Genomic DNA, 72,089 nt, shown 5'->3' with positions numbered 1-72,089 from the left:
GCCAAAGAATGCTCAAACTACTGCACAATTGTACTCATCTCCTACGCTAGTAAAGTAATGCTCAAAATTCTCCAAGCCAGGCTTCAACAGTACGTGAACTGTGAAATTCCAGATGTTCAAGCTGGTTTTAGAAAAGGCAGAGGAACCAGAGATCAAATTGCCAACATCTGTTGGATTATCAAAAAAGCAAGAGAGTTCCAGAAAAACATCTATTTCTGTTTTATTAACTATACCAAAGCCTTGACTGTGTGGATCACCACAAACTGTGTAAAATTCTTCAAGAGATGGGAATACCAGTTCACCTGATCTACCTCTTGAGAAGTCTGTATGGAGGTCAGGAAGCACAGTTAGAACTGGACATGGGACAACAGACTGGTTCCAAATGGGGAAAGGAGTACGTCAAGGCTGTGTATTGTCACCCTGCTTATTTAATCTATATGCAGAGTACATCATGAGAAACGCTGGGCTGGATGAAGCACAAGCTGGAATCAAGATTGCCAGGAGAAATATCAATAACCTCAGATATGCAGATGACAACACCCTTATGGCAGAAAGTGAAGAAGAACTAAAGAGCCTCTTGATGAAAGAGAAAGAAAAGAGTGAAAAAAAGTTGGCTTAAAGCTCAACATTCAGAAAACTAACATCATGGCATCTTCTCCCATCACTTCATGGCAAATAGTTGGGGAAACAGTGGAAACAGTGGCAGATTTTCTTTTCTTGGGCTCCAAAATGACTGTGGACGATGACTAGAGCCACAAAATGAAAAGATGCTTGCTCCTTGAAGGAAAAGCTATGACAAACCTAGACAGCATATTAAACAGCAAAGACATCACTTTGCTGAGAAAAGTCCATAGAGTCAAAGCTATGGTTTTTCCAGTAGTCATGTACAGATGTGAGAGTTGTACCATAAAGAAGGCTGAGAACCAAAGAATTGATGCTTTCAAAACTATGGAGCTGGAGAAGATTCTTGAGAGTCCCTTAGAGAACAAAGGAATCAAGCCAGTCAATCCTAAAGGATATCAACCCTAAATAGTCATTTAAAGGACTGACGCTGAAGCTGCATTTCTTTGGCCACTGGATGCAAAGAGCCAACTCACTGGAAAAGTGAGAAAGATTTTTCACTGGGAAAACCTTTGGGAAAAATTGAGGGCAGGAGGAGAAGGGGGCTACAGTGGATGAAATAGATAGCATCACTGACTTAATGAACATGAATTTGAGCAAACTCCAGGAGAGAGTGAAAAACAGGGCAGCCTGGAGTGCTGCAGTCCATGAGGTCACAAAGAGTAGCACACAACTTAGTGACTGAAGAGCAACAACTGTACTACTGAATAGAAACTTGCTGTAGAAAATCACCTGTGCACATCGGGGGCTGCTGTGGGGCAAAAAACTGTATGTGGAATTTGGGGAGAGCCTCATAGGCACATGCTAGATTTAAGGTTTATATGAACATCAAGACAAGTTCTTGATACTCTGGAGAATTCTGTAAGCCTGAGAAGAACAGGCAACATTCAGGCAGCCCATTTTCTTGGCATTTGAGATTCCAAGAACTCATTAATTTTTCTCTGGTCTTAGCGGATACATATAAAAAAACACCTGGTTCCCTACATAAGAGGATGATCTTCCAAGAATCCAGCTTGGAAGGCTGTGGAATAAACTTCCAAATACAAGTCTAGACGGGAGAGTGATAAAATGATGGTAACAAGTCATTTCAGCCACATAGTGAAATTGTGCAGAGCAAAACTCAGGAACAACATCTCAAGGAAACCAAGTCCCGGAGCCATAAAATGTTTCTCAGTGGACAGCATACATTAAGCACAAATTCCAGTAGCCGAACAAATAAGCAATGCGTCTGGGCCCTTTTCTTTAGTCTTCTTCCTCACACCTTGGAGGTACTAGAACTAATAAGATGGAAAAAGAAAAGACAGAGCAAGGAAGAATAATTCATAGAAAGAAAAGGCACATTCTTGTCTGTGATGTAAATGAGAGTGACACTTGGACCGGATCATTTTTTTTAGGTTTAATTTTTGAATGGAGGATACTTGCTTTACAATGCTGTGTTAGTTTCTGTTGTACAACTGTGCAAATCAGCTGTATCTCTACATATATCCTTTCCCTCTTGAGCCTCCCTTCCACCTCCCACCCATCATACCCCTCTAGGTCATCATAGAGCACCATGCTGAGCTCCCTTTTGTATACAGCAACTCCCACTAACTATTTTACAAAAATATATATATATATATATATTTATATTCTTATATTTATATAAATTATATTTACAAATATATATATATTAATGGTACTTTCTCAATTTGTCCCACACTCTCCCCCTCCCCTTCCCCCTCCCCACCTCTCTCCCTGCCGGCTGTGTCCACAAATCAGTTCTTTACATCTGCATCTTGGTCAGAATGGCCATTATCAAAAAATCTACAAACAATAAATGCTGGAGAGGGTGTGGAGAAAAGGGAACCCTCTAGCACAACTGGTGGGAATGTAAACTCATACAGCCACTATGAAAAACTTAATGGAATTTCCTTAAAAAAACTGGGAATAAAACTATAATGTGTGTGCATGCTAAATCTCTTCAGTCATGTCCAACTCTTTGTGACCCCATGGACTTTAGCCCACCAGGCTCCTCTGTCGATGGGACTCTACAGGTGAGAATATTGGAGTGAGTTGCCATGCTCTTCTCCAGGGCGTCTTTCCGACCCAGGGATTGAACCAGTGTCTCCTGTGGCTCCTGCATTCAGGCAGATTCTTTACCTTGACGAAAAGGCCTAAAACTACTATATGACCCTGTGATCCCATTATTGGGCGCATACTTTGAGAAAATAAGATCATATTTTAACCTCAATAAGTTTATGAAAGGATTGTTCTTGATAGAAATAATCTTGAAAAATTGTATGGCAAACAAATAAATGCAGACAGTGAAAATTTCCTTTAATTGACCTTCATATATAAGTTACATATAGTCATGCTAATTAAAAAGGTAAAAGAAATTAAGAAAATGAATGCTAAGTTACAAAAAAGGAAAAAGTAATGGTTTGATGCTTTTAAATTGCATTACTATATTTTTTAAAAGGCTTCCCTCCTGCCTCAAATGGTAAAGAAACTTCCTGCGATGTGGGAGACTCAGGTTTGATCTCTGGGTTGGGAAGATCCCCTGAGAAGGCGGAATGGCAACCCACTCCAGTATTCTTGCCTGGAGAATTCCAAGGACAGAGGAGCCTGATGGGCTACAGTCCATAGGGTTACAAAGAATCAGACGTGATTGAGTGACTTTCACTCACTCACATATTTTTTAGAAAGAAAAAAATTATACAACTATATTAATCTACCACAGTAATGAATGATATTATAATTTCAGTTTTCTCCAAATTTTCAATGCCTATTAAAACTGTTCTCTGATAGATGTGTTCATATCTGATTGATGAATGTATTTTATTCATTTTAATCAGGATTGTTTCCTTCACATAAAGCAGCTGTCTAAAAATAGCTAACAAAATCTTACACATGAGGATGTTTGGCAGAAATTCATAAAAATTCCATTTCATAATAAATCCCAGAAATTGTGACACTATTTAGACCTTTATTTCATCAGAGTTGATTCCAGAGGCAGTCAAATAGAAAACATTTCCACTAGAAAATTCATCACACACTTCTATTATATTTGAAAGAATCTTCCAATTGTTCTTTCTTCTGCAAAAAAAAAAAAAAACAGAACACATGGCTAAATGACTTTACTTGATTCATTGATTTAGAGCAAGTGTCCAGTTCTTACTGAAAGTGATCTAAGCATTCAAATATTGCCTTTCTTGTGGCATTTTTTGAAATTTTTTCTGTATATAAATTCTATGTCCTTACATTTTATTTTTGCATAGTCAATCTTATTCTTCACAAGGGACAAAGGTAAAGCCCATTATCACTGTACATTGTTCAAGTCTAATTCAGGCTATTGGAAAATTTGTATCTGAATAGCTTCATCTAAAACTTCACTTTGGAAGAAAAAGTAAATTAAAAAAGAAAACCCTGTATACAGCTATCACTATTTATTCTGAATCTCCTGTTCACACCAAAGAATATGTAGGATTTGCAGACATGAACTGGCCTACTCAAGCTGGAACAATAACAAAACTTTCCCAATTTACTCTTGACTGTGTGTCCTTAAGTCTGTGGGTGTTGGGTGTCAACGTTATAATTGGCAGTTCCCCAAATTATCTTCTATGTAGACTACTACATTTATTAATGTTATATTTATTAAAGGAAAGTAAGGCACATGTGCTTAAATATGTATTATTAAAACTTGGCAGTAACCCTGGCAACTGTTTACAAGTTGGAAGAATTTTGGGGGGACAGAAATATTTCATTACTGACATTGTTTAAAATTGCTAATTAATGATGAATTTTAAAAAAACATGATTTTTAATTAGTTGTATTATTTTAAAATTAATTTTATTTTGCTTTTAATTGGAGGATAATTCTTTACAATATTGTGATGGTTTCTGCCATACATCAGCATGAATCAGCTAATAGGTATACAAATGCCCCCTCCCTCTTAAACTTCCCACCCATCTCCCTCCCTATTCCACCCCTCTAGGTTGTCACAGAGCTCCAGTTTTGGGTTCCCTGTGTCATACAGAAAATTCCCACTGGCTGTCTACTTTACATATGGTAATGTATATGTTTCAATGCTACTCTCTCAAATCATCCCACCTACTCTCTCCCCCACTGTGTCCAAAAGTCTGTTCTCTATGTCTGTGTCTCCACTGCTGCCCTATAGGTAGGTAGGTTCATTGGTACCATCTTTCTCGAGTCCATGTATATGCATTAATGTATGATATTTGTTCTTCCCTTTCTGACTTACTTCACTCTGTATATAGGCTCTAGGTTCATCTACCTCATTAGAACTGAATCAAATGCATTCCTTTTTTATGGCTGTGTAATATTCCACTATATATATGTACCACAGCTTCTTTATCCATTCATCTGTCCTTGTTGCTTCCATATTCTAGCTATGTCTTTTTCAGTTATGGTTTCCTTGGAGTATATGCCCAGTAGTGGGATTGTTGGTCATATGGTAGTTTTATTCCTAGTTTTTTAAGGAATCTCCATATTGTTCTCTATAGTGGCTTGTATCAATTTGCATTCCCACCAGCAGTGCAAGAGTGTTCCCTTTTCTCCACATCCTCTCCAATATTTATTGTTTGTAGACTTTTTGATGATTGTCATTCTAACTGGTGTGAGATGATACCTCATTGTAGTTTTGATTTGGGTTTCTCTAACAATGAGTGATGTTGAGCATCTTTTCATGTGTTTTTTAGCCATCTGTAGGTCTTTGGAGAAATGTCTGTTCAACTCTTCTGCCCACTTTTTGATTGGGTTGTTTGTTTTTCTGGTATTGAGCTGTATGAGCTACTTGTATATTTAGGAGATTAGTTCCCATTGGTTGTATTATTGCCCTACCCTGGGCCTATTGTTGGCATCTCCTTGATCAAAGTATTCCTAATCCTAACTGTTCCTCATGCCAGGTTGGGCTTGAGGAAGATTTGAGCTGGATGTGCAAAGGAAGTTTTGACTTAGATAAATGTACCTTTAATATCTAAACATTGACATTAGCACAAAAGTGAGATTACTATAACTTACAGTGATCAGAAGGCTATATGATCTACCTGAGATATTGTCAAGAGGTGAAGAAGAAAATTATAGCAGAGTAGGGATGCATGCAGTGAATGGGAAAAAATGAAGCATATGCCTGTAAATTATTATTATTAAAAAATTATTTACAAAATCTATGCTATTTTCTAGAGCTGCAAATTATTTTTTAATCCCATATTAATTTTTCTATCCAAATGAAGCACAAAATAAATACCAAAATTAAAATACATCAATAATATTAAGTCAAATGCTAGCACCACATGCATGCTAAGTTGCTTCAGTTGTGTCTGACTCTCTGCAACCCTAAGGACTGTAGCCTGCCAGGCTCCTCTGTCCATGGGATTCTCTGGCTAGAATCCTGGAGTGGGTTGCTATGCCTTCCTCCAGGGGATCTTCCTGAGCCAGGGATCAAACCCATGTGTCTTATGTCTGCTGCATTGGCAGGCAGATTCTTTACCACCAGCACCGCCTGGGAAGCCATATATTAGTATTATCACTCTTAATTCCATGCTATTAAATCATCATCTTATGGTTGACTAATAACAAGACACAGGTAGAGAACTTATAAGCTTTCTAGATCTTTAGGGCCATGATTAAGAGTAAAAGTGGAAAATATTACTTTATGCGTGTCATAAGTGACTATATATTTTCAGGTAGTGGACCATAATATTTACGTGTATGTCTGGGAGAAGAAAAGGAGAGAGAGAACAAGTTTGATTGACCAATGGCTGATTTTTTTTTAATGACACACTTTTATTTCTATGTTTGCAGTGGCTTTTAGCACAGTAAGGGTGTCCCTACTGGACCCCTCCCTCACCCAGCACCACCCCTTGAGCCCTTGTCAGGGTGTAGAGGAAGCCCTTCAAGGGACCCCACAGCTTTCTCAGGATTGGATGTGACACAGATATGTGGTTAAGTGAACCTGCTACATGGAGGATTCAAGACATGGAAAGTGCATCAGCTTTAAGCTCTCAGATGGGAGCCACAACTAGGATCCCTTCCTGGGTGGGTGCCCACCTCGGATCCCTGCAGCAGTGGTGACCAGCCTAGAGGGCAGGGTGTGGGCTAGCCTGAGCAAACCAGCTAAGTGGTGGGTAAGCAATCTATATTTGTATAATTCCATGGACAAAGGAGATAGTGGGCTGCAGTCCATGGGTTGCAAAGAGTCGGACTACGACTGAGTGACTAACACTTTCACATTTGTATAATAGTTCTTTAACAAGGACTCTCTAACCATGGTCATGGGGTTCTCAAGGCAAGAATACTGAAGTGGTTTGTCATTCCCTTCTCCAGTGGACCACATTCTGTCAAATCTCTCCACCATGACCTACCCGTCTTGGGTTACCCCACGGGCATAGCTTAGTTTCATTGAGTTAGACAAGGCTGTGGTCCTAGTCTGATTAGATTGACTAGTTTTCTGTGAGTATGGTTTCAGTGTGTTTGCCCTCTGATGCCCTCTTGCAACACCTACAGTCTTACTTGGGTTTCTCTTACCTTGGGCGTGGGTATCTCTTCACGGCTGCTCCAGCAAAGCTCAGCCATTGCTCCTTACCTTGGATGAGGGGTATCTCCTCACCGCTGCCCTTCCTGACCTTCAACGTGGGATAGCTCCTCTAGGCCCTCCTGCGCCCGCGCAGCCATGGCTCCTTGGATGTGGGGTTGGTCCTCCCGGCCACAGCCCCTGGCCTCGGTCTTGGGGTCACTCCTCCCGCCCGCCGTCCCTGACCTCGGACACGGGGTATCTCCTCTTGGCCTCCCCCCCTGACCTCGGACACGGGGTAGCTCCTCTTGGCCATTCCTGCTCCGTCGCAGTCTGGTACTCTAGGCCACTGCCCCTGACCTCGGACATGAGGTAACTCCTCTTGGCCACCGCCCTTCGGGCATGGGGTCCTCCTGGCTTCTGCCCCTGACCTCAGACATGGGGTGGCTCCTCTCAGCCGCGCTTGGCGCACCCGTCACAGCCTCCTGGAAAAGAAATGCAAAAAAGCAAAATAGCTGTCTGGGGAGGCCTTACAAATAACTGTGAAAAGAAGAGAAGTGAAAAGCAAAGGAGAAAAGGAAAGATATAAACATCTGAATGCAGAGTTCCAAAGAATAGCAAGAAGAGATAAGAAAGCCTTCTTCAGCGATCAATGCAAAGAAATAGAGGAAAACAACAGAATGGGGAAGACTAGGGATCTCTTCAAGAAAATCAGAGATACCAAAGGAACATTTCATGCAAAGGTGAGCTCAATAAGGACAGAAATGGTATGGACCTAACAGAAGCAGAAGATATTAAGAAGAGATGGCAAGAATACACAGAAGAACTGTACAAAAAAGAGCTTCACGACCCAGATAATCACGATGGTATGATCACTGACCTAGAGCCAGACATCCTGGAATGTGAAGTCAAGTGGGCCTTAGAAAGCATCACTACGAACAAAGCTAGTGGAGGTGATGGAATTCCAGTTGAGCTATTCCAAATCCTGAAAGATGATGCTGTGAAAGTGCTGCACTCAATATGTCAGCAAATTTGGAAAACTCAGCAGTGGCCACAGGACTGGAAAAGGTCAGTTTTCATTCCAATCCCAAAGAAAGGCAATGCCAAAGAATGCTCAGACTACCAAACAATTGCACTCATCTCACACGCTAGTAAAGTAATGCTCAAAATTCTCCAAGCCAGGCTTCAGCAATATGCGAACCATGGACTTCCTGATGTTCAAGCTGGTTTTAGAAAAGGCAGAGGAGCCAGAGATCAAATTGCCAACATCTGCTGGATCATGGAAAAGGCAAGAGAGTTCCAGAAAAACATCTATTTCTGCTTTATTGACTATGCCAAAGCCTTTGACTGTGTGGATCACATTCAACTATGGAAAATTCTGAAAGAGATGGGAATACCAGACCACCTGATCTGCCTCTTGAGAAATTTGTATGCAGGTGAGGAAGCAACAGTTAGAACTGGACATGGAACAACAGACTGGTTCCAAATAGGAAAAGGAGTTCGTCAAGGCTATATATTGTCACCCTGTTTATTTAACTTCTATGCAGAGTACATCATGAGAAACGCTGGACTGGAAGAAACACAAGCTGGAATCAAGATTGCCGGGAGAAATATCAATAATCTCAGATATGCAGATGACACTATCCTTATGGCAGAAAGTGAAGAGGAACTAAAAAGCCTCCTGATGAAAGTGAAAGTGAACAGTGAAAAAGTTGGCTTAAAACTCAACATTCAGAAAACGAAGATCATGGCATCCAGTCCCACCACTTCATGGGAAATAGATGGGGAAACAGTGTCAGATTTTATTTTTCTGGGCTCCAAAATCACTGCAGATGGTGACTGCAGCCATGAAATTAAAAGATACTTACTCCTTGGAAGGAAAGTTATGACCAACCTAGATAGCATATTCAAAAGCAGAGACATTACTTTGCCAACAAAGGTTCGTCTAGTCAAGGCTATTGTTTTTCCTGTGGTCCTGTATGGATGTGAGAGTTGGACTGTGAAGAAGGCTGAGTGCTGAAGAATTGATGCTTTTGAACTGTGGTGTTGGAGAAGACTCTTGAGAGTCCCTTGGACTGCAAGGAGATCCAACCAGTCCATTCTGAAGGAGATCAGCCCTGGGATTTCTATGGAAGAAATGATGCTAAAGCTGAAACTCCAGTACTTTTGCCACCTCGTGCAAAGAGTTGACTCATTGGAAAAGACTCTGATGCTGGGAGGGATTGGGGGCAGGAGGAGAAGGGGACAACAGAGGATGAGATGGCTGGATGGCATCACTGACTCAATGGACGTGAGTCTGAGTGAACTCCGGGAGCTGGTGATGGACAGGGAGGCCTGGCGTGCTGCGATTCATGGGGTCACAAAGAGTAGGACACGACTGAGCGACTGATCTGATCTGAACCATGGTCAGCCTTTGACAACTTTTAAAGGTGCCTGTGCTGCTTACTCTCCACTTGTTGTCACTTCTCCCTGAGATCTATTCTCCATCCTTTTCTGCCCTGGTCAGTGCCCCAAAGGGACAGACCTCAGCATATCAACTTATCCAGATCCCATGACCCTGCTTCATACTTTGTTCAGCTAATAGAAGACACTGGCAGGAGATGAGCATGTAGGAGCAAGGAGAGATTAGAGGATATCTTTTGCCTGCAGTGGCTGTCTCTCTTTGACTGCAACATCAATCATGTGGCTCTGAACTCCCAAGGGTCCTGCTCATGTTAGGGTTTTCTCCCTTCGCTTCCGCAAGGGCGCTTGCTAGTGCCAGCGAAACTCAGCATCCCATGTTGATTTCCTTGAACTTTCCCCAAACTCAATTTTAAAACTCCATTCCTTAAGGTTGAGCCACAGTCACAGCTGAAAAACTTTTCTATTCTTGCTGGGACTGTGATGAATTCGATGTCTTTTGTTCCCTTTCAGGAATCCCTGACTGCCTAAAGGTTTCTCAGTTATAGCTATTCTGTCTTCCCTTGACATGTCATCTCTGGGCTACATTCTGGGCTGGATCCTTAGACAAAATAAATTCTTTGAATGTCAGTTTTCTTTTTTGTCCAGTGGAAAAAATGATATGTATTAAGTTGTTGTTGTTCACTTGCCAAGTCATATCTGACTCCTCGATCCCATGGACTGCAGCATGCCAGTCCCTCTCTATCTCCCCGAGTTTGCTCAAGTTCATGTTCATTGCATTGGTGATGCTATCCAACCATTTCATCCTCTGTCATCCTCTTTTCCTTCTGCCTTCAATCTTACCCAGCATCAGGGTCTTTTCCAATGAGTCGGCTGTTCGCATCAGGTGGCCAAAGTATTGGAGTTCCAGCTTCAGCCTCAGCCCTTCCAATGAATACTCAGGGTTGTTTTCCTTTAGGATTGACTGGACTGATCTCCTTGCAGTCCAAGGGACTCTCAAGATTCTTCTCCAACACCACGGTTCAAAAGCATCAGTTCTTCGGTGCTCAGCCAGCCTTCTTTAGGGTCTAATTCTCACATCCGTACATGACTACTGGAGAAACCAAAGCTTTGACCATCCAGACCTTTGTTGGCAAAGTAATGTCTCTGCTTTTTAATACATTGTCTAGGTTGGTCATAACTTTTCTTCCAAGCAGCAAGCGTCTTTTAATTTCATAGCTGCTGTCACTGTCTGCAGTGATTTTGGAACCCAAGAAAATAAAGTCTCATTGTTTCCATTGGTAATAATACTGTACTATTGTTAATAGCACTGTAGAAAATCTGGAAGAACAGTCTTCAATACCTTATATTGGCCTGAGTTTGCAATGCCCTACTCCATCTCTTTGTTTTGAGTCTTAGTTCCCTCTGTCCGTACAAATGGAGAAGGCAATGGCACCCCACTCCAGTACTCTTGCCTGGAAAATCCCATGGACAGAGGAGTCTGGTAGGCTGCAGTCCACGGGGTCGCTGAGAGTCAGACATGACTGAGTGACCACTTTTCACTTTCATGCATTGAAGAAGGAAACGGCAACCCACTCCAGTGTTCTTGCCTGGAGAATCCCAGGGATGGGGGAGCCTGGTGGGCTGCTGTCTATGGGGTCGCACAGAGTCGGACATGACTGAAGTGACTTAGCAGAGTCCGTACAAAGACCTTAATGTTTCTTTTCTTCTCCTTTGGAACTGAGGTGCGCAGAACTGGATAATCATAAACTCCATGGTCATGTCACACTGTCTTCATTTTGTCAGTGTATGGTCCCCTTGTACTTATTCAGTTACTTCTAATGGTATAGTAAGCACACTTAAGGCGACCACTCAAATAATAGTGAAGTTCTTGATGTAACTACTTGTAATCTTCTAGTCCTTCCTTCCTCTACCCACCTGATATGAACATCATCTTGAGCCTCAAATCCATCATTCCTTTGCTTCCATTTTTGTCTAGATTTAGTACATCTATATATACTTTTAAAATGTAAGTATATTTTATTTTAGTTGTTTTTACTTTATAAAATGGTATGTGGTATGTAATCTTTTGATCTTTTCTGATTATTATTTTCACTCCTTTTTATTTTTCTAAGATTCTTGATTGGTTCCATGTTTTTACAGTTCACAAATTTTGATTATTATATAACACTCCATTTTATGAATATGTGTGTGTATATTTAGTAATGTCGGACTCTGCAACTGCATGACTGTTGCACACCAGGTTCCTCTTGTTCTTGGAATTTCCCAGGTGAGAATCCTGAAGTGGGTTGCAATTTCCTACTCCAAAGTATCTTCCTGACCCAGGAATCGAACCCACATCCCTTGTATCTCCTGCTTTGGCAGGCAGATTCTTTACCACTGGTGCCATCTGGAAGCCCCTCATTGTATGAGTAGTTTACTCATTTATTCTCTTTGGGTGGACACTTGGGTTGTCTCCAAGTTTTTGTCATTGTGAACAGTAATGTTATTGATATACCTTTTTTGATTCCTTGGGTTCTTGTGCAAGGATGTCTCCTGGGGTATTCCTATGAGTGAAATTATTGGGCCTAAAGTATATGAATATTCAAGTTTAGGAGGTAATACCATATTTTCTAAATTACTTGTACCAGTAATCACTTTTAGTAGCAATGAACAGTAGATTCTGTGGTTCAAAATCCCTATCAATATTTGGTTTTATCACACTTAAAATTTACCAGGTGAATGGCATATCTCATGAAATGATTATAACTCATTGTGTTTATAATGTATTTTTTCACTGATGATGTTAAGCATCTCTTCTTAGAGATTTTTTAGCTTAATGTTATCATTTTCTCCTGGAACTGATTTTTTAAAATATTTTTTTGTGTTATTTGTGTTTTTAAAATACAATTTTATAGTTCTTTAGAGTTATTCTTCTTTGATTGTGTGTACAAGCTTGTAACTCAAGACATACAAAACAAATTCTCCAGCAACACAGGAACACAGCCCTGAGCTTTCAATATACAGGCTGCCCAAAGTCACCCCAAAACCATAGAAATCTCATAACTCACTACTGGACACTTCATTGCACTCCAGAGAGAAGAAATCCAGCTCCACCCACCAGAACACCAACACAAGCTTCCCTAACCAAGAAACCTTGACAAGCCACCTGTACAAACCCACACACAGCGAGGAAACACCACAATAAAGAGAACTCCACAAACTGCCAGAATACAGAAAGGACACCCCAAACTCAGCAATTTAAACAAGATGAAGAGACAGAGGAATGCCCAGCAGATAAAGGAACAGGATAAATGCCCACCAAACCAAACAAAAGAGGAAGAGATAGGGAATCTACCTGATAAAGAATTCCGAATAATGATAGTGAAATTGGCCCAAAATCTTGAAATCAAAATGGAATTACAGATAAATAGCCTGGAGACAAGGATTGAGAAGATGCAAGAAAGGTTTAACAGGGACCTAGAAGAAATAAAAAAGAGTCAATATATAATGAATAATGCAATAAATGAAATCAAAAACACTCTGGAGGCAACAAATAGTAGAATAACAGAGGCAGAAGACAGGATTAGTGAATTAGAAGATAGAATGGTAGAAATAAATGAATCAGAGAGGAAAAAAGAAAAATGAATTAAAAGAAATGAGGACAATCTCAGAGACCTCCAGGACAATATTAAACGCTACAACATTCGAATCATAGGGGTTCCAGAAGAAGAAGACAAAAAGAAAGACCATGAGAAAATACTTGAGGAGATAATAGTTGAAAACTTCCCTAAAATGGGGAAGGAAATAATCACTCAAGTCCGAGAAACCCAGAGAGTCCCAAACAGGATAAACCCAAGGTGAAACACCCCAAGACACATATTAATCAAATTTACAAAGATCAAACACAAAGAACAAATATTAAAAGCAGCAAGGGAAAAACAACAAATAACACACAAGGGAATTCCCATAAGGATAACAGCTGATCTTTCAATAGAAACTCTTCAAGCTAGGAGGGAATGGCAAGACATACTTAAAGTGAAAAAAAAATAACCTACAGCCCAGATTATTGTACCCAGCAAGGATCTCATTCAAATATGAAGGAGAAATCAAAAGCTTTTCAGACAAGCAAAAGCTGAGAGAATTCAGCACCACCAAACCAGCTCTCCAACAAATACTGAAGGATAGTCTCTAGACAGGAAACACAAAAATGGTGTATAAATTTGAACCCAAACAATAAAGTAAATGACAATGGGATCATACTTATCAATAATTACCTTAAACGTAAATGGGTTGAATGCCCCAACCAAAAGACAAAGACTGGCTGAATGGATACAAAAACAAGACCCCTACATATGCTGTGTATAAGAGATCCACCTCAAAACAGGGGACACATACACAGTGAAAGTGAAGGGCTGGAAAAAGGTTTTCCATGCAAATAGAGAACAAAAGAAAGCAGGAGTAGCAATACTCATATCAGATAAAATAGACTTTAAAACAAAGGCTGTGAAAAGAGACAAAGATGATCACTACATAATGATCAAAGGATCAATCCAAGGGGAAGATATAACAATTATAAATATATATGCACCTAACACGGGAGCACCACAATATGTAAGACAAATGCTAGCAAGTATGAAAGGAGAAATCAACAATAACACAATAATAGTGGGAGACTTTAATACCCCACTCACACCTATAGATAGATCAACTAAACAGAAAATTAACAAGGAAACACAAACTTTAAACGATACAATAGACCAGTTAGACCTAATTGATATCTATAGGACATTTCATCCCAAAACAATGAATTTCACCTTTTTCTCAAGTGCACATGGAACCTTCTCCAGGATAGATCACATCCTAGGCCATAAAACTAGCCTTGGTAAATTCATTCCAAGCATCTTTTTTGACCACAATGCAGTAAGATTAGATCTCAATTACAGGAGAAAAACTACTAAAAATTCCAACTTATGGAGGCTGAACAACACGCTGCTGAATAACCTACAAATCACAGAAGAAATCAAAAAAGAAATCAAAATTTGCATAGAAACGAATGAAAATGAAAACACAACAACCCAAAACCTGTGGGACACTGTAAAAGCAGCCCTAAGGGGAAAGTTCATAGCAATACAGGCATACGTCAATAAACAAGAAAAAAGTCAAATAAATAACCTAATTCTACACTTAAAGCAACTAGAAAAGGAAGAAATGAAGAACCCCAGGGTTAGTAGAAGGAAAGAAATCTTAAAAATTAGGGCAGAAATAAATGCAAAAGAAACAAAAGAGACCATAGCAAAAATCAACAAAGACAAAAGCTGGTTCTTTGAGAGGATAAATAAAATTGACAAACCATTAGCCAGACTCATTAAGAAACAAAGGGAGAAAAATCAAATCAATAAAATTAGAAATGAAAATGGAGAGATCACAACAGACAACACAGAAATACAAAGGATCATAAGAGACTACTATCAACAATTATATGCCAATAAAATGGACAGCGTGGAAGAAATGGACAAATTCTTAGAAAAGTACAACTTCCCAAAACTGGACCAGGAAGAAATAGAAAATCTTAACAGACCCATCACAAGCATGGAAATTGAAACTGAAATCAAAAATCTTCCAGCAAACAAAAGCCCAGGTCCAGACGGCTTCACAGCTGAATTCTACCAAAAATTTAGAGAAGAGCCAACACCTATCCTACTCAAACTCTTCCAGAAAATTGCAGAGGAAGGTAAACTTCCAAACTCATTCTATGAGGCCACCATCACCCTAATACCAAAACCTGACAAAGATCCCACAAAAAAAGAAAACTACAGGCCAATATCACTGATGAACATAGATGCAAAAATCCTTAACAAAATTTTAGCAATCAGAATCCAACAACACATTAAAAAGATCATACACCATGACCAAGTGGGCTTTATCCCAGGGATGCAAGGATTCTTCAATATCTGCAAATCAATCAATGTAACAAATTGAAAAATAAAAGCCATATGATTATCTCAATAGATGCAGAGAAAGCCTTTGACAAAATTCAACATCCATATATGACAATAACTCTCCAGAAAGCAGGAATAGAAGGAACATACCTCAACATAATAAAAGTTATATATGACAAACCCACAGCAAACATTATCCTCAATGGTGAAAAATTGAAAGCATTTCCTCTAAAGTCAGGAACAAGACAAGGGTGCCCACTTTCACCATTACTATTCAACATAGTTTTGGAAGTTTTGCCTACAGCAATCAGAGCAGAAAAAGAAATAAAAGGAATCCAAATTGGAAAAGAAAAAGTAAAACTCTCACTGTTTGCAGATGACATCGTCCTCTACATAGAAAACCCTAAAGACTCCACCAGAAAATTACTAGAACTAATCAATGATCATAGTAAAGTTGCAGGATATAAAATCAACACACAGAAATCCTTTGCATTCCTATACACTAATAATGAGAAAACTGAAAGAGAAATTAAGGAAACAATTCCATTCACCATTGCAACGGAAAGAATAAAATACTTAGGAATATATCTACCTAAAGAAACTAGGTAGTTTTATATAGTTTTATAGAAAACTATAAAACACTGGTGAAAGAAATCAAAGAGGACACTAATAGAAATATACCATGTTCATGAATTGGAAGAATCAATATAGTGAAAATGAGTATACTACCCAAAGCAATTTATAGATTCAATGCAATCCCTATCAAGCTACCAATGATATTCTTCACAGAGCTAGAACAAATAATTTCACAATTTGTATGGAAATACAAAAAACCTCGAATAGCCAAAGCTATCTTGAGAAAGAAGAATGGAACTGGAGGAATCAACCTGCCTGACTTCAGGCTCTACTACAAAGCCACAGTCATCAAGACAATATGGTACTGGCACAAAGACAGAAATACAGATCCATGGAACAAAATAGAAAGCCCAGAGATAAATCCATGCACATATGGACATCTTATCTTTGACAAAGGAGGCAAGAATATACAATGGATTAAAGACAGTCTCTTTAACAAGTGGTGCTGGGAAAACTGGTCAACCACTTGTAAAAGAATGCACTTTCTAACACCATACACAAAAATAAACTCAAAATGGATTGAAGATCTAAACATAAGACCAGAAACTATAAAACTCCTAGAGGAGAACATAGGCAAAACACTCTCTGACATACATCACAGCAGGATCCTCTATGGCCCACCTCCCAGAATATTGGAAATAAAAGCAAAAATAAACAAATGGGACCTAATTAAACTTAAAAGCTTCTGTACAACAAAGGAAACTATAATCAAGGTGAAAAGACAGCCTTCAGAATGGGAGAAAATAATAGCAAATGAAGCAACTGACAAACAACTAATCTCAAAAATATACAAGCAACTCCTACAGCTCACTTGCAGAAAAATAAATGACCCAATCAAAAAATAGGCCAAAGAACTAAACAGACATTTCTCCAAAGAAGACATACAGATGGCTAACAAACACATGAAAAGATGCTCAACATCACTCATTATCAGAGAAATGCAAATCAAAACCACTATGAGGTACCATTTCACGTCAGTCAGAATGGCTGCGATCCAAAAGTCTACAAGCAATAAATGCTGGAGAGGGTGTGGAGAAAAGGGAACTCTCTTACACTGTTGGTGGGAATGCAAACTAGTATAGCCACTATGGAGAACAGTGTGGAGATTCCTTAAAAAACTGGAAATAGAACTGCCTTATGACCCAGCAATCCCACTGCTGGGCATACACACTGAGGAAACCAGAAGGGAAAGAGACACGTTGACCCCAATGTTCATCGCAGCACTGTTTATAAAAGCCAAGACATGGAAGCAACCTAAATGTCCATCAGCAGGTGAATGGATAAGAAAGCTGTGGTACATATACACAATGGAGTATTACTCAGCCATTAAAAAGAATACATTTGAATCAGTTCTAATGAGGTGGATGAAACTGGAGCCTATTTTACAGAGTGAAGTAAGCCAGAAAGAAAAACACCAATACAGTATACTAATGCATATATATGGAATTTAGAAAGATAGTAACAATAACCCTGTATATGAGACAGCAAAAGAGACACAGATGTATAGAACAGTCTTTTGGACCCTGTGGGAGAGGGAGAGGGTGGGATGATTTGGGAGAATGGCATTGAAATACGCATAATATCATATATGGAACGAGTCGCCAGTCCAGGTTTGATGCACAATACTGGATGCTTGGGGCTGGTGCACTGGGACGACCCAGAGGGATGGTATGGGGAGGGAGGAGGGAGGAGGGTTCAGGATGGGGAACACATATATACCTGTGGCGGATTCATTTCGACATATGGCAAAACCAATACAATATTGTAAAGTTTAAAAATAAAATAAAATTTAAAAAAAAAAAAGGAAAAATAATAAAATATTTTTTGTGTTATTTGTGTTTTTAAAATACAATTTTATAGTTCTTTAGAGTTATTCTTCTTTGATTGTGTGTACAAGCTTGTAACTCATGTTTTTATTTTCTTTAAAGCATTTTTGATGAACAAAATTAATTTTATTATAAGCAATCGATTGATATTTCCACTCTCAAAGTTTTTGTGTCTTGTTTAAAAATTGTTTACCTGAAATCTAAAAGATACTCATCTATATTTCTACTGGGGGTTTAAAATGTTTTTTTGACATTTAACCAATGACCATCATTTTAAAGGGCTGCCCAGGTGGCCCTACTTGTAAAGATCCCACCTGCCAATGCAGGAGACATAAGAGACATGGGTTAATCCCTGGGTCAGGAAGTTTCCCTGGAAGAGGGCATGGCAACCCACTCCAGTACTCTTGCCTGGAGAATCCCATGGATAGAGGAGCCTGGCGGTCTACAGGGGTCCAAAGGGTCATGAAGAGTCAGACACAACTGAAGCAACTTAGCACAAGCATCATTTTAAAAATAAAAATTAGGGGTATCTAAGTACACGTTTTCATTACACAATAAAAAGTCTTAAAACGTGTAGTTTGAAGGTCCAAATATAATAGTTTTAGATACACGTTGATTTGAGAATAGAGCTGAATATTGATATTGTAATTATCACTGTTCCTATTTGTGAATGATGATAAACATTTGTTTAAACATTAAGCAAATATTTAAGATCTTAAACATTTCTCCAAATGCAGTCAGATTCTTTCAAATATTCCTAGAAGCATTTTTATTTATTATGACCACTTGATTGCCCTCATTTCAGCTTATTTAATGGTATTGAGTACTAATTCTGGGTAATCCCAGTTCCATTAAATGCCCATTAAATCTTGTCTCATAGTTAATGAATACACCTGAATTTAAAGTAATCAAAATTTTGTATGAAAAAAGTATATTTTCTTTCATAGATTTTTCAAATTTGAAATGCAAAATGGTATTTTTTATGCTACAGATGAATATATTTGAATATGTTTTGGAAGAATCTGAAAATAATTACCTACCTTTCAATAATTTTACTTATTGCTTATTCCCCCTCACTTCCTTTTTAGTTCTTATCTTTTCCAACCTATATTCACATGTACTTTTCTAATTGTAAGTTTGAGATGTACAAAAAATTCCTTAAGGCAAGTACTTTGATATTTTTTCATTTTGTTGAAGGTGATTATTTTAAACCTGCAACTGAGGCTTGGTGAATCAACAACTATATTATATACATAAATAAATATGGAGCATTTCTTTTTTGAGACAACACATTCTTTTTAATGAGAATTCACTTTATCAAGCTGCCGGTCTGAATTCTTAAATAACTTTGACATAGAATTAAATGAAAAAAAAAACAAATACAATTGTATTTCACTATGATATATTTAATATTTGTAACATCAAATAGTTTAATTTTCATGTCAAAAAATGGCAAGGATCAGACTCTAGTTCAGACCATCTGCTGAACTTTTGAACCTGAACACACACACACACACACACACACACACACACACACACCTGTATGTTTGCTTTGAGAGGTGGCAGATTATGCTCAGAGACTGAGATTGTCTTTGCCAATAATTTATCTAACATAGGTTCACTGTGGAAATTATAATAATTTCACAAGACAATAGCATACAGTATGGTGGTTTTTAAGACAATAATAAAATAACATACTTTGAACAAGGGATAGATTAATTATGCTGTTGTTCCAGACAAGGAGAGTTGAAAAGAATACAGCACAAATTTAATTTGAGGTATATCTTTATTTGAATTGGTACTAGGGAGGGGCAGCTTAGCCAACCAAGAGATGTAAGGAAAGGAAAGTGAAAAGTCTTCAGTTGCTAGGGAAAATTGCTAGGGAACAATGGCATGGGTGTTGGCTAGTTAGAAGATCTTCATGTTGTATGGGCTGCATAGTTTTCACCACTGCTGATAAGAGTCACCTTTACCATGGAGGGAGCTAAGCCAAGGTGTTCAGAGAACTGTTTCAATCAGCAAAGGGCAGCCTTTACTTTTTAATAAATATATATATTTGTTTATTGAAGTATAGTTGATTTACAGCATCGTGTTGATTTGAGGTGCACGGCTGAGTGATTTAGTTGTATATGTGTATATATTTATGCACATATATATTCTTTTCAGATTCTTTTCCATCATAGATTATTGCAGGATATTGAATATAGTTTCCTATGTGGTATAGTAGGTCCTTGTTGCTTATCTGTTTTAGGTATAGTAGTGTCTATCTATTAATCCCTAAATCCTAATTTATCCCTCCTCATTGGTTTACTATGTCTGTGAGTCTACTTCCATTTTGTAAATAAAGTCATTTGTATCATTTGTTCAGATAAGGCAATGGCACCCCACTCCAGCACTCTTGCCTGGAGAATCCCATGGATGAAGGAGCCTGGTAGGCTGCAGTCCATGGGGTTGCTAAGAGTTGGACATGACTGAGTAGCTTCACTTTCATTTTTCACTTTCATGCATTGGAGAAGGAAATGGCAACCCACTCCAGTGTTCTTGCCTGGAGAATCCCAGGGACGGGGGAGCCTGGTGGGCTGCCATCTATGGGGTTGCACAGAGTCAGACAAGACTAAAGTGACTTAGCAGCAGCCGCAGCAGCAGTATCATTTGTTTAGATTCCACATATAAGTAATATCATATGGTATCTGTCTTTCTCTTTCTAACTTACTTTGGGTCCATCCACACTGTTGCAAGTGGCATTACATCATTATTTTTTATAGCTTAGTAATATTCCATTGTGTGTGTGTGTGTGTGTGTATATGTGTGTGTGTATACATCTCCTTGATCCATTCATCTGTCAAAAATAAATCCCCAGCAGGGCTTCAACACTTGTGCTACCATAGACGTGGATCATTACATCAGTACACACAATACAAAATTAAAGAAAGAGAAAAAAATTATTATAAGAAATCTTAGGATTTACTCTCAATGATTGTTATATATATCCTACAGTCTAGTTCCAATCTTTCACTATTCAAAGATATTATGTTTTTATTGACTATATTCCCCACACTGTACATTTCATCCTCTCAGCTCATTCATTTTGTAACTGGAAGTTTGTACCTTCTATTCTCCCTTACCTATTTCTCTTATCCTCTCCCCACCTCTGTGGCAACCACCTGTTTTAAATGTTTGTTGAATGAGTAAGGGAGGGAGCTTCAGTGCAGAGCTTCTAGGGCAGAACAGGCATGCCACATTTGGGGACCCTGAAAAGAAGCCACTACGATGAACATGGCAAGAGCTGAAGTGGTGCCAGAAGAGGCTGAGAAGGTAAGCAGGAGGCCAGGTCAGGGTCACAAAGTGGCATGTTCACAGGGAGGACCTTCCACACTATAGTTTACATACTGGGGTGACCAAAAAGTTTGTTTGGGTTCCATAAACTTCAGTGGAAAAACCCGAATGAACTTTTTGGTCAACCCAATAAATGACACCTTTGGAGCACAACTCAAGTGTGAATGGTGCCCTTGTAGCTGGGTAATCAGCCCACCTGGGACAGGGGATGAAGAAGGGGCAGGAGCACCAAGTTACTCCCAGGCCTGAGGAAATGAGGCAGAGAGACCTTTGTCCTGAGGGACATTTCATAGACAGCTAGACCACTGAGGGCCAATTTCCATTCCTATCATTGTCTGTGGTTGACCTGTTTGTCCGTTCTAAATGCACATGTAATTAGCAATTGCTACTGCCAGGAAATGCCAACACATACAATCTACTTCAGCAGATACAAAACATTTATGCATGCAACCCAATTTTCAGAACTACAAAATGCCAAGTGTCCAGATGTAGTGAATTCTCAGAAGTAATTAACTACATAAATTAACAAAATAAAATCATTCTCACATGCACTGATAAAAACTAATGGCCGGTCTCCTACTAACGTTTTGGATTGTTTTTTGTATTTTTTGTTGAGAATACTTTTTCACACTTTCAACTTTTTTTGGTCTATTAAAACGGAACAATTTTATTACATCTCACCTCCTTGCAAATATTGGAAAAAAATAATAAAACCCTCATGTGTTTCCAGAATTTTATGCAACCTTCTAGTAAATAAGCAGAGTAAGATATGCAATCTCAGCTTTTCTCTCTCCTGAAATTATTTGCCTGATGTGCGCTCTTCCATGAAAGAGCTTTTAAGCACTCATACGTGAGATTAGCATCCATGGAAAGAGCAGAATTTGCTTTTCCACTAGCTTAATAAAGTGCTGTCCTGGTGATTTGAAGAGAAATCCAATTTCTCTTTGTTTTATATAACCAGTGATCTCCCAAAGGACATTCTTCACTCACTGACTCAAAGTAAAGTTAATTCTTTGGCTCATTTGCTACAGGAACCAAATATATCTAGGTTCAAATTATGCCTCTGCCATGTTCAACCTCTGTCACCTCCATTTAATATTGCTTACTTTCAGTGCCCTCAACTATAAATGGGGATAATGATAAAGTTCCTATAGGGTTTTTAACAGATGTGAAAATATAAATACCTAATGCAGTGGCTGGCATGAATGTTACCATCTTTATTACTGCATTTAATGGTATTCTTTTATTTTTAACTAAATTATACACATAGTCCATCTATATGAAGTACATGCGAAACTAACAATATTGTAAGTTGACTATATATTTTCATTTTTTAAATTTATTTTTTCTTTTTTAATTGAGATAAAATTGTTTTAAAATATTGTGTTATTTTCTGCTGTATAATAAAGCAAATCAGCAAAATGTATACATATGTCCCCTCTCTCTTGAACCTCCCTCCCAGCTCCTCATCCCACCCCTCTAGGTCATCACAGAGCACCAAGCAGAGCTTCCTTTGCTATACAGCAGCTTCTCACTTGTTATGTTTTACATCTGGTAAAGAATATATATTGGGGATTCCCAGATAATGCTAGTGGTAAAGAACTCACCTACCAATGCAGACGACATAAGAGACACGGGTTCAACCCCTGGGTCAGGAAGATACCCTGGAGGAAGGCATGATAACCCATTCCAGTACTCTTGCCCAGAGAATCCCATGGACAGAGAAGCCTGGTGGGCTACAGTCCATAGGGTAGCAAAGAGTAGAACATGACTGACTGAATTGAGCTAGCACATTGGGTAAAATTGTGTAAAGTTGACAATCAACCTGATTTTGGAACAAATAACATGAATCTTGAAATAAGGCCAATCTTGGTTTGAATGTACATATTTATACTCATAAACCCTTTTCATGTAAATTGTTTATCTTTCTGAGTTTGGGCTGTAAGTGGCTTAATAACAATGACCTCTAAACCTTGTTTTATAGATTTAGAAGATCAGCATACATAGAGTGCCCAACATAATAACTTCTCAAAATGTGGTCTCTGTGTTCATGGTTGTGTTTTTGTCTATAAAGTTTATAAATGCTGCTGACTTTTAAAACTGGAAGGAAATTGATGTATTTTCTGTGAGATATCTATCACAGGTTTGTGATGATCACAGGTTCTAGATGGTCTTTTAATAGCATTAAGCACACTGGAAATCAACAAGCTAATTGGTCATTTATAAAGCATTTAAATTATGTATACATATATACATGTACAGTTAAAAAGTAATATTCTAATTTGTTCAGAATTTTGTGTTTTTGAGACTACTCAGTTCAGTTCAGTTTAGTTCAGTCGTTCAGTCGTGTCCGACTCTTTGCGACCTCATGAATCGCAGCACACCAGGTCTCCCTATCCATCACCAATTCCCGGAGTTCACCCAGACTCATGTCCATTGAGTCAGTGATGCCATCCAGCCATCTCATCCTCTGTCGTCCTCATCTCCTCCTGCCCCCAATCCCTCCCAGCATCAGAGTCTACTACTACTTCTACTTGAGACTACTACTACTTCTTTATTCTGCTTATTTGCCCAATAAAATATCTGGGTTTTCACTAAGTGACTTAAAATTAATATTTTTAGAAAAAAGGATAGCCATGATCACATGTCTGATAGAGAAATACATAGAAGATAGAATAACCTGTGATTCCTAGCAAGTAAATACTTATGCCCCTGTTCCCTTTCTCTTTCTAATATCAAAGTTTTTAAATGGTAATCTTGAAACCTGGGAAATGATTTACAGATTTCTTTAACAGATTTGCGCATAAAAGTCTGACATCTTAATTGCGTTCTGAACATATTCTTATTTAAGGCCATCAGTTCAGTTCAGCTCAGTCATTCAGTCGTGTCCAACTCTTTGCGACCCCATGAATTGCAGCATGCCAGGCCATCCTGTCCAACACCAAATCCCGGAGTTCACACAAACTCATGTCCATCGAATTGGTGATGCCATCCAGCCATCTCATCCTGTGTCGTCCCCTTCTCCTCCTGGCCCCAATCCCTCCCAGAATCAGATTCTTTTCCAATGAGTCAACTCTTCGCATGAGGTGGCAAAAGTATTGGAGTTTCAGCTTCAACATCAGTCCTTCCAATGAACATTCAGGACTGATCTCATTTAGGATGGACTGGTTGGATCTCCTTGCAGTCCAAGGGACTCTCAAGAGTCTTCTCAACACCACAGTTCAAAAGCATCAATTCTTCAGCGCTCAGCTTTCTTCACAGTCTAACTTTCACATCCATACATGACCACTGGAAAAACAATAGCCTTGACTAGACAGAACTTTGTTGGCAAAGTAATGTCTCTGCTTTTGAATATGCTATCTAGGTTGGTCATAACTTTCCTTCCAAGGAGTAAGTGTCTTTTAATTTCATCTGCAGTGAATTTGGAGCCCAGAAAAATAAAGTCAGCTACTCTTTCCACTGTTTCCCCATCTATTTCCCACGAAGTGATGGGACCAGATGCCATGATCTTTGTTTTCTTAATATTGAGCTATAAGCCAACTTTTTCACTCTCCTCTTTCAGTTTCATCAAGAGGCTTTTTAGTTCTTCTTCACATTCTGCCATAAGTGGTGTCATCTGCATATCTGAGGTTATTGATATTTCTCCCAGCAATCTCGATTCCAGCTTGTGCTTCTTCCAGCCCAGTGTTTCTCATGATGTACTCTGCATAGAAGTTAAATAAGCACGGTGACAATATACAGCCTTGACGTACTCCTTTTCCTATTTGGAACCAGTCTGTTGTTCCATGTCCATTTCTAACTGTTGCTTCCTGACCTGCATACACATTTCTCAAGAGGCAGGTCAGATGGTCTGGTATTCCCATCTCTTTCAGAATTTCCCACAGTTTATTGCGATCCACACAGTCAAAGGCTTTGGCATAGTCAATAAAGCAGAAATAGATGTTTTTTTCTGGAACTCTCTTGCTTTTTCCATGTTCCAGCGGATGTTGGCAATTTGGTCACTGGTTGCTCTGCCTTTTCTAAAACCAGCTTGAACATCTAGAAGTGCATGGTTCACATATTGCTGAAGCCTGGCTTGGAGAATTTTGAGCATTTCTTTATTAGCATGTGAGATGAGTGCAATTGTGCGGTAGTTTGAGCATTCTTTGGCATTGCCTTTCTTTGGGATTGGAATGAAAACTGACCTTTTCCAGTCCTGTGGCCACTGCTGAGTTTTTCAAATTTGCTGGCATATTGAGTGCAGCACTTTCACAGCATCATCTTCCAGCATTTGAAAGAGCTCAACTGGAATTCCATCACTTCCACTAGCTTTGTTCGTAGAGATGCTTTCTAAAGTCCACTTGACTTCACATTCCAGGATGTCTGGCTCTAGGTGAGTGATCACACCATTGTGATTATCTTGTTCGTGAAGATCTTTTTTGTACAGTTCTTCTGTGTATTCTTGCCACCTCTTCTTAATATCTTCTGCTTCTCTTAGGTCCATACAATTTCTGTGCTTTGTCGAGCCCCTCTTTGCATGAAATGTTCCTTTGGTTATCTCTAATTTTATTGAAGAGATCTCTAGTCTTTCCCATTTTGTTGTTTTCCTGTATTTCTTTGCATTGATTGCTGAGGAAGGCTTTCTTATCTCTTCTTGCTATTCTTTGGAACTCTGCATTCAGATGCTTATATCTTTCCTTTTCTCCTTTGCCTTTTGCTTCTCTTCTTTTCACAGCTATTTGTAAGGCCTCCCCAGACAGCCACCTTGCTTTTTTGCATTTCTTTTCCTTGGGGATGGTCTTGATCCCTGTCTCCTGTACAATGTCACAAACCTCAGTCCATAGTTCATCATGCACTCTATTTATCAGATCTAGTCCCTTAAATCTATTTCTCACTTCCACTGTATAATCATAAGGAATTTGATTTAGGTCATACCTGAACGGTCTAGTTGTTTTCCCTACTTTCTTCTGAAAGAAGAAAGTTTAAGTTTGAATTTGGCAATAAGGAGTTCATGATCTGAGCAACCGTCAGCTTCCAGTCTTGTTTTTGCTGACTGTATAAAGCTTCTCCATCTTTGGCTGCAAAGAATATAATCAATCTGATTTCTGTGTTGACCATCTGGTGATGTCCATGTGTAGAGTCTTCTCTTGTGTTGTTGGAAGTGGGTGTTTGCTATGACCAGTGTGTTCTCTTGGCAAAACTCTATTAGCCTTTGTCCTGCTTCATTCCATATTCCTATGCCCAATTTGCCTGTTACCTCAGGTGTTTCTTGACTTCCTACTTTTGCATTCCAGTCCCCTATAATGAAAAGGACATCCTTTTTGGCTGTTAGTTCTAAAAGGTCTTGTAGGTCTTCATAGAACCGTTCAACTTCAGCTTCTTCAGAGTTACTGGTTGGGTCATAGACTTGGATTACTGTGATCCTGAACGGTTTGCCTTGGAAACGAACAGAGATCATCCTGTTGTTTTTGAGATTGCATCCAAGTACTGCATTTTGGATTCTTTTGTTGACCATGATGGCTACTTCATTTCTTCTAAAGGATTCCTGCCCACAGTAGTAGATATAATGGTCATCTGAGTTAAATTCACTCATTCCTGTCCATTTTAGTTCGCTGATTCCTAGAATGTCAGCGTTCACTCTTGCCATCTCCTGTTTGACCACTTCCAATTTGCCTTGATTCATGGACCTAACATTCCAGGTCCTTATGCAATATTGCTCTTTACAGCATGGGACCTTGCTTCTATCACCAGTCACATCCTCAACTGGGTATTGTTTTTGCTTTGGCTCCATCCCTTCATTCTTTCTGGAGTTATTTCTCCACTGATCTCCAGTAGCATATTGGGCACCTACCGACCTGTGGAGTTCCTCTCAGTATCCTACCATTTTGCCTTTTCATACTGTTCATGGGATTCTCAAGGCAAGAATACTGAAGTGGGTTTGCCATTCCCTTCTCCAGTGGACCACATTCTGTCAGACCTCTCCACCATGACCCGCCCATCTTGGGTGGCCCCACACGGCATGGCTTAGTTTCATTGAGTTAGACAAGACTGTGGTCCATGTGATCAGACTGGCTAGTTTTCTGTGATTATGGTTTCAGTCTGTCTGCCTTCTGATACCTTCTCGTAACAACTATCGTCTTACTTGGGTTTCTCTTACCTTGGACGTGGGGAATCTCTTCACGGCTGCTCCAGCAAAGCGCAGCCGCTGCTCCTTACCTTGGACGAGGTTGCCCCTCCTGACGTTGAACGTGGGATAGCTCCTCTCAACCACGCTTCTGTGCGGTCCGTTGCAGCCAGCACACTTCTGTGCTAATGTGTGTTGAAGGCCATAGAAAGTTTTGTTTTATCTTTGGAGGAACACCATCTTGCCATTTCTATTATTTCAGTGACAGATGTTTCTAGCCAACTGGTGAGTCATCACATTTTTTTTGTATTTGATTTTCATCACAATGTACATATTCTAAAACAATCTTTTATAATGGTAGCCTTGAACCAGCATACTTTTAGTGGACAAACTGCCCTTTGAAACCATGTGGCCATCCATTAAAAAGCCACCTAAAACACTAGGAAAATGCTGTCATTTTAAGTAGTTTTCCGGGAAGGAAGTCTTTTCTCCCTGAATTGATTGGCATTTTTATACCATTATGTCTTATGGTAGAAAATGAGGCTAGTCAGATATGTCTACTTTAAGGAATAATTTCTCATTTTTACAACATTTGGCTGAATTTCCCAGTTTACCTGATGGGAACCGACCATAAGCTTGATTTATGTGTTTAGGGATGGGAATCCAATATGTAGATTTCTTAAGTGAGAGGGCTTCTTTTCCTTATAATCATATAATATATTTCCTTCAACAATGACTTTTGCCTGTATATGGATTCTTCATCTTATCCCCCTGACTCTTCCTCCAATGTAATCATATCTTTATCAGTTTCCAGCTTTAAAAAATAATTTTGCCATATATATAATTATGTCTAACAGTAAAATGATTAATTTTTATTTGTTGTAAGCATTATATGTAGTCTCCTATGATTTGTATTTTTAACTCAATGTGATATTTCTAAAATCCATCTAAGCTATTTTTAGATGAGATAAATGAAATTAATTCATTTTTCTATGTTGTATAGTACTTCACGACGATTACACAAAATTCGTTTCTTTTTCCTATGGATGAGTTTTCCCCACTGGACATTTGGAACATTCTTGTGTCCTTCTTATGGTGAAAGTATGCAGAAGTTTCCTAAGGATAGGAATTTCCTGGACCCTGTTTATACTTGTTTTCACATTGACAAAATGGAAAATAAGTTGTTTTTCCAAAGTGGCTGTACTAATCACAACCTCCAGAGGAGTACCTGTTTTTATTGCTCCATATACATATCAGCATTGTCAAGTTCCTAAGTATTTGTCCATAAAATGAATGTAAAATGGTATTTTATTGTGACCCTGATTCACATTTCTTACATCAATAATGAGGTTGAATGTCTTTTCATATGTCAGCCATAGCTCAGCAGGTAAAGAATTCGCTTGCAATGCAGGAGACCCTGGTTTGATTCCTGGATAGGGAAGATCCCCTGGAGAAGTGATCTGCTACCCACTCCAGTATTTATGGGTTTCCCTGGTGGCTCAGACAGTAAAGAATCCATCTGCAATGCAGGAGACCTGGGTTCAGTCCCTGTGTTGGGAAGATCTCCTGGAGGAGGACATGGCAACCCACTCCAGTATTCTTGCCTGGAGAATCCGCATGGACAGAGGCACCTGGTGGGCTACAGTCCATGGGGTCGTAAAGAGTTGGGCATGACTGAGAAACTCAGCACAGCATAAAGCCTTTTGCATATTCTTTGTGTATTTTTTTTATTGTGTAATCTATTATCTAGTTTTTATGGATTGAATAATTATTCAATTTCCTAATGATCTTCAATGTTATTTCTATCATGTATCATAATTACTGTTCCTGGACTCAGTGTTTGAACTATTTGGGAATTCCTACACCTAAATTCGGAGAAGGCAACGGCACCCCACTCCAGTACTCTTGCCTGGAAAATCCCATGGATGAAGAAGCCTGGTAGGCTGCAGTCCATGGGGTCGCTAAGAGTTGGACACGACTGAGTGACTTCACTTTCACTTTTCACTTTCATGCATTGGAGAAGGAAACAGCAACCCACTCCAGTGTTCTTGCCTGGAGAATCCCAGGGGTGGGAGAGCCTGGTGGGCTGACGTCTATGGGGTCACACAGAGTCGGACACGACTGAAGTGACTTAGCAGCACACCTAAATTAACTATATTAATTTTTATAGTTTTATAAGTTTTTTTTTCTGATAGAAAAAAACCACATTTTACTCTTTTTATAAATTTAGGAATGTTTGGTATATACTTTTTCCCTTTGTTTTCAAATAATTTTGTCAAATTTCACATAGAATGCTACTTGGATTTTTACTGAAATTATATTGTGTGTTTAGATAAAATTTTGGAAAATGGAAAATTTATCCTACCTGTCTATTAAAGTAAAAACTCTATTTTTAAGGTCTCTTCAATATATTTAAATATAATTATAATAATTTCTTGATATACATGAAGCCTATCTTAGATGAATTCTTTTATACATTTTAGTATACACATTTATTATAATGAGTATATTTTTAAAAGAGTGTAGCTAGCATTTAGAAATGCAACTGAGTTTTTTATATCCATCTTACATCTAGCCATCTTTCTAAATTATCTTTGCTATTTTACTAATTTCAGTTCAGTTCAGTTGCTCAGTCATGTCCGGCTCTTTGCAACTCCATGAATCACAGCACGCCAGGCCTCCCTGTCCATCACCAACTCCTGGAATTCACTCAAACTCACATCCATCGAGTCACTGATGCCATCCAGCCATCTCATCCTCTGTTGTCCCCTTCTCCTCCTGCCCCCAATCCCTCCCAGCATCAGAGTCTTTTCCAGTGAGTCAACTCTTCACATGAGGTGGCCAAAGTACTGGAGTTTCAGCTTTAGCATCATTCCTTCCAAAGAACACCCAGGAATGATCTCCCTTAGAATGGACTGGTTGGATCTCCTTGTAGTCCATGGGACTCTCAAGAGTCTTCTCCAACACCACAGTTCAAAAGCATCAATTCTTTGGTGCTCAGCTTTCTTCACAGTCCAACTCTCACATCCATACATGACCACAGGAAAAACCATAGCCTTGACTAGATGGCAAAGTAATGTCTCTGCTTTTGAATATGCTATCTAGGTTGGCCTAACTTTCCTTCCAAAGATAGATTAACATTTAGAAATGCAACTGAGTTTTTTTATATCCACCTTATGTCTAGCCATCTTTTTAAATTATCTTTACTATTTTACCAATTTATAGATTTTTGTGGAGTATTATGTAAATAATCATATCATGTGCAGATTAAAAGTTTACTACTTAGCTCGATTGTTATTTTCTAGTATTTATGCTTTTAATTTGAAGATTTAATTTATCTTCATGGATGAGTGTTTATTATATACATACATATATGTGTGTGTGTGATATTTTTAGACAATTTAGAATATTTGCATTTTTATCTTTTCAACCATTGCCTCTTTTTTTCTCTTTTCTTTTCTTAGGAAACCTCAGTTATGTACATGTATCTCATTCTCTTCACATTCCTTAAGATTTGTTCACATTTCCCATTTTTGCCACTGTGTGATACATTCTGTGTAATTTCTCTTTTAAACAAGCATTATTTCAATGAATCCTCTCAAGAATCCTAACCTTGATTTTACAGAGAGAAAACTAAGATGCTCAGTATTTCTTCACTAGTCCATTATTTAACCCATTGGTTTATGTAACATTCCACCTTTAACCTAAAGTGAATCACCATATATACATGACTCTACTTTTAATTCTCTATTCTGCTCCATTGATGCATTCAACTGTTTTGGCCTCAATAACAAAGCCTTTTGTTATGACTTTATTTATTGTATATTTTTCTACTGATATTATTACACTTTTTTTCCTGAAAAAACTTGATTTTTTAAAAATAGATATTCACATGAAACCTATATTTTAATTTTATTTTGCTTGTTATCTGGGGAAAAATACATTTGGCACCATATACAAGACACAGGAGGTAAACAATTAGTAAGTAACACTGAGGAAACCAGAATTGAAAGAGACACGTGTACCCCAATGTTCATCGCAGCACTGTTTATAATAGCCAGGACATGGAAGCAACCTAGATGTCCATCAGCAGATGAATGGATAAGAAAGCTGTGGTATATATACACAATGAAGTATTACTCAGCCATTAAAAAGAATCATTTGAATCAGTTCTAATGAGATGGATGAAAGTGGAACCTATTATACAGAGTGAAGTAAGCCAGAAAGAAAAATACCAATACAATACAGTATATTAATGCATATATATGGAATTTAAAAAGATGATAACAATGACCCCATATGTGAGACAGAAAAAGAGACACAGATGTAAAGAATAGACTTTTGGACTCTGAGGAAGAAGGTGAGGGTGGGATGATTTGAGAGAATAGCATTGAATCCTGTGTATTATCATATGTGAAATAGATTGCCAGTCCAGGTTAGATTCATGAGACAGGGTACTCAGGGCTGGTGCACTGGGAAGACCCTGAGAGATGGGATGGGAGGGATGTGGGAGGGGTGTTCAGGATGGGGAACACACGTACATCCATGGCTGATTCATGTCAATGTATGGCAAAAACCACTACAATAAAGTAATTAGCCTCCAATTAAAAAAAAAAAAAGTGTCTCCTTTAGCCTATCATTTGGTTCTTTCTCAAGAAGCAAGTAATGTTGCCAGCTTCTTATATGCTCTTCTAGAAATAGTCCATACATTTGAACTTTAAAATAAGTCTATTAAGAATTCAAAGAATTTAGTTAATAACCAAAGAATTTAAGAAAAATTTGATCAATATTGAATTGAATTTATAGATTAACTTGAAGCAGAATTGACATCCATACAGTAACAAAACTCATTCAACTGCTAGAATGTCTTTCCACTTCTTTATTTTTTTCTTTTAACTTTTTTATATTGGAGTATAGCCAATTAATAAGGTTGGGAGTTTCAGGTGCACAGCAGAGCAACTCAGCCATACATATACATGTATCCATTCTCCTTGAAACTCCTCTCCCATCTAGACTCCTTCATATTTGACATATTGTACCCTTTTTTGTGTCCTTCAATAAACTTTTACAATTTTATTCATATTTTACATAGTTTCTGATAATAAATATGCCTAAGAATTCCAATAATTTTGTATGTGTGACAATAATGAATAGAATCCTGGTGTATTGATTTTGTATCTTTTTTATAAGCCTAGTAATTTCTAACAGTTTTTCATTTGACTTTCTTGCATTTTCTACCCAGATGATGATATTGTCTACAAATAGTGACAGCTGAGTCTTTCCTTTCAATCTCTGTGCTACTTTTTTATACTGATTTTATTAATTTAGTAAGACTTTATTATACCTTAGAATGATAACAGAGGTAGAAGATAATGCTATGTTTTCCCTGTTTTTGTGGAAATACTATTTTTATATGAGTAATTATGTTTGCTGTGTGCCCCTGGTAGCTTATTTTCCATCTATTTCATCTACTAAGGTATTTCTTTTTTCTTTTTAACCTTTTGAACCTCATAATCCATTTCTCTCACTCTAACCCTCTGTCTCTGGCAACTGCCAATTTGTTGTCTATAGCTATGAGTTTTTACTTCTTTAGATTTAATATGTAAGAGAGATCATACAGTGTTTGTCATTCTATAATTTCTGATATATCTTCTGGTTCTATACCTTCTATTGCACTAAATGTTTCAACTATTTCTAAATTGATATTTAGGCTACCTATCGAATTAAAAAAATTATTTTAGTGTCACTAAATATTCTAAGTACAATAATTCTGTTTTTATGATCTGTTTTTGCATGCTTTCCCTTGAAACTTTATTTCCATAATACTTGCACATAGAGCTGTCTGACATTCTGAATCTGACAATTCAATATGTTTGAACCTTGAAAAAATAAGAATATAATTTTCTATTTCTGGTAGCTGTGGCATATTGGGTCTCATGTTTTCTTTGTTGCTTGCTGATATTTGTGGACTTGTTGGTTGGACCTCATCTGTGGAATATCTTTATGCTTTAATTAGGATAATTTTTCTCTAAAGAGGGTTTGCCCCTACTTTGTCAATAGCCAAGGAATATTCCTAATATGGGTCTTTTCTGTCTTCTTTCCTATTATGACTCAGTATGGTTTTTCCAGTAGTCATGTATGGATGTGAGAGTTGAACTATAAAGAAAGCTCAGTGCCAAATAATTGATGTTTTTGAACTGTGGTGTCAGAGAAGAGTCTTGAGAGTCCCTTGGACTGTAAGGAGATCAAGCCAGTCAATCCTAAAGGAAATCAGTCCAGAATATTCATTGGAAAGACTGCTGCTGAAGCTGAAACTCCAATACTTTGGCCACCTGATGCAAAGAACTGATTCCTTGGAAAAGACCCTGATTCTGGGAAAGATTGAAGGCATGAGGAGAAGGGGACAACAGAGGATGAGATGGCATCACTGACTCGATGGACATGAGTCTGAGCAAGCTCTGGGAGTTGGTGATGGACAGGGAAGCCTGGCGTGCTACAGTCCATGGAATTGCAAAGAGTCAGACACAACTGAGCGACTGAACTGAATTGAGCTGATGGGATTGTCAGACTCAGGTTATTTACAAGCTGCCTCTCAAGGCTCCGTTTTAATCTCCCTTAATTGAGTTATTGTTGACCTCTGCCCTAAATATAACCCTTCTTCCCTGACTGTTCACTGCTCAGTCCCAGCATCTTGATCTGATTCCAGATCATATTAGAAAAGTAAATTGAGTGTTGTAAAGTGAGGAGGAGGTTTTGGTAGGGATGTTTCCTTGCCTCTTTTGTAACTATGAAAAACATCTATTTCTGCTTTATTGACTATGCCAAAGCCTTTGACTGTGTGGATCACAATCAACTGTGGAAAATTCTGAAAGAGATGGGAATATCAGACCACCTGATCTGCCTCTTGAGAAACCTATATGCAGGTCAGGAAGCAACAGTTAGAACTGGACATGGAACAACAGACTGGTTCCAAATAGGAAAAGGAGTACGTCAAGGCTGTATATTGTCACCGTGCTTATTTAACTTATATGCAGAGTACATCATGAGAAACGCTGGGCTGGAAGAAGCACAAGCTGGAATCAAGATTGCCGGGAGAAATATCAATAACCTCAGATATGCAGATGACACCACCCTTATGGCAGAAAGTGAAGAGGAACTAAAAAGCCTCTTGATGAAAGTGAAAGTGGAGAGTGAAAAAGCTGGCTTAAAGCTCAACATTCAGAAAATGAAGATCATGGCATCCAGTCCTATCACTTCATGGGAAATAGATGGGGAAACAGTGGAAACAGTGTCAGACTTTATTTTTCTGGGCTCCAAAATCAGTGCAGATGGTGACTGCAGCCATGAAATTAAAAGACGCTTGCTCCTTGGAAGGAAAATTATGACCAACCTAGATAGCATATTCAAAGGCAGAGACATTACTTTGCCAACAAAGGTCCGTCTAGTCAAGGCTATGGGTTTTCCTGTGGTCGTGTATGGATGTGAGAGTTGGACTGTGAAGAAGGCTGAGCGCTGAAGAATTGATGCTTTTGCACTGTGGTGTTGGAGAAGACTCTTGAGAGTCCCTTGGACTGCAAGGAGATCCAACCAGTCCATTCTGAAGGAGATCAGCCCTGGGATTTCTTTGGAAGGAATGATGCTAAAGCTGCAACTCCAGTACTTTGGCCACCTCATGTGAAGAGGTGACTCATTGGAAAAGACTCTGATGCTGGGAGGGATTGGGGGCAAGAGGAGAAGGGGACGACAGAGGATGAGATGGCTGGATGGCATCACTGACTCGATGGATGTGAGTCTGAGTGAACTCTGGGAGTTGGTGATGGACAAGGGAGGCCTGGCGTGCTGTGATTCATGGGGTCGCAAAGAGTCGGACACGACTGGGCGACTGATCTGATCTGAGACATCTATTTTCTGCCCTAGCAGTGTATCTCTATTCAGCCATAAAATAGAACACAAAATATCTACAGGAGAATTATTTGAACATGTTTTGATGATTTTTCCACATTTCAGTGAATACAGGGTTTTTTTTGAAAATTATATTTCAGAATAATAGTAATAATTAGCATTTATTGAATGCTTCCTGTATGCTAGACACTATCCTTCACACCTTTCATTGTAATGAAAGGTGTGAAGGATAGTGTCTAGCATACAGGAAGATTTGGCAAAACTAATACAATTATGTAAAGTTTAAAAATAAAATAAAATTAAAAAAATAAATCATTTAATAAAAAAAAAGTAAAAAGAAAAAGAAGTTATTGCTAATATTACCACTGCATTAATATTACAAAATGTGGAAATTGACACACAATAGCAGCTTTTTGACACAATGCTCTTTAATCTTGGTTTAGGATTTTTCTTCCTAGTCTGTAAGTGCAAAAGTGAAAGTGTTAGTTGCTCAGTTGTGTCAGATTCTTTCTGACCCGAGGGACTATAGCCCACCAGGTTCCTCTGTCCATGGAATTCTCCAGGCAAGAATACTGGAGTGGGCGGCCATTCCTTTCTCCAGGGGATCTTCCTGACCCAGGGATCAAACCTAGGTTTCCTACGTGGCAGGCAGGTTCTTTACCATCTGAGCCACTAGATACTATACAGCCACCGATACTTGTGCAAAGAGAGCTTTGGATTAAGAATTAGGACTCAATTCTCTACTTGCCAAAACAATGTGCAAATTTCTAAAAGAAAAACTGTGTAAATAAGCATGTTTAATCTGGCAGTCTCATAAAAATATCTTAATTTATTGATATTGTCCTATGTTTTGAAATACATTGAAGAAAGAAACCATGAAAGGAATTAGCTTTTTAACAGGTGCCAGTAATTAAAGCTGGAGACTGACCAAAAAATAGCTGCTCCCTGTAACACTCAAGAGGAAAAATATTCATTTGAAGCGGAACTGTCCTTCTGAACTCTAGCTCAAATGTGATTTATATTTCAGTGTGTTTTCTTACCTGGTGGCTTTTATTTAATATATTTTCCTGTAATTTGATCCTAAGACTGCAAGACATATTGAAAACATTTATCATAGAATTGAAAACATTTTGCAAATCTTAAATATTACTATTGAATTTTAAAGATAAAAACCAATCATTTTATGAGAAGAAATTTAAAGCTTAGGTATGTTAACTTACTTTACGAGAATGATTTGACCCAACCATTGTATAAAAATTAAAGTAAATTTTTCTAAGAAAATATTCTAAATAAATAAAAATTTTTTTATTAAGTATGTGATTTCAAGTGATGCCAACACTTAAATGTTTAAATAGCTATAAGTTTAACCTGCCATTTCATATTGCAATATAAATATTCATACCATATTTTCTAGATCAAAAATTTTATGAATGCTGACAGATTTATCCTCAGCATAAATATTAAGGTCAACTGCTGCATCCCTAGTGTTATTGTAATTTTGGTTTAACTCTACTATTCATTTTCTACTTAAGTCAAGAGACTAATACATTAAAAATATTAGCATACGAGTTTTGGATATACAAATACAAAGCATAAAGATGGAGTTTTATGACTTTGACAACTTCAAGGGAGTTGGAATAGAGCTGTATAGGAGCAGAGCTTTTTGTATGTGATTGAAATCAAGCTGGTATTCAAGTAAGAGTGTTAAAACTCTAGGGAACTAAGGTCATTCCCAAGGTTGCCACAAAGAAAATAGCTTGAGAATATGCACTAAAAGGAAATGAAAAGGGAATTCTAAAATCTCACAATACAAAATCAAATAAGCACTAATAAAATAGTAATGCAGGAAATGAGGGGTAAAAAAGCTGTTAGGCATATAGAAAACAAGTAGCAAAATGACAGAGGTAATTACTTTTCAGAATAAATCTTAAAAAGGGATAAAGTAAGAGGATTCAAATTTCCTGATTTCAAAATTTACAACAAGGCTATGGTGGTCACAACAGTGTGTTAAGGCATAAGGATAGACACAGAGCACAATGCAATAGAAGAGAAAGAAAAGAAATAAGCCTTTGTATATGTAGTCAAATGATTTTCAACAAGAATGCCAAGACGATTCAGTGGGGAAAGTACAATCTTTCCCACTAAGTGTTAAGATAACTGGATATCCACATGCAAAAAGCCAAAGACCAACAAAATAATAATCCAGTTTAAACATTTGAAAAGACATTTCTTCAAAGAAGATATACAAATGAGTCTTCAAGCACATGAAAAGATGCTCAATATCACTAACTCTTAAGAAAGTGAAAATCGAACCCACAGTGAAATCACTTTGCACCCAATAGAGTGGCTACTATTAAAAAAATAAAACAAAACAGAAAAAAGCCAACAAGTATTGATGAGGAAGGATGTAGAAAAATTGGAACCCTTGGCACTAATGGTGGGAATGTAAAATGGTGAGATTGATAAGGAAAGATTGATTTGGTGGTTCCTCAAAAAATTGAACATTGAATTACTGTATGATCCAGAAATTCTGCTGCTAAATGTGTATACTCAAAGGAATTGAAAGCAAAGACATAGATATATATTTGTGTACTGATAGCAGCGTTATTTATAATAGCCAAAGAGCTTGAAGCAGTACAAGTGTCCATTTATGGATGAAAGAATACGCAAGATGTGGTATAGGCATAAAATGGAATATTCAGCCTTTAAAAGGAAGAGAATTCCAATACATGCTATGCCATAGATGGATCTTAAAAATTCTATGGAAGAGAAATAAGCCAGATACAAAAAATAGAAATATTGTATACTTTTACTTAATTTGTATACCTAGAGTGGTCAAATTCATAGAGATAGAAAGTAGAATAGTGGTTTCTAACAGCTGAGGGGAGAGAGGATGAAGAGATATTGTTTAATGGATGTAGAAGTTTTAGTCTAGGGTGATGAAAAAGTTCTGGATATGGACACTAAAGAAGCTTGCAAAACAATGTAAATATATTAATACTTAATGCCAATGAATCCTGCAATTAAAAATGGTTAAAAATCAATTTTATGATATGTACATTTTATCCCAATTAAAAAGATATTAGTTTAAAATTTTTCAAAAATAGTAAATGCTTGTTAAAATTTCCCAGCAATATAGAGTTCCATGAAGTGAAAAGAGAAAGCCTTACTTCCCTCACTCTCACTCCTAGGATTCTTTATCTTTGAAAAGACAAGTTAAACCAATTTTATGATATTAGCCTAGATTTCTTAAGTAAAGAACACAGGCACTGTGTAGGAAGTGCTAGTAAAAATTAACAAAAATATGAGACTTAAGAGGAAAACGAAAGTATATATGACAAAAGAGCAATTAGTTACATGGGATCATAAGTGTTTATCCAAATATAGGGCTCAGGCAGAACTTGAGTTCTTTCTAGATGGTTAAATAGTATCTTGAGCACAGATGGGACTTTTTGGCTCCTAACCCATGTAAAATGTTATGTGTGTTTATAAGATAATCCCTTAGGCACAGCCAAGCATGTCTCTATTTTATATAGAACTCGGTTTTACACTCAATAACTTCTTAATGTTAAAATGGTAACTTCAGAAATCTACTCTGTGAAAATGCTTAGGTGAGTAGATTTTCACCATCAGTTTGTTTCCTCACATATGTACTTCTTCAGGATAAAGCACTGAGTTCAAAAGTCTGTGTGTTTAAAAAAAAACAAACAAAAGCCACTGTGCTCTTAATTATTATAATTCTTATCCCAGAGTGAGGCAAATTTCACCTTTATTATCCAGATAAAGTGGTTTCTACTTGTTTCATTTTGTGGCATATTCTTACACCTCTCTATAGTCCTAACTGGTTTTCTTCTCTTCCTCTGAATTGTAAATATCCTGTCCTCTCTGAGACAGAACTTTCCTCTGTGAAGCATTTCTTATCAATTACAAGGCATGTATTGTGAGAGTTGGACCATAAAGACAGCTGAGTGCTGAAGAATTGATGCTTTCAAACTGTGGTGCTGGGGAAGACACTTGAGAGTCCCTTGGACAGCAAGGAGATCCAACCAGTCAATCCTAAAGAAAGTCAACCCTGAATATTAGTTGGAAGGACTGGTGCTGAAGCTGAAGCTCCAGTCATTTGGCCACCTGATGTGAAGAGCCAGCTCATTGGAAAAGACCCTGATGCTGAGAAAGATTGAGGGCAAGAGGAGAAGAGGGTGACAGAGGATGAAGTGATTGGATGGCATCACTGACTCAATGGACATGAGTTTGAGCAAACTCTCAGAGACAGTGAAGAACAGGGAAGCCTGGTGTGCTGCAGTTCATGGGGTCGCAGAGTCAGGCACAACTTAGTGACCGAACAGCAACAACAAGGCATGTGCATACTCTTTATCACAGTACTTGTATCAGTGGCCATCGAAATGTGTATTTCCTTGTACCTTTACTTGCTGCTTAGAGACTTCATGTGGGTACACCTTGTTGCCTCTATAGACTGTCCAGACACACACATTTGTTGTTGTTGTTTAATTGCTAAGTCGTGTCTGACTCTTTGCAATCCCATGGACTGTAGACCACCGTGCTCCTCTGTACATGGGATTTTCTAGGGAATAATAATGGAGTAGGTTGCAATTTCTTTCTCCAGAGGATCTTCCCAACTCAGGGATCAAACCCTTGTCTTCTGCATTGACAGGTGGATTGTTTAGTGCTGAACCACCAGGGAAGCCCAGTACACACACAACAAGACAATATTGTCATACTAGATACCTAACACGTAATCAGCAAGTCCATGATGATGGCCTGTGATGCTAACAGATATTCATTAATAATCTTACCTGCCACCTTCATATCTGCCTACTATAATAAAAATTTATGCAAATTATTTCTATATATATTTTATGGATAAAAACATAAAACTAAAGAGTACATCATGAAAAATGCCAGGCTGGATGAAGTACACGCTGGGATCAAGACTGTCAGGAGAAATATCAATAACCTCAGATATGCAGATAACACCATCTTTATGGTGGAAAGAGAACAAGAATTAAAGAACCTCTTGATGAAAGTGAAAGAGGAGAGTTAAAAAGTTGACTTAAAACTCAACATTCAGAAAACGAAGATCATGGCATCTGGTCCCATCACTTCATGGCAAATAGATGGGGAAATATTGAAAACAGTGAGAAACTTTAATTTTGGGGCTCCAAAATCACTGCAGATGGTGACTGCAGCCATGAAATTAAAAGACGCTTGTTCCTTGGAAGAAAAATCTATGACCAACCTAGACAGCATATTAAAAAGCAGAAACATTACTTTGCCAACAAAGGTCCATCTAGTCAAAACTATGTTTTTTTCCAGTGGTCATGTATGGATGTGAGAGTTGGACCATAAAGAAATCTGAGCACTGAAGAATTGATGCTTTGAACTGTGGTGTTGGAGAAGACACTTGAGAGTCCCTTGGACAGCAAGGAGATCAAACCTGTCAATCTTAAAGGAAATCAGTCCTGAATATTCATTGGAAGGACTGATGCTGATGATGAAACTCCACCTGTTGAAAATGAAGCGCCACCTGATGCGAAGAACTGACTCATTGGAAAAGACTGTGATGCTGGGAAAGATTGAAGGCAGGAGGAGAAAGCGATGACAGAGGATGAAATGGCTGGATGGCATCACCGACTTGATGGACATGAGTTTAAGCAAGCTCCGAGAGTTGGTGATGGACAGGGAAGCCTGGTGCACTGCAGTCCATGGGGTCACAAAGAATTGGACATGACTGAGCAACTGAACTGAACTGAACTGAACTGAAAATATTTATATTTATAAAAATATAAAACATAAAAATATATGTTTCATAGTCTCTTAGACATGCTTTTTTAATTTCCCCAAACTCTACACATAAAAATGTATTCACTAAATTGATTTCCTAACCCTATAATTGGTTTGAGATTGTTTATCCATGCCGAGTCCATTACAGGATTAATACTTTAGAGAATGTAAAGTATTATTATCCTTGTCATTTTGCATATTCAGGAGTTTGGGAAAATACAGTATTATACTGCATTTACATTTCTTAAAGTAATTCTTGATTTTTTGAATGATGTGGGCTGGCCAGCATTTTGAGTTAAAGTTGATGGGTTTTGTACTAAGTATTTGTTATTTTATAATTTGTTTCCCTATATATTTGAGATTATGAAGCACATCACAAATTTGATTTTATAACTATGAAGACTGGCACTCCTTCAATCATGTTTCTATTCTGAATTTGAGGCTAGCATCAACTCTTGCCTACAATTGTAGGTGAGGCCAGTGATAAACCTTGTCTACATCTACAAGTGGGAGCCACACTAACGCTTACATGTGACTGTAAATAAGCCAATAGTAAAGGAAAGTTATGACCAACCTAGATAGCATATTGAAAAGCAGAGATATTATTTTGCCAACAAAGGTCCATCTAATCAAGGCTATGGTTTTTCCAGTGGTCATGGATGGATGTGAGAGTTGGACTGTGAAGAAAGCTAAGTGCCGAAGAATTGATGCTTTTGAACTGTGGTGTTGGAGAAGACTCTTGAGAGTCCCTTGGACTGCAAGGAGATCCAACCAGTTCTTTCTAAAGGAGATCAGTCCTGGGTGTTCATTGGAAGGACTGATGCTGAAGCTGAAACTCCAATACTTTGGCCACCTCATGTGAAGAGTTGACTCATTGGAAAAGACCCTGATGCTGGGAGGGATTGGGGGCTGGAGGAGAAGGGGACGACAGAGGATGAGATGGCTGGACGGCATCACCGACTTGATGGACGTGAGTTTGAGTGAACTCCAGGAGTTGGTGATGGACAGGGAGGCCTGGCATGCTGCGATTCATGGGGTCACAAAGAGTCAGACATGACTGAGCAACTGAACTGAACCCTTGATGCTACCTAGAACCTATGGAGTTGTGCAGTAGAGGCTAAAGTTTACCTTTCTGGGTGCCCAGTGGTATCCAGAGCAACCATGGCAGCCATCACCTGAGAAGTTGTTAGAAATGAAAGTTCTCTGGTGCCACGTCAGACCCACTGAAGCAGAAACTCAGAGGATCAGGATGCAAGATTTGTGGTTTAATCAGTACTCCAGATGACTATGATGAACCAAACGGTGATCAAACCTTAGATCTGCCCATCATTTACTGCTAATGTAACTGCTTTGTTCAGTAACAATATGCTCAGGTCTGTCCTCTGGGCATTGGGACAAGTCCTGCTTGGTCTAAGCCAGTCTTCTGAATGCTATTTACCTTGGGCAGGATTATTGTAGGGGAGGGTATGCTAACTACTTTTAGCCAATGCATTATAAAATAAGCTGACTGTTCTCTTGTGGAAAAGATTCTGCTCCCTGATAAAAGAGAGAGCCAGTCCTGTGAAGAAAAAGCTATTTTACCACCAACATATCACCTGCCCCCTGCTTTCTACATGAATATAGTTGTGTGATGTCTGGAATAGCAGCTGCCAAATTGCAGCTAAAAAGGGAAGGCTAAGAGAAATGCAGAAACACCAACTCAGTGAGAGCTCCTGGCAAACCAGGAATCCACCTATACCAGAGTGCACGGCAGGTGAGTTACACTATCTTAATGGTTTAAGGCACAGATGGTCAGGTGCACCTTCATTTTCAGGCAACAAACCTTAACTTATTAAAAACTGTGAATGCTGACATTTTGGCAGATGTTGTACCAGCTGTAGGAGTTTATAAAGGGATTGTCAATTGAATATAGTTTTAGATATCTTATGGCTCCTAATTAATTATGAGAAAGCATAATTTGGAGATTGGAAGATTAATTTTAATATCCAATGCCCACATTCTCTAATTGTGCTTCAGATTAAATGAATATTAGGGCTGTGGCAGAGCAGTGCATTTGTGAGAGAATGGAGGAGATATGTAGGCTTATCTGGTGAGTTGATATAATGCATGACTCTTCAGGTAGAGAACATCACTGAATTCCAGTGGACAAGGGAACAAGGGAATTGAGATGAGGTTATGGACCGGGTAGGTAGGTACTCATTAGGAACTGGAATCAAGTACAGTGGGTTGTAATGGCAGGTATTTAAGCAGAGAATTAATGTATGTGTTATGGGAAAAGGAAGGAAAAAGTTACTGTCTCTGTCTAGAGAGACTGAAAAAGCAAATTTTATTTTTATTTTGTACACTAGTATGTTATTTAATGAATAATTCTTTTGGGGTTCCCCAAGGCTGTCCATATGTTTTTAGTGATTTGCTAGAACTCAGGGATGCAGCATAAAGTCATACGTACACCTAAGATTTATTACATGTAAACAGCTGGATCTATTAGGTAAAACAATACAGAAGGAATTCAGATAAATATGCATCCCCTTTCTCTGCTCTCTTCTTTCTTTAAGGGATCACAGAGAGAACATTCTCCTTCCAGGAGCAAAATGCAGCAACACATGTGTGATGTTTCTGCTCAAGGAAACCTGTTTGTAGCTGCTCACATAGGCATTATCTGCCTAGCAACTAGCAAAATTCCAGACTCTCAGCAGATGGTTAACATAGGTCACATATTATATACCAACTGTGTAAGCACAAGGAAACACCCCTATCAGGTAGAGAAAGCTTCAGAAGATGCAACTTTCAAAGCAGAATCTTCCAACACCACAGCATCAAACATGCTATATTAACTGTTTGTTGCACAGTACTTACCACTGAAATGATAAAATTGGGCAGGGTTAAGCTGAAATTAAGATTGCTGGGAGAAATATCAGTAACCTCAGATATGCACATGACACCACCCTTATGGCAGAAAGTGAAGAAGAACTAAAGAGCCTCTTGATAAAAGTGAAAGTGGAGAGTGAAAAAGTTGGCTTAAAACTCAGCATTCAGAAAACAAAGACCATGGCATCCAGTCCTATCACTTCAAATAGATGGGGAAACAATGGCAGACTTTATTTTTGGGGCTCCAAAATCACTGCAGATGGTGACTGCAGCCATGAAATTAAAAGATGCTTACTCCTTGGAATTAAAGTTATGACCAACCTAGACAGCATATTGAAAAGCAGAGACATTACTTTGCCAACAAAGGTCCGTCTAGTCAAGGCTATGCTTTTTCCAGTGGTCATGTATGGATGTGAGAGTTGGACTATTAAGAAAGCTGAGCACCAAAGAAGTGATGTTTTTGAACTGTGGTGTTGGAGAAGACTCTTGAGAGTCCCTTGGACTGCAAGGAGTTCCAACCAGTCCATCCTAAAGGAGATCAGTCCTGAATATTTATTGGAAGGATGATGTTGAAGCTGAAACTCCAATACTTTGGCCACCTGATGTGAAGAGCTGACTCAATGGAAAAGACCCTGATGCTGGGCAAGATTGAAGGCGGGAGAAGAAGGGGACAACAGAGGATGAGATGGTTGGATGGCATCACCTACTCAATGAACATGAGTTTGAGTAGACTTTGGGAGTTGGTGATGGACAGGGAAGCCTGGTGTGCTGCAGTCCATGGGGTCACAGAGTTGAACGTGACTGAGCTATTGTACTGAACTGATTCTCACATATATTTCAAGTTTGTTTTGAATGGTTTCCAGTTGATGTTTATATCACTGACTTAGTAACCAAAGTTACTTACAGTAAATAAGTAAATTACAGTAAATAAGAAAAAAATGACAAAATTTTAACATTTCCATTAGACACTAGAAAAGCACTATGAAGCTAGGATAATATATTTTAGTTTGTCAAGTGACTTTCATTTGGCTAGTTTTTAAAAAAATGATTTTAGCCCACATCAGTGTAAAGGGTAATGGTCATGGCATTTAGGTGAGAAATTGTGTTTGAGAAGAGTTGATAGAAAAGAAAGAGTTAATATCAAAGGTGGGTGTAACTAGCTGTCTGACTTGAGAAAGGTGGTGGAGAAGCATGAAGTTGGTGATATGTTTTGGCTCAGTTGCTAAGTTGTGTCTGACTCTGTGAGCCCATGGACTGCAGCACAGCACGCTTCCCTGTCCTTCATTATCTCCCAGAGTTTGCTCAAACTTATATCCATTGAGTTGGTGACGCCATCCAACCATCTCATCTTCTGTTGCCACCTTCTTCTCCTGCCCTCAATCTTTCCCAGAATCAGGGCCTTTTCCAGTGGGTTGACTCTTTACATCAGGTGGCCAAAGAATTGGAGCTTCAGCTTCAGCATCAGCCCTTCCAATGAATATTCAAGACTGATTTCCTTTAGGATTAATTGGTTTGATCTCCTTGCTGTCCAATGGACTCTCAAGAGTCTTCTAAGCACCACAATTCAAAAGTATCAATTTGTTGCTTAGCCTTGTTTATGATCTAACTCTCATATCCATTCATGACTATTGGAAAAACCATAGTTTTGACTGTACAAACCTTTGTAAGCAAAGTGATGTCTCTGCTTTTTAATATGCTGTCTAGGTTTGCCATAGCTTTTCTTCCAAAGAGCAAGCATATTTTAATTCATGGGTGGATGCCAATAATGTACATTTCAATTTGGAATGTTATAAAGCAAAGCTGGTTATGTCAATAGAAAAGTGGAATAAGGACTCCCTTTCACTTTTAAATCGGAATGGGGGCTGTATCTCCTCTTCTTTATGTTTCTTGGGTTTGCTCAATTTGCAGACATAATAGATGTACCTAACAAATGGAGAATATATTTTACTAAGTGGGTATAATATTGCATTCAAGCAATCTGCTTTCCAAATGGTACATCATTCACTAAATTCTAGCCAAGGCCCAGAGGTTTTGGATCACAGACACTTTAAAGAAAAATTGTTTTTCTCCCTATTCAGTGGAAGGAAAAGCTGTTACTGTCGGGTACCTAATATGAAATTATGGTACAATGACAAGCTCTCACTCTCTGGTTGAGATGAAAACTATAGTGGCATGGCCTAAATGTATGATTTTTTTTTTCTCTTTCTTTCCGTTTTTTTTTTTTTTTTTTTTTAGTATAGTTGCTTTACAAGATTGTGTTACTTTCTAGTGTACAGCAAAGTGAATCAGCTATATGTATACATATGTGAAAAGTGGAGGTGTTAGTCTCTCAGTCACGTCTGACTCTTTGTGACCCCATGGACTATAGCCTGCCAGGTTCCTCTGCCCATGGAACTCTCCAGGCAAGAATATTGGAGTAGGTAGCCATTCCCTCCTCTAGGGGATCTTCCCACTTAGGGATTGAATTTAGGTCTCCTGCATTCAGGCAGATTCTTTAACGTCTGAGCCCTATATCCCCTCTTTAAGTCACCATAGAACACTGATTTCCTTGAGGTATACAGTAGGGTCTCATTAGTTATCTATTTTATACATAATATTAGTAGTGTATATATGCCAACCCATTTCTTAATCTATATATGGAATCTCAGAAAGAGTCCAAAAGAACTCTCAATCCTTCAATTAAAAAAATTCAGCCTAAGCTCTAATTGTGTTGCTAGAATATATAAACACAAATTAAGGAGACACTGTGTGCATACCTACTGTTTTTCATATGTTATCTACTCAAGAGGCAATTAATAGTCAAGCATGGTTTTGCTGTAGCTTCACATTTATCTCTGGCATATTAAACATCAGTATAGGGAGACAAAAGGCCATTATCTCAGTTGATCTTTTGAAATCTGGTTTAAAATCATAGATTTTCATAGAAGGTAAAACTACTAAACTGGTGCTCTGAGCATCTTTATAGGATGCTGTGCATACACAGGAGATCAACTCTACAAGGAGCCAAGAATGATCGAGTGCTTATAACTGGTGCCTACAGTGTGCCAAGGACTGTGGCAGTTGCTTTTTTGTGTAACTACTTTCTTCCTCACTGTGACTCTAGAAATGATACAGAATCTTATTTTCTTACTGAGGAAAAAAAAAAATGGAACGAGACTGGTTGAAGTAAAAAAAACTGAAGTTCATATGGTTTTAAGTAGAAGAGCTGGAACTGAGTCATTATCTACCCTGGTCCATAATTTAAGCTTTTGTTCCGCACAGTGGCTGAGTACAGACTCCTCACATTTACATGAGTGAAACAGAAATTTTACTCAATAAAACGTGAATATGAAGGTTAAAATTATTCTTTGGGATAAGGCAGGGAAGAAAGGACACTTTGAATCTCTGAAAATTTGCCTTGTTGGAAGTCTTGTAGTATTCTGCATTATCTTCCACGCATTATCAAATTATTTTTCCCTTTTGCTATCTAGTCACTCAGTCGGGTCCAACTCATTGTGACCCCGCGGACTGTAGCCCGCCAGGCTCCTCTGTCCTTGGGATTTCCCAGGGAGAATACTGGAGTGGGTTGCCTTTCCTGACCCAGGGATTGAACCTGTGTTTCCTGCTTGGCAGGCGAATTTTTTACCGCTGAGCCACCAGGGAAGATACTTTCTTCCCTTACTATCCCATCATTCCCTTGATACTCATATATGAGACAACTAATAATCTAGCACCGTTACACTATCATTCCACATTCAACAATTCTATGGAGAGAAAAGAATGATGTTTTCATTTTGCTTCATTCAAAGATAAGTACTAGATCAAGAATATAATCACAAATAAGAAGGAAATGTGTTTTGTGTACCAAGGGTACAGTTTTAGAAATTCCAATGTTTTCTTTGGAGTGACCTTTCTGTCCCAGTTTTGCAGCCAAGATATCACTGTCTTTCGTAGTAGTATCTTTTTCACAACGGCATGATGTTTCAGTGGGGAATGAATGTGATAACCTGTCTTGAATTTTAAAAATTTAAATTATCTAACATTTGCATATGAAATTTCCAGCTTTGACTATTTTAGTGTGTAATACCAGTATTTGTGTACATAGAAATATTTTTTAAAATGCAAATTAGTGAAAAAGCCTAAAAATGTATCTCTGCTCTTAAAAAGGAATGTCCTAAGAGATAATACTGAAGTCTTCTCAGTGGCTTACGACTAGCTTCCTAATGGAAGGTTCATACTTTAGGATTTCATTTTCACCGAACAAAACAACACTGCCAATTTTGATTTTGTTCATGTCTCTAAAGGGTCATTTCTTCAGTCTTTCTTTCTTTCTTACCATTTAAAGCTATTTATTTGGCAATATCAATCAAATCCTATACTAAGAAGATTTAGATTTCTATTATATATTCTTTCCAAAAACAACCTAATTTTTCAACTATGAATTTCCCTCCCTGTTCCTATGTTTTATTTTCACTTGAAATAATTTCCTTGCAATTGAAAAATGTTAGTAGTGTCTCTCTGATATTAAAGTTCTCTTAATAACTGCAGTTGTCAGTAGAATGAGGAACAAGCAAGACCATGAAGAACTGAACAGCACCCTAGGACTGGCCTTCAGTCCTTCAGTATGGCAAGTAATCATCTCCATCCTAATTAAAAATGAAAAAAATAGCCTGACGTGTATATATATATATATATATATATATATACATTTACTACCATGTGTAAAATAGATAGCTAGTGGAAACCTGCTGTATAGCACAGGGAGCTCAGCTCCAATGCTCTATGATGACCTAGAGGGGTGGGATGGGGGGATTGAAAGGAGGTCCAAGAAGGAGGGGATATATGTATACATATGGTTGATTCATGTTGTACAGCAGAAAATAACACAACGTTGTGGTTCAGAAGGTAAAGAATCTGCCTCCAATGCAGGAGACCTGGGTTCAGTCCCTAGGTCAGGAATATCCCCTGCAGAAGGGAATGGCTATCCACTCCAGTAGTCTTGCCTGGAGAATTTCATGGACAGATCATTACAAACCAACCATACTCCAATAAAAAATGAATATTCAATTTGATACTAGTGATAGATCTAGAAATCTTCATTGTCAGTTAGCACTGGTCAAGTCTGATGTATATGACTGGTCAAGTCACAGGCTGGAATCAAGATTGCTGGGAGAAATATCAATAACCTCAGATATGCAGATGATACCACCCTTATGGAAGAAAGTGAAGAAGAACTGAAGAGCCTCTTGATGAAAGTGAAAGAGGAGAGTGAAAAATTTGGCTTAAAGCTCAACATTCAGAAAACTAAGATCATGGCATCAGTCCCATCACTTCATGGCAAATAGATGGGGAAATAGTGGAAACAGTGGCTGACTTTATTTTTCTGGGCTCCAAAATCACTGCTGATGGTGATTGCAGCCATGAAATTAAAAGATGTTTACTCCTTGGAAGGAAAGTTATGACCAACCTAGACAGCATATTAAAAAGCAGAGACATTACTTTGCCACCAAATATCCGTCTAGTCAAGGCTATGGTTTTTCCAGTGGTTATGTATGGATGTGAGAGTTGGACTATAAAGAAAGCTGAACATAGAATAATTGATGCTTTTGAACTGTGGTGTTGGAGAAGACTCTTGAGAGTCCTTGGACTGCAAGGAGATCCAACCAGTCCATCCTAAAGGAGATCAGTCCTGGGTGTTCATTGGAAGGACTGATTTTGAAGCTTAAACTCCAGTACTTTGGCCATCTGATGTGAAGAGCTGACTCAATGGAAAAGACCCTGATGCTGGGAAAGATTGAGGGCAGGAGAAGGGGACGACAGAGTATGAGATGGTTGGATGGCATCACCGACTCAGTGAACACAGGTTTGGGTGAACTCCGGGAGTTGGTGATGGACAGGGAGGCCTGGCATGCTGTGGTTCATGGGATTGCAAAGAGTTGGACACGACTGAGTGAATGAACTGAACTGAACTGAATGTATATGTTTGGACTATTTTTTAGGAAATGCTTCATTAATACAATGAGCTATCAAAATTAGAGAAGAGGTTTTAACAGAAAGACTGAGAATTCCACTGAATCACTGATGTCTGAGGAGGGTGACCACTCTGAGAATTATGGGATCACACAGATGTCCTGATATGCATGCAATTAGTTCTACAAGCACCAAGATCCATTTAATGTGCTAGGGTTCCATGCCTCCTTCTTGGTAAGGAGATCATCTGTATAGACACCATATGAAATGAGTGATTAGGTTTGGACAACGATACAGAGGCTTTCAAAACCCTTTGTGAAAAAACAGCAAAGTTGCTGAAAACTGAAAGGAAGGCATTTATTAGGCAACTTTAGGATACAGGCCAGTGAAGTGTACAGTGAGCATTATGTCAGTTTGATAGTCTAAATAAGTAGTCACTTTATTCTATGTGATTAGGTAGAACTTTAGTCTAAATTCTACCCTCAAGTGGATGATAGTATTGAGCTTGGATACTTAACAGTGCTTTCACCTATTTATTTAAAGCCAACTACATATCTCATAAGTATCAAAATATTTTTCTTATTAAAGGAAAATTGTCCCCTGTAGATGTGTAAGATGAATTAGCCTTATGATAGTCACTTAGGTAGCAGTTTTATGGGATTCAAGCTGGTTTTAGAAAAGGCAGAGGAACCAGAGATCAAATTGCCAGCATCTGCTGGATCATGGAAAAAGCAAGAGAGTTGCAGAAAAACATCTGTTTCTGCTTTATTGACTATGCCAAAGCCTTTGACTGTGTGGATCACAATAAACTGTGGAAAATTCTGAAAGAGATGGGAATACCAGACCACCTGACCTGCCTCTTGAGAAACCTATATGCACGTCAGGAAGCAACAGTTAGAACTGGACATGGAACAACAGACTGGTTCCAAATAGGAAAAGGAGTACGTCAAGGCTGTATATTGTCACCCTGTTTATTTAACTTACATGCAGAGTACATCATGAGAAACGCTGGACTGGAAGAAACACAAGCTGGAATCAAGATTGCCGGGAGAAATATCAATAACCTCAGATATACAGATGACACCACCCTTATGGCAGAAAGTGAAGAGGAACTAAAAAGCCTCTTGATGAAAGTGAAAGTGGAGAGTGAAAAAGTTGGCTTAAAGCTCAACATTCAGAAAACAAAGATCATGGCATCGGGTCCCATCACTTCATGGGAAATAGGTCGGAAAACAGTGGAAACAGTGTCAGACTTTATTTTTGGGGGCTCCAAAATCACTGCAGATGGTGACTGCAGCCATGAAATTAAAAGACGCTTACTCCTTGGAAGGAAAGTTATGATCAACCTAGATAGCATATTCAAAAGCAGAGACATTACTTTGCCAACAAAGGTCTATCTAGTTAAGGCTATGGTTTTTCCTGTGGTCATGTATGGATGTGAGAGTTGGACTGTGAAGAAGGCTGAGCACCGAAGAATTGATGCTTTTGAACTGTGGTGTTGGAGAAGACTCTTGAGAGTCCCTTGGACTGCAAGGAGATCCAATCAGTCCATTCTGAAGGAGATCAGCCCTGGGATTTCTTTGGAAGGAATGATGCTAAGGCTGAAACTCCAGTACTTTGGCCACCTCATGCAAAGAGTTGACTCATTGGAAAAGACTCTGATGCTGGGAGGGATTGGGGGCAGGAGGAGAAGGGGATGACAGAGGATGAGATGGCTGGATGGCATCTCTGACTCAATGGACGTGAGTCTGAGTGAACTCCGGGAGTTGGTGATGGACAGGGAGGCCTGGCTTGCTGGGATTCATGGGGTTGCAAAGAGTCGGACATAACTGAGCGACTGAACTGAAATGAACTGAACTGAAACATATATATATATGTAATGGCAACTCACTCCAGAGTTCTTGCCTAGGGAATTCCATGGACAAAAGAACCTGGTGGGCTACAGTCTAGGCGGTCACAAAGAGTCAGACACGACTGAGTGACTAACTTTACTTTACTTTACATATATTTAGCTATATATATATATGTATAATTTTTAGTCATGATTAATAGAAGCCCTTTGGATAAAGCATAGCTTTTCTAATGGCTGATCTTTGAAATAAAAAAAATGTGATAATGATACTTTCACGAGTTAGTGGCATTTCAATCTATCTAATCTGAAATATTTCAAGCTTCTCTATACTTTGAAACATTGATTGACAGGGTACTTATTGTGTTTCAGAAATGTCACCAACTTGGAAAATTGCTAACAAAGAACACGTGTCAGATATGATGCCAGACTGTAAAAATATACCTTCTTAAGTAAAAGTTTTCTTCAAGACCCTCCATTCTTCTGTTGGCATCTTGATACCAGCCAACTTATAAAAAAAAGTAAACATCGCAATACCAAATTAAAGAAGTATGATCAACGTCTCATCTGTGGGTGTTATTTACATGGTATCTTTTCTTAACTATAGTATTTGGAGTGTTAATTGTTAGAGATGAACACTGGCATTTTATTAGGCTTTTATTTTTTTTGGCATGTGGGATCTTGGCTCCCCAACCAGGGGTTGAACCTGTACCCCCTGCATTGGCAGTGTGAAGTCTTAATCACTGGATCAGCAGAGAAATCCCTAGGCTTGTTTTGTTAGGAACTTTTTGGAGTTCCAAATTTACAAAAATTTTCTATAAGGGACAAAACTGGCTCGGAAGAGCTACCAGGCAAATTGATATACACTTCCTAATGTATACCTCCTAGAGTACTCTTTTTAACCTTTCTTTTTTTTAAAAAAAAAAAAAAAAAGCTTTTTTAAGGTATAATTAAAATATGGTAAATTGCACATATTCAAAATGCACAGTTTGATAGTTTTGACATACGCAAACACCCATGAAATAATTACCACGGTCAAGATAATAAACATAGCCATCACCCCTAAATTCCTTGCACCCCCTGCCACTACCCTGAGGCAGCCATTGATAGAGTTTCAGTCACCAGACACTAGCTTGCATGTGATACGATTTTATGTAAATGGTATCATATAGTAGGTGCATTTATTTTGACTGTTTTTTTTCACTCGGTATAATTATTTTGAAATGCATTCACGTTGGTACTTGGGCCTGTAGCTCCTTTTTGTTGCTGTTGAGTAGTATTCCAACGTGTGGAAACGGTACAGCGGGTTTGTCATTCACCTGCTGATGGATATTTGAGTTGCTTTTAGCTGTTGCACATAAAAGTGCTATGAATATTTGCATGCAAGTTTTTGTGTAAGTATGTTTTTTCATTTCTCATGGGTAAATTCCTAGAACTGGAATGAGTGGATCATGTGGTTAGTCGCTCAGTCGTGTCCAACTCCTTGTGAACCCATAGAATGTAGCCCGCCAGGCTCCTCTGTCCATGGGGAGTTTCCAGGCAAGAATACTGGAGTGGGTTGCCATTTCCTTCTCCAGGGGAATCTTCCCCACCCAGGGATCCAAGCCAGGTCTCCTGTGTTACAGTTGAATTCTTTACCATCTGAGCCACCAGGCAAGCTCATGTGTTTGGGTCATCAGTTCAGTTCAGTTCAGTTGCTCGGTTGTGTCCAACTCTCTGTGACCTCATGGACTGCAGCACGCCAGGCTTCCCTGGGTCATAGAGTGTAAGAAACTGCCAAAATGTTTTCTAAAGTAGTTGTATCATTCTATATCTTCCTTTTTTAACAACAATGAATTATTATTTTTCCTGATTCTTTTTAAAAATTTATTTATTTATTTTTTGGTCATGTCACAAGGCATGTGGGATCTTAGTTCCCAAACCAGTGGTGGAACCTGCACTCCTGCTTTGGAAGTGGGGTGTCTTAACCACAGGATTACCAGGGGAAGTCCCCATTCTATGTCTTTGCTAGCAGTATATGAGACTTCCAGCTCCACAAGTCCTCCATATTTTTAATAATAATTGGTATAGTCAGGCTTTTTAACTTTAGTCTGCATAGTAATGGTGAAATGATATGTTACTGTAGTTTAAATTTGTATTTATTTAATGACTAAATTTATTAAACACCATTTCATGTATTTGGTGAATTATTTGTTTTTCTTTGGTGAAGCATATGTTTAGATACTTTGAAGTTTCATTTTTATTAATTTTTTTACTTTTCTGTTATTAATTTGGCTTTTTTTATTGCTAAGATACAATTCTTGGAGAAGGAAATGGCAACCCACTCCAGTATTCTTGCTTGGAGAATCCCATGGACAGAGGAGTCTATTGTTGGATATGTTTTACAAGTATTTTCTCCCAGTCTCTGGCTTGTCTTTACATTTTCATAAAGGTGTCTTTTGAAGGGTAAAAGCTTTTTAAAAAATTTTGATAAATCTGCAACTTGTACTCTTTGCGTCTTATTATGAAATTTTGCTAAACCTAAGTTACTATATTTTCTCCTTTCTTGTCTTCTAGAATTTTTATAGTTTTAGTTCTCATGATCCATTTCAATTAAATTTCTGTATGTGGTGGGAAATAAGGACCAAGGGTTTCTGTATACGGCTACTCGTGTTTCAACATAATTTGGTGAAAGATTATACTATGTTCAATAAATTATTGGATATACTGACATTTTGTCAAAAATACATTTACCGTGTTCATGAGAGTATCTAGATTCTCTAATGGATTCCATTAGTCTGTTTTTACATCAATAACACAATGATGGATTATTGTAGCTTTATGAGAAGTCTTAAAATTAGGTTGTGATAGATCTTCCAATTTTTCTCCACCTTTTAAATGTTTTAGCTATCCTAAACCTTTTGAGTTTCCATATAAGTTTTAAAATCAGCTTATCAATTTCTTAAAAAATGTCAACTAGGATACTGATTAGGATTCCTTTGAATCGATCAGTCAATGTAAAATCAATGTTTTAACAATAATAATTCAAAGCAAAGGGAAATTTTTGATACAGGTGCTTCTAGGAGATAAATATTCAGCCTTCAAGTGTGTTTGAACAGATAAAGAAAATGTCAGTGAATATTTACATAAAATTACCACAACAGTTATTTTCGGTTCAGTTCAGTTCGGTTGCCCAGTCATGTCCGACTCCTTGTGACCCCATGGACACACCAGGCTTCCCTGTCCTTCACCAACTCCCAGAGCTTGCTCAAACTCACATACATCTAGTCAGTGATGCTATCCAACCATCTCATCCTCTGTCGTCCCCTTCTCCTCCTGCTTTCAATATTTCCCAGCATCAGGGTCTTTTCCATTGAGTCAGTTCTTTGCATTAGGTGACCAGATTATTGGAGTTTCAGCTTTAGCATCAGTCCTTCCAATGAATATTCAGGACTGATTTCCTTTAGGATGGACTGCCTGGATCTCCTTGCAGTTCAAGGGACTTGCAAGAGTCTTCTCCAACATCACAGTTCAAAAACATCAATTCTTCCGCACTCAGCTTTCTTTACGGTTCAACTCTCATATCCATACATGACTATTGGAAAAACCATAGTTTTGACTAGACAGACCTTTGTTGGCAAAGCGGTGTCTCTTCTTTTTAATATGCTGTCTAGGTTGATCATAGCTTTTCTTCTAAGGAGCAAGCATCTTTTAATTTCACGGCTGCAATCACCATCAACAGTCATTTTGGAACCCCCAAAATAAAGTCTCTCACTGTTTCTGTTGTTTCCCCATCTATTTGCCATGAAGTGATGGGACCGGATGCCATGATCTTAGTTTTCTGAATGCTGAGTTTTAAGTCAACTTTTTCACTCTCCTCTTTCACTTTCATCAAGAGGCTCTTTAGTTCTTCATTGCTTTCTGCCATAAGGGTGGTGTCATCTGTGTATCTGAGGTTATTGGTATTTCTCCTGGCAATCTTGATTCCAGCTTGTGCTTCATCCAGCCTGGCATTTCGCATGATGTATTTTGCATATAAGTTAAATAAGCACTGTGACAATATACAGCCTTGATGTACTCCTTTCCTGATTTGAAACTTCTGACACAAGATGGTGGAGTAGAAATATGTGCGCTCATCTTCTCCTGTGAGAACTTCAAAATTACAACTCACTGCTGAACAACCACTGATAGAAGCATGTTGGATCCCACCAAAAACAGATATCCCACCTCCAAGGGCAAAGAAGAAGCCTCAGTAAGATATCAGGAGGGGTGAAATCACATTTAGAATCAAACCCCATACCTACCCGTGATGCTCGGAGGCTCAAACAAAACCTTCTGTGCACCAGGAGACCCCACAGAGACGGAGCCAGACCTGCCTTTGAGTGTTTGGGTGTCTCCTGCGGAGGTGCGAGTCAGCAGTGGAGTCGGTGCTCTGGGTGCAGCAAACCTGGGTGTGGCATAAGCCCTCTTGGAGGAGCTTGCCACTAACTCCACCACAGAGCCGCCAGAACTTACACAGGACTGGGGAAGCAAACTCTTGGAGGGCACAAACAAAACCTTGTGTGCACCAGGACCCAGGAGAAAGGAGCAGTGACCCCACAATTATTCTAGTCTATATTTATTTTGTTTAGCCACTAATTTCAGTTTAAGTTTTTTTTACAAAATAGAGATGAAATTTTTTGTATAACTAAAGGTTATTTCAAAAAGTTTAAAGGATTGTCTATCATTAAAATTAAAGATACTTGTTTAAAAAAGCTGCATTTGTCAAAATATGTTTAATTAAAGCTGTAAACTGTACTTTCCAAATGGGAGTAATTTTATCCACAGACCTTCAGAAAATTAACTCATTATGCACTCCCTAATTTAGCCCTAATTAAACAAATTTTTATGTCTCTGAAAATTATTTTAAAATTAGAATCATAGAAGTCACATACTCCTTATAAACTGTACAAGTTAGAACAAAGTGACTGTTGAAGATTAACTTAAAATAAACACAAAATTTCAATATTCTATGATCCAAATAAATTAGAAATTTGGAATTTGGATCTAGTCATTTTGACTCTAGGGCCTGTTTGCCTAACCATCCTTTGAATGGGTTCAAGTTGTGTTCTACTTTGTTTGCAAGCAAGGATCATTTCAGAATGCTTTGCTTCCAGGTCAAAATATCCCTTCTAGATATTTAATAAGAATTTCAGTTCAACATTGTGTATTGCCATGGCAATGGCTAATTGAAAAGTGAAAAACATTTTGGGACAGAACTCTCCAAATGATGCTATATTTGTGGCTGTTTAATTTCACAATCCTGTGTCCAGTTCTACTTGCCAAGAGATGACCTTTGGTGACTACATATTTACTTAATTAATAACAGCATATTATTTTTATGAATTTTATGATGCTTGTCATGCATCAGCTTTTTAAAATATACAAGCTTGTTTTAATTTTTTTAATTCTTAATAACAACTCATGTAACAGCAAAGTTAGTTTATAATTCAACTCTGTATTTATAACTTTGTATTCTTTTTGTAAACAGGGCCTCTACAATTGTATAAGTTTTAGTATTCACAGGACTGGATCTGTCCTTGAATATGAATTATTGACTATTTGATAGTATGGTTTATTGTTCTTTTTTCTTTATTATCTTAAAGGAACTAGGTCCCAGTCTTCTGTTAAAAATAATTGGTGACAATAGTGTCTTAGTTATTTTAAATCTCTCCCCTTCCTTATTATATATATATAGGCTTCCCTAGTGCTCAGTGGTTAAGAATCTGCCTGCTGATGCAGGAGATGCAAGTTTGACCCCTGGACTGGGAAGATCCCCTGGAAAAGGAAGTGGACGATCCACTGCAGTATTCTTGCCTGGGGAATCCCATGCAGAGAGGAGCCTGGCTGGCTAAAGTCCATGGGGTCACAAAAAAGTCAGACATGACTTAGTCACTTAGTGACTAAAGAGCAACAAAAAATCATGATGATCAATGTGATTGACTAAGAATAAATATATGTGTGTGTGTGTATACACACACAAAATAATCACACAGTATCTGACGTCAAGGATTGCCATCACTATTCTTCAGCTCACTTCAATTCTGTGAGTCGTGTCTGACTCCTTGCGGCCTCATGGACTGCAGCATGCCAGGCTTCCCTGTCCACCACCAACTGTCAGAGCTTGCTCAAACTCACATCCATCTAGTTGGTGATCCCATCCAACCATCTCATCCTCTGTTATCCCCTTCTCCTCCTGCCTTCAATCTTTCCTAGCATCAGGGTCTTTTCCAATGAGTCAGTTCTTTACATCAGTGGCCAAAGTACTGGAGCTTCAGCTTTAGCATCAGTCCTTCCAATGAATATTCAGGACTGATTTCATTTAGGATTGACTGCTTTGATCTCCCTGCAGTCCAAGGAACTCGCAAGAATCTTCCCCAACACCACAGTTCAAAAGCATCAATTCTTCTGCACTCAGCTTTCTTTATGATCCAACTCTCACATCCATACATGACTACTGGAAAAACCATAACTTTGTCTAGATGGAACCTTGTTGTCAAAGTAATGTCTCTTCTTTTTAACATGCTGTCTAGGCTGATCATAGCTTCTCTTCCAAGGAGCAAACATTTTTTAATTTCATGGCTGCAGTCACCATCAACAGTGATTTTGGAACCCAAGAAAATTAGGTCTCTCACTGTATCCACTGTTTACCTGATGCCATGATCTTAGTTATTTGAATGTTGAGTTTTAAGCTAGATTTTTCAGTCTCCTCTTTCACTTTCATCAAGAGGCTCTTTAGTTCCTCTTTGCTTTCTGACATAAGGGTGGTGTCATCTGTGTATCTGAGCTTATTGATATTTCTTCCTGAATTCTTGATTTCAGCTTTGCTTCATCCAGCCCGGCATTTCACATGATGTACTCTGCATATAAGTTAAATCAGCAGGGTGACAATATACAGCCTTGACATACTCCTTTCCCTATTTGTAACCAATCTGTTGTTCCATGTCCAGTTCTAACTGTTGCTTCTTGACCTACATACAGATTTCTCAGGAGGCAGGTCAGGTGGTCTGGTGTTCCCATCTTTTTAAGAATTTTCCACAGTTTGTTGTGATCCACACAAAGGCTTTACTGCAGGAAATGAAGCTGAAGTAGACAACTTTTCTGGAATTCTCTTGCTTTTTCTATGATCCAGCAAATGTTGGCAATTTGATCTCTGGTTCCTCTACCTTTTCTAAATCCAGCTTGAACGTCTGGAAATTCTTGGTTCACATGTTCTTGAAGCCTTGCTTAGAGAATTTTGAGCATTAATTTGCTAGAGTGTTAGATGAGTGCAATTGTGCAGTAGTTTGAACATTCTTTGGCATTTTCAAACTACTGCACAATTTCACTCATCAGTATTCTTACTAATGGAGGAAAAGGATGTCAGAGAATTTATCATACATTGCTGATGCTCTGTCTTCTGTGACATATAGTATTTGCTGACAAAGTTTTTGTTATTTTGAATTTTTGCTAAATAGAGTTATATTTATTTACTACATATTATGTTTTAATTAGATATACAATATTTGGGGGAAATATTTTATTCCTGGGATAGTATTCATCACTCAAGAGAAAATGTAATAAGCCTCATTAGTAAAATAACTAAAAAGAAAAAGCTTTATTGAGTAAATGTCATAAAATACTAATGCAGATTAATGAGTTAATTTTTATGCATGGGCTAATAGGATAAAGGCCATTCTCTTTGACAGACGTGGCTTTCTGTTTTATGTAGTCATGTACTGATCAACTTCGAGCCTTATACTGATTGTTGGCTTCTGTGTGTGCTCAGTTATGTCCAACTCTTTGTGACCCCATCCCAAGCTCCTCTGTCCATGGGATTTCCCACACAAAAGTACTGGAGAGGTTTGGCAATTGTCTCTTCTGGGGGATCTTCCTCACCCAGGGGTCAAACCCGTGTTTCCTGTGGTCCTTTCATTGGCAGACAGATTGTTTACCATTGAGACACCTGGGACACCCTATATTGATTGTATTCAGGTTGTAAAATGTGTTACCCTCAACTCCCTGCTCTAATTCATGTGTCATGTGTATTCACGAAGCTGTGTATTGAGAAGAACTGGGCAACCCAGTGGGAAATCGTGCTCTCTGATCCATGCTCAGTACTCTCCATGGTCAGGCTAGTCTGCGTGACAATCCATGTACTGATCTTGACAAACTCTGGCTTACGACAGCCACAGCATGGGCTTCTTAAGCCTTAGGGTTCAGGATTCTCTCTTGGATACTTAAATCCTTTATATCTAACATAGTACCTGACTGATTAGGTGCTCAAAAGGCAACTATTTTTCAGTAGATCCTCTGTAACTCTGCCCTGTTTTTTACCGATCACATTCCCGACCCAGGGATCGAACCAGGTCTCCCGCATTGCAGGCACATTCTTTACCATCTGAGCCACTAAGGAAGCCTGACTAACACACACTTATCACATTCCCACATGGTGTATCATTTACCTACTCACTATGTTTATTTTCTGTATACCTATAATAGCATGTAAGTTTTACCAAAGCAAGAATTTCTTATTTTCTTGCTATCTTCAGTGATATATTCTTAGTATTACTTAGAAGAGCACTGGGCTCATAGCCAACATTCAGTGCACATTTTAATTGATTAATTAATATAATTGGTGTTATTGCACCACATAATACATCAACTTTTATCCAGAAGTCAAACTGTAGTGCGGAGAAGAGAATATTCCGTTCAACCACCATCAGACAAAATCTGCATAAATTATTCCTCACGTTATACATAGCAGCACACAACTCTTAAACAGTTACCTCCACTGTCCTCTTTTTACTCTGCTAAGTACGAACTTGTTGAATTTTTCAAAAGCCCTCAAAATAAAACACCATGTTTTATTCCTTAAAATTTTCCTGATGGGAAAACGACTCCCCATGCACCCGGAGTATGAAACCCAAAGACAAAAGTACCATCAATGGACTGTACCACCCATCTTCTGAACCACATATAGCACATTCTTTATTTCTAAGAAGAAACAACCCAGACAGAAAAATTCTAACTCTAATGTTCACCTGCTTATTTTAGATGCTGAGTAACCATTGTAGGTACGTTAAGGGTGGAACATCTTGGATAGAAATGGCCCAAGGAAGCTAGAGAGGAGGAAAACTATAGGAAAGTATGATGTATGTGTGTGCTCAGTCGCTCAGTCATGTCCTACTCTTTGTGACCCCATGGTCCTACTCTTTTGTCCATGGAATTTTCCAGGCAAGAATACTGGAGTGGGTTGCCATTTCCTTCTCCAGGGGATCTTCCCAACCCAGGGATCCAACCTGCATCTCTTGAGTCATTTGTATTGGCAGGCAGGTTCTTTACGACTAGAGCCACCTGGGAAGCCCCCCACCCCCACAAGTCTTTACTACACACAAACAAATTCAGTTCTATTTGACTTCTGAGTTACAGAATATCGAAATTCTTAGGGCTTGAGCCCTTGACCTTTGTACACTTCAGTGCTGTGTGTATGCTAAGTCGCTTCTGTCATGTCCGACTCTGCAACCCTATGGACTGTAGCCCACCAGGCTCCTCTGTCCATGGGGATTCTCCAGGCAAGAATACTGGAGTGGGTTGCCATACCCTTCTCCAGGGGATCTTCCCGACCCAGGGATCGAACCCACGTCTCTTACATCTTCTGCATTGGCAGGTGGGTTTGAGACACCAAGAATTAGAAATGACTTTACAATGCTTTTCAAGTTTAAAATAATTTTTAAGAATATTTATTTTTATTCATTTAGCTGTACCAGTTCTTAATTGTGGCAGGTGGGATGTTTAGTTACAGCCTGAGAACTCTCAGCTGTGGCATATGGGATCTAGTTGTCAGACCAGGGACTGAACCCAGGCCCCCTGCCTTAGGTGTGAAGAGTCTTAGCCACTGGATCACCATGGAACTCCCCAGTGCTTTGCATTTTGAAAGATTTTTATACCAGTGTAAGCATTACTATTAATAAGGTAAAATGTCACACTGGCCAGAGTGACTGAGTACTAAGAGGGAGGAAGAGAAGTTTCACTTCCCAGGAGCTGTCTTCAGTGATGTACCTTTCCCCATTCCCAACCAGCATTGTTACCAGCGATCGCTGCAGCCAGCAGAGAGAGCTTTTCCATTCTGACCACCCCTCACAGTTGTGGGAGCTGATTCTGGTTCTTTGCCCACAACCCAAAGATGAGCCATCTACACTAACCTCCAGTGAAAGGTTCTGTTAAAAGTAGCAAAGAGTATTTTTTTTTTCCCTCTCCTCTTTCCACCTGTGGTTATAATGTTCAAATCTCATGCTTTCACTATGCTTTTGAGATGCTGAGAATTTGGTCTGAGGCTGCATTGCATCAAAATTATCTGTGGTCTTTGGGGAGCACAGATTGCCAGGCACAGCCACAGATCTATTGTGGCAGGATCTTCAGGGATGGAGCAGGTGAGCAGGACTTTTTATGTGAACTTCCAGATATTTATATTTCCCTGGGCACCAAAACTCTGAGGAATAATTGTAGAAAGAAGAATTTGGCTCAGTGATAAGCAGAAGGATTCAGATGCGGCATTTCTTTCTGTTTCTTTCATCTACTCAAACATGAAAATCTATGCTGAGCTGTCTGACACTTGTCTGATCTCACTTTTGGTCCAAAGAACTTATCTCTTCTGTGAGTCTGTTTACACTGATGAGCTGCCTAGGAGTTTCTGTAGAAATACTCTTAAAAAAATCATGTTAAAATTGTCATGCTTTTGTTACCCAAGAATCCTTTGAGAACGAGCTAATTGTAAAGATGTAAACTCCTAGGATTAGGATACAGTCTCCTCCCTCTTTTTTGGGTGCATTCATGCTGAAAAATAAATCTCAGTATTTTACACTTACGAATCATTCACAAACAGTTAAAAAATGCAAGAAGGAAAGGGTGTGCTGATGTTTCCGTATGGAATAACCCCTTGAGCTTCTGATTTGAAAGTCTGCCAATATTGTTAGCCTTGGTGTAATACAACATCTGTATACTTATGGCTCTAATACAACAGAGAAGTTACCTGTTTATGTAATACAGTTTTCAAATTCAGAATGAAATGAAGTTTATGTTTTTCAGTTAAATCTGTCTGTTGAATTTAGTATTCATTTTTTGGCTAGGAAAAGATTACTGCAGTTAGTAACTATCCTGTTTTTGAAAGGGGAATTAATGGAATTAAAACAAAACATAGCTGCCTTTATCCCTTTTAAATTAATCCATCTTTCCAGATTGTCTTAAGCTGCAATTCAACAGACAATAGAAGGCTCTATTATTAGAGAAATATTATTAACATTAATTATATTATTAATGGTTAGGTCTGAGAGAAATTGTGAAACAGGCAAAATTTGGTTTTGGTGTTGTCAGCAGCTCTTTTTTAGTAGCTGATTTTCCCATCTGTGAAGCCATTACCTGCATGCCAGTCTTCAAGTGCTGAATAGTTTCTTTTCCGCCTCAATTGTCTTCCAAAAATGGATGGGGGAGGAGAAGGAAGAAGGAAGGGAGGGAGAGATGGTAAGATGAATTTGGTATCATTCATCCATATCTTCAAACCAGTTTCATTCAAAATTTAGATTTTTTTTCTCCAAAGATAACATATTTACATTGAATGATAAAACAAAACAAACAAAAAAATAATTAGCAGCTGTGAAGCAGGAATCTAAGATAGGAAGTAGTATTTTAGATGGGAGATTCTTCCTAGAGTCATCCTTTGAAGGTGTCTAATTGCATTTGTGCCTCTTGTGTTTGAACTGTCCAAACTCCTAATGATAAGCGCCTATCTGTCCAGGTAGACTGGACATGGAAATAAAGACTGTGTAAAGTTATTGAAATGCTAGTAAGTCTTTCAGTAATTATCCTCTACCTGATTTCAGAGACCAGCATTAATGAAGAGATATAATGGAGATTTCCCATGATAATCCCATTAAAGAGTTTTAAAAGGCAAATCCTAAAATGAAGTCTTTGTGTTTCTTTTTCTCTTTGAAAAAGCTTGTTTGTTCTTCATTAAAATGAACTGCTGGCCTAATGATTTTCTGAGCTTGAGCATTTAAAGTACAGTTTTCTTGCCCTTCCTCCTGGCAAATGCAAAGGTGCTGACAGATATTGTATCATGCATTGTCACTGCAGGCTAGTTAAATATGCAGTTGTCAGAAATCTCAGCCAGCCCTTTTCCACCAGCAAGGCTGTATTTTAATCATGCAGATTTAAACATAGAGGAAGCAAGCAAAAGCAGATAATTGTCAAGATGGGTGGATGGTCACCTCTCCTTTCAGGGACCCCAGAATCTCCACACTTGCCTTACATGTCTTGCCCAGGACTCTCAGCCACATGCACACACAGAAACAGAAGAAACTGGATATGTGCTTTCTTTCCTTTTTCAAAAATCTCAGTATTATAATTAGCTGAATAATTATTACATAACAAGGAGCTTGGAACTCTATAGGGCATTGTTCATTTTTTAAAGTGTATTTCTTCTTCAGCTTCAGGGAGATGTGGTTGATTTCACAATATGCATGTTTAAATCTGCATACATTAGATGTTATGCGAGTACACTTCAATTTACCATCAAGTGCATTCATATTTCCTAGCCTTAGATAGCTACAAAACAGCTCAAAGACAAATCATCAACCTGATATCTTCAACAGATTAAGGATACTGAGCAGATTCATTACTGAGGGTCTATTCATACTTACAAAATTCTCAACCAGGGTGGTTGCTAAAATGATTATAATCAACTCTAGGTTAGTCACAAATAAAATATTTTTTGACCTGGAGCAGATTATTCTAACAGTTAATAGACATGAAAGTGTGAAAACTTATGTAACAAAAATTTTATTAAATATGTATATTAGTATAGGTTTGGAACATGTCATTTCTGTGGGTTTTTTTTTTTCTCATCTGTCAAATAAGATTAGAAGAGGTAACCTCTAAGATGACTTTCAAATCTTATTCACAAATTATGTTAGTGATTATAAACTAGGACTTCAGTATAGTTTTTCAATAAATATTGATCGACTATATCTGTATCTGACTATATTTATGTCTGTATCTGTATAATAAATAGTGAAGCACTTATAGGCAGTATTTGGCCTTGACAACAGTTCTGTAAAGTGGATATTTTATCCCTATATTATCAACAAGGAAACTGAGTGACTTTCCCAAAATTCCACAGCTCATGACTGACACAAGTCAAAGAGAAGGGTATGTGTTTGTGTGTGTGTGTGTGTTAAACTTTGAGACCACTTTTTATCAAGTGCTTGTTATATGCATAATGGTGTCTTGGACAAATATAAATAAGTATCTTTAGGATAAATACACGGAGAAGGCAATGGCACCCCACTCCAGTACTCTTGCCTGGAAAATCCCATGGATGGAGGAGCCTGGTGGGCTGCAGTCCATGGGGTCTCTAAGAGTTGGACATGAATGAACGACTTCACTTTCCCTTTTCACTTTCATACATTGGAGAAGGAAATGGCAACCCACTCCAATGTTCTTGCCTGGAGAATCCCAGGGACGGGGGAGCCTGGTGGGCTGCCGTCTATGGGGTCGCACAGAGTTGGACACGACTGAAGCGACTTAGCAGTAGCAGCAGCAGGATAAATACAAATCAATAAAATACAAAGTCCCTTTTCTCAGGAAATTTGTATCTTAGTTAAAGAGACAAGACCTACAGAATGATAAATAACATTGGAAATAGATAATGCCAACGGTTTCAAAAGACTGATCATGCGCATGCTTGCTAAATCACCTCAGTCATGTCCGACTCTTTCCAGCCCTGGACTGTAGCCTGCCAGTCTCCTCTGTCCTCTTCCTGACCCAGGGATCAAACCTGCATCTCTTATGTCTCCTTCATTGACAGGCAGGTTCTTTACCACTAGTGCTACCTGGGAAGTCCTTCAAAAGACTCAGAGCAACTGTAAAACGAATGGGAGAGACAATAAATGGCATGAGTTGCCGTGGAAAGATTAAGGGGATGTTTGGAGGGAGCTGGTCAACTTAAGAGAAGAAAGATTGGCTAAGGGGTTCTAGACATCTCAGATTTGTTAATCTGGTGTTATGATGCTAGAATAAAGAGTCTGTTGGTTGATTGTATCATTTTTTTTTAAAGCAGAGAATGCCAACCTTTACTCAGAACTTGGAAAATGTCAGAAAATAGTTCCAATTTCAGGGGCTATTGTGGTGTCAGCCCTGCACTGCCATGAATGAAGGCAATTGCCTCACCCCTGTTCAGAACTGAGGAGCCCTGAGGTGAGGGGCCAGGCAGTCAGTCCGTCTCTATCCATTGCTCTCCCTTTAAATACATATTATTTTGAAAACATTTGTGTGTGTGTGTGTGTGTGTGTGTGTGTGTGTGTAGACAATTTTTAAAGTCGCTATTAAGTTTGTTACAATATTGCTTCTGTTTTGTGTTTTGGCTTTTTGGCCACTAGGCAGCTCCCTGACCAGGGGTCCTACCCACATCCCCTGAATTGGATGGTTAAATGTTAACCACTGGACCACCAGGGAAGTACCTAAATACATATTTTGTGACTCCTCCTTGGCTCTGCTGAAGTGAAATCCATGGAAAATCCACATCTTTATATATGTATATTCTTTTGCATCTAAATCAAGTGGATAGAAGCGCTTACTTGGAGCACTGGTACTAAACTGAATGTTTCTTTATTGTTTCAATTATTAAAGCAATTATTGCTTGAATTGTTAAAATAAGCATGTGCTATGTTTCTAATTTCAATGGCTGACATTAAAAAATTGTTTCATTGTATCCTGTTGAATCTGTTGAACTTCACATTTCTGAACAAACAAATATGAATATGTATCAAAGGAGTTCAGCATCCATTCTTATTTCAGAAAATTCTGTGTGTATGCCGTGTGGTTAGTTGCGTCCCACTCTTTGTGATCCCATGGACTGTAGCCTGCCAGGCTCTTCTATCAATAGGATTTCTCAGGCAAGAATACTGGGGTGGGGTTGCCATTTCCTCCTCTAGGGGATCTTCCTGATTCCTGGATAGAACCCGTGTCTCCTGCATTGGTAGGTAGATTCTTTACACCTGAGCGACCTTATAGGTGGCATAAAAAGAGAGAGGAGAAACTTGTGCAAAAGACACCCATGGCTGGTTAGCTCAGTTGGTTAGAAAATAGAGTTACAGCTGGGACCAGCAGATCAGCTTAATCCCTTTACCTTTGTTCATATCCAAGGGCTCAAGCTGCCTCCCCAGACAAGCGCCAAACAGCCTCTTGACAAGTCGTGTCATTGTTCCTAATGGGAATCCAGTGATAAAATGTGGCTGGTTCAGTGAAATCTCCATCAACTCTGGAGGAAAAAACATCCTTGTACCTTAGGGATAGGAGTCAGTAATTACTTTGTACTCGAAGAGAAGCAATTATTTCTATGGTACAATTTATGTTTGAAATACTTCTTCAATATATAAAGTGAAAGTGAAGTCGCTCAGTCATGTCCGACTCTTCGCGAACCCATGGACTGTAGCCCACCAGGCTCCTCCCCTCCATGGGATTCTCCAAGCAACAGTACTGGAGTGGGTTGCCATTTCCTTCTCCAGGGGATCTTCCCGACCCAGGGATCAAACCTGGGTCTCCTGCATTCCAGGCAGACACTTTAACCTCTGAGCCACCAGGGTATCAATATATAAAGTGGCGATCTATTTTTATAAATTATTTTGTCCACTCTTTATTGTCAAAAGTATTATTTGAAGTCTTTGAATAACCTAATTCTCACAAAATAGGTTGTCTAAGGTAGACTTTCAGATTCTAGTTCCTAAATCTATCCCCAAACATAGTCAAGACAGAATGAAGATAGGCCTATTTTTGTTCCAGTCTGATCCATTTTATTAAATTATGAACATCATTGCAAAAACATATTTGACCACAGAATGAAAAATTCACTTTTGTAAAGATGGAGCTTTCCCTGTGTTAGTGAATAAATTCAAAGCCATCCAGTTAAGTGTCTGTGGAAATTTGGTCTATGGGATTTCAGAAAAAAAAAAAAAATCACAAAAAGCCCAAAACTGAAGCTGAAAGTTTTTTGGAAAAAGAATCATGCGGACATATACAGGACTGCTCTAGAAATGAGAAGCAATAGGAGCAGAATATATATCTGGTCTGACTAGATATAAAGTGTATTAAAATTTTATATTAATTAAAACATTTGAAAAGAAGAAAGAGAAAAAAAGTCTACGGAACTGAATGGAGACTGTGATATGAAAATTTCACATATAATGATGGCATTTTGAGTAATTGGTGAAACATGAATTTAATCAATTATTAATGTTGATTAGCCATTTGAAAAGAAAAATAAGAAAAAAATCCTATTGCATTTGACTTACTAAAATATTTCTGGTGATCAAAATTCAAATACAGAAGAAATCTACAATCGCATGCATTGTAAGAAATCAGATGACATATTTTTATTAAAATATTTTATTGAAATAAATCAAATATACATTACAAATAAATCAAAATTATTTATAAAAACAGTTCTTAAAAATGCATTGGAGGAAATTTTTAAAAAGCCTTGGGTTAAGCATGTCCCAACACAACAAGCCACAAAAGAATATAAATTTGACCACTTAAAAATAAACCTTTCTAAGTTCTCCAGATTATTATTTTAAAAGTCAGACAACTAATATAAATAGACAAAATGCAACATATATGAAAAACAAAGGCAAATTTTCATAACATGAAAGAGTTCTGACAATTTACGAAAATTCGGTAAGTCACAAAACTCCATGTTTCAGAAAACTAGCATTCTACCCAGCATTGATTTTTATCCTGTTTAAAATCACAGTGAATTAAGGCTTAGAAAAATAAGTGTGAAAGAAAATAAAATGAGGTTAAGTTTGATCTAGCAAAGAAATAAGAGTTGTTTAATAATCATTTAAATAATTCAAATGTATTGACTTTTGTAGCTACCAATTTATTGTCTTAACCTACAAATTCATCTCTTAGGTTAAATTATTATATTTCAAATCAGAAGCTGATGTTAAAATACTATAACTAGAAGTTAAAACTTAAATTTATTTAATGTTACAGAATTATATTTATTAAATCCCTTTAACATGCTTGAATATTTACATTCAAAGGGTCAGAAGTAAATATGTAAGTGTATGTTGAAATGTGAAGTCAAATATTTGCAGTATGCTTGAAAGTTATTCATCCCAACCATTTATTTATCAGTATTTATTGCGATCTTAGACTGTGCTGGCCATTATAATACACAATAAACCTTTGCAATTTATTTGCTTCAGTAGTTAATATACACACAAGAGAAATACACACAGATATAGATGGTTTGACACACTGTGGGAAAATATTTTATATATGCTTTATATTAAAATAGAAGTCTTTAATCTTCTCAAAGGAAGCTGTTGTTTCATCGCTAATTTTGTCAACGACTATTTATACTAGAGGATTTATTTTTTCTGAAAAATATGTAAAGATATTTCTAATTCTAGGGACATTAATATTACCTGTGTCATTAGAATAAGAAAAGTTTGCTTATTTAGAAATCTGTGTCGTGTCCTCTTTCGTATATTGATCAGTTATGGGTGTATATAGAACTAAGAAATTGAGTTTTTCTGGAAAAGGATTGGATGCATAAAAAGGTCTCAAACAAGACCCTCTCCTGGCAGCACTGACCTGTATAAGAAGGTACCTTAGACCTATACAATAGCAGGGTTGTGGTTGGGACTGGGGAGGTCAGAGTAATTATGGAGAAAACCTTGGATGGAAGGGAGAAGCTAGAGGAATGTCAAGTAGGGCAGCCTGGAGAGAGGACCTCCTTGTGCTAATTGATCTGGTCCACCTCCCACCATTTACAAGCCAAATGAGTGCATTTATAAGATAACTGAGTTTCAGAATTAAGAGGACACTCAGCTTTACTGTTTCTCATTCAGCATAACCCACAGAGTTTTATCCCTTGCTCCTACACTTAATAGGAAGTACCATTACGAGCTACTTGCATGACTTCAAACAACATCTAGAAATGTCCTGTCTTCTGCAAGTAACTGTTTGTTTTCCATACAAATTAAAAAAAAACAAAACAGAAAGGTAAATTTATAGCCATAGTCCTGGGTTTTCTGTTTGTGGTTTTTTTTTTTTTTATTTGGAAGATTCCAAGGAATTTGGGTTCTATTGATTTAAAACTCTTCAAGGAAATTGAGAAAACAGAGGAAAAATATGAGAGAGGAAAGTGTGTTACTGTTTATCTTTTCACTGTGGTTTTTTTCTCACTGCAAGTAACAATTATTTGTCACCATCCCCAGTCCATCTGGGCATTTGGGTCTGGATGCGGACAAGTGAACAAATTCCCAGGTTGAATAATTGTACCTAGAAAGCTTGAGAGCTTTGAAGTGACAAAGGTCAGATGTTATGGAAAGATGGTGATAGTAGTAGTTATCACATCATTCTCCTTACCCTGAATGGGGCCAACACACTTTTTGTAAAGTCCTCATGAACCTATTTTTATCAAGCTCCTGTCCATGTACTCTTAATGATCAGGGACACTTATTTGGTCCATTAATCTATGGCAATTGAGGTAAGAATACACAATAGGGAAAGGATGGTATGTACGTATGTAGGTAGGTATTTTAAAACTGTGTAAAGATTCAGCTTTTATTATTTGACAATCCATGATAAAATTGCTGCTGCTGCTGGGTCTCAGAGCACGTGAGACTGATTCCAAAACCCTCCTGTTCTCCTTGCTGCTCTTCAAAGTCAAACTCTTCTAAGGCTTGTCTTCCTGGCGTAGGACACCTGGACTGGGGAGTCTGATGTGGGGCTCAGACCCTGCACTCCTTGGAGAGATTCTCTGCAATTAGGATTGTTCTCTCATGTGTGGGCTGCCCACCTGAAAGTGTGACTCTTGACTCTCCTGTGTCTCCACCCATCCAAAGTAAGTCTTTTAAAGCCAAAATATCACAAGCTTTTTGTATTAGGCAAGAAGAAAGTCTGGGTACTGGTAATTATCTGGCCATCTTTGGATCGTGGTCAGATAGGCTGTGGCTGGCTGGAGATGCTAGGCTGTAGTCCTGGGGAGCCTCCTTGAGGTTGTGGCCACCAGAAGCTACTACGGCATTCATATCATGCCTCAGCAAGTGTTATGGGGCCCAGGCAGGTCTGCGCTGGTGTCAACAAGCTCGATGGCAGCTCTAGGTTTGTCAGGAATGATCACGTACCAGGCACTGCTTTGAGAGCTCTGCATGTATTTATTGATTTGACCTTCATAAAATGGAATAGCTTTATTAATCTCCCTCTCACAGATAAGAAAATTGAGATACAGAGAGTTTGGAAGTTTGCCCAAGGTCCCAGGGCTTCCCTGATGGCTCAGTGGTAAAGAATCCACCTGCAGTGCAGGAGATGATGGTTCAATCCCTGGGTCAGGAAGATCCCCTGGAGGAGGAAATGGTAACCCATTCCAATATTCTTGTCTGGAAAATCTCTTGGACAGAGGAGCCTGGTGAGCTATAATCCATGGGGACGCAAAAGTCGGACAGGATTATGTGACTAAACCAACCACCACCATCACCAGTGCTAGGAGTAATGACTGCCTGGGTTTTGGCAGATAATCTGGTTGCAGACTCTGTGTTCATATTTACCGTGTTACCCACAAACAAGAATAATAAATTTGATTTTTGACATTCATATGGCTATTCTTTATTGTATAAATAGAGAAATAAAAATAATTTAAAAAATTACTTTCATTGGAGTATATTGTGTTAGTTTCTACTGCTCCTGCTGCTGCTGCTGCTAAGTCGCTTCAGTTGTGTCCAACTCTGTGCGACCCCATAGACGGCAGCCCACCAGGCTCCCCCGTCCCTGGGATTCTCCAGACAAGAACATTGGAGTGGGTTGCCATTTCTTTCTCCAATGCATGAAAGTGAAAAGTGAAAGTGAAGTCGCTCAGTCGCGTCCAACTCTTAGTGACCCCATGGACTGCAGCCTTCCAGGCTCCTCCATCTATGGGATTTTCCAGGCAAGAGTACTGGAGTGGGTTGCCATTTCCTTCTCCACATTGCTAGATGCAATTTCTACTATACAGCAAAAATGAACCAGCCATACGTACACATATACATAGACATATATCTCCTCCCTTTTGGACTTCCTTCCCATTCAGGTCACCACCATGCATTAAGTAGTGTTCTCTGTGCTATATGGTATATTCTCACTAGTTATCTATTTTATACATAGTATCAATGTATATATATGTGTTTTAAGTAAAGAAACCATAATTTCTTGGCAATTGAGTTGCGAGATTATTCTCTTTGTCCTCCTCTCCCTCTCCCTTCCCATTCAACTCATCTTCCTTTCTCCCCTAGGTTTATTATCTGGAGAAAATCATGAGAGGCTC

This window comes from Bos mutus, chromosome 2 (assembly GCF_027580195.1).
Source record: "Bos mutus isolate GX-2022 chromosome 2, NWIPB_WYAK_1.1, whole genome shotgun sequence".
NCBI lineage: Eukaryota > Metazoa > Chordata > Mammalia > Artiodactyla > Bovidae > Bos > Bos mutus.
Note: the sequence above shows the minus strand (reverse complement) of the source record.